Genomic DNA, 69,620 nt, shown 5'->3' with positions numbered 1-69,620 from the left:
TCTCATGTCAAGAGCATATTCAGAATACTAAAATCTGTGATTATGATTATTTTTATTATGTTTATGTGGTCATGTTTGATGAGCGATGATGAAGTAATACCTGTACCAGTAAACATCTAGGGAATGGGTGGTGAAAGCTTACAAGTATCTGAGTGTTCCCCTGAACAATGAATGAGACTGGACTGAAAACACAGATGCACTGTAAAGGACAGAGCACATGACTTTGACCTTGACTCTGTGGTTGCCTCATCTTCGGTGCAGTAGTCCGCAGGGGCAGTAGCATCTCCACTCATTACAGGAAGTGACAAAATAGACTGCTAAAGAAGGCCACCTCTGTCCTGGGATGCCTCCTTGATCTGGTGGCGGTGTTCTGGGAAAGGAAAGGAATGGACACCATGTCCCACCCCATGCAGGACACTGTGACACCATTGGGAAAATTGTTTCACCCGCAGTGTGTGAAAGAGTTACAATCAACACCGGCAGCCAGCAGGAACAGGACCCTGTCCACGAAAAGACCCCGGAGATGCAGGAGGAGCATCTTCAGGAACTACTTTGTGTGTGGAACACAGCCTCCCCCTGAATTTCTACTGCAGGACAGATGAGTAGGCCATACGTGCAGAGTGTGCTCCAGCTGACCACAGCAGAAACACATTAGTGTTTGCCACGGAGGAAAGGTGGAGACAGGTATGTGAAACAAACAATGTTTCATTACTTTTTTTCAAAGTTAATAATTCAACAATGTGACTTCTGTAAACCAGGTGTTTAGGAGACCTGCAGTGGTCTTTCCTGTCCTTCTTAAACTACGTCACAATTGCATGTTCATCAATCCAATTTAAAAAATTTTCTCAGAGAAGAACCCCCATCTGAAAAGGACTCTAACATCTAGGCTACAGCCCTGAATGTTTTCACAAGCTAGCGACGCGCCTGGTGCCCTCTCAGCGCTAAAACATGTGCTAAAGAGCCCCCCTCGGACCAAAAATGTGTGCTAAAGTGCCTTCTTCAGTGGCGAGGATGCGCTGTATGTGCCCTTTTTTTTCCTTTTTGCCCCTGCCCTTCAAAAAGACTGTGCACGCCATTGCTGCTCTAAGTAGAGAGTACACCATAACTGACAATACACTTCTGCAGTATCGATGTATGCCTAACTGTTCAATACTGTGAACACTGTATTCAACCTTTTAATTCTGGGTTCCATTGGCAATAGGACTTCTTAACAATTAATAGCATTGTGGTCACTTTAACTCCTTATTTTTATCCAGTTTTTATCCAGTGAGGCACTGTTGCACTTTGTTTGTTTGTTTGTTGTTGAATTGATGTTAATTGTTTTCCCGTGTATTGTTTTTATTTTTTTGCTGCTGGCTGTGTAAATTGTCCTCCGGGGACAATAAAGATCTCTTGACTTGACTTGAATCTGTTTATTTTATATTTTTTACTGTCTTTTTGACTTGGACTATCCTTTGCTGCTGGGACATTCCCTGCTGTGGGACTTATAAAGGATTATCTTATCTTAAATGTCCTTGTTCTATGTGGATCTGAAGAAAAGTAAAATTGGCACAAACGTTCTCATTAATTAACCTAGATGTAATACCTTTGTGCAAAACAAATCTCAGAGTACAAAAGAATGATAGGAAGCAATATATTTATGCCTTAAATCTCCATTAATTGTACATTTTTTATATTAAAACTCAAATGTGTCACTGTAATTGGACAATCAACATCCAACTCTGCAACCATTTGTAATTCAGTAAAAGTAAAAAACAAAAAAACAAACAGAATTAGCACATGACAGAAGTAAAGTGAAATAGCTGTATGGATGTTGATTCTTAAAATCGTGGTCATGGCAACTATTAATATACAACTGAACTGTAGTAAGAAAAAATACAAATGAACCTTCCCACCCCAATCCATTCAACATTACCCTGGCTGAATAACACCACTAGGGGGAGCCAATGCACACTAATGAAACATAAACTATAGTGTCAGAACTGCTGGGTAAATGATCTATTACTAATCTGTTTTTATAATATACAATTTAAACATTTTTCCTGGACACCCCCCCCCCCCCTTTGTTTAGTACATAATATAATAATACTAAATAATACTTTATAATCTGTGATTATGACTACATTCTTCCTATCTGTACTTTATGAATACTCCTTCTTTATACATCTTTTTAAACTGAATCAAACTTGAAACTTGAATACTTATAACACATGGTTGTCATTTTGTATATATAATGTCAATCTATTCCTTTAAGCATTGCAAAACATTTCCAACTTCGGGACTGAGTGTGAAGCAATGAAGTAGATCTGAAGTCACCTCACTGAGGTAAAGGCAAATACCAGACAATGTGCAAGTAGAGTGTACTGCTGCTTTTTAATTATCATGCAACATGTCCTGTTCTGGCCTCAAATGTAAGCTTACTGTGTAAAGATTTTTATATCCCAAATTATGTGAGAGGATGAATTTGGGGCGGAAGTAGCTCAGTCCATAGGTGACTTGGCTGGGAACCGTAGGGTCGCTGGTTCAAGTCCCCGTGTGGACCATGTATGGAGTGTGGACTGGTGGCTGGAGAGGTGCCAGTTCATCTCCTGGGCACTTCCGAGGTGCTGTTGAGCAAGGCACTGAACCCCCAACTGCTCGGGGCGCTGGTCACTGGCAGCCCCCTCGCTCTAACATCTCTCCTTACTTGCATGTATAGGCCCTGTTTGTGCATGTGTGTATTTCGGGTCTGTGTGTGTAACACGTATAATAATAAGAGTGAAAAAATCCAATTTCCCCGTGTGGGATTAATAAAGTAATTCTTCTTCTTCTTCTTCTTTATTATAACTAGGGTTAATATATATTTCCTCAATGCTACCTTCTCCTTATTGTATTTTCCGATCTTAAAGTGAAGAAACCACAGCTGCTTTGCAACTAATAATGGAAAAATCTGTTTTACCTCCATGTTAAAAGGTTTCTATGTGTTTACATATATTTCATTTAAATCAGCTCTCTCAAACTGCTGAAACTTGATCTTTTGTGATCTAAGACATTGATTCGGAGTGTATCATCTGGAGGTCGTTTATTAACTCACCTCTTAGATACTTGCTTGATCAGCAACTTGTTGATGGTCTGCTCCACTTGGGACTTGTGGTGAGGCAACGAGAAGTTGTCTTCAATTATGTCTGGTTTCCCTCCAAAGAGTGAACAAGATTCTTCCTGCTCTGCTGAGAGTGGCACCCCCTCAACCCGGTGTGAAAATAAGCTTGACTCTTTCTGCTCTGTTGGGGTTCCAGTCCTGCTGCTGGAAGAACGAACAGATTGTAGCGGCGTGGTGCTGTCCTTTACAACATCACTGGAAGCAACGTTGCTGTTCAATTCTTCCTCGATGATGGTCTGCTCCGTCAGGATGTGATAGTCGGGCAACAACAACTTGTCTTCAGTTATGTCTGGTTGCTTGCCAAAAAGTGGCTCTGCAGCGACTGGATCATCCTGGTGAGAGAATGACTTTGACTCGTTCTGTTCGTTTCTCACTTCTGGTGTTGTGGGCCTGCTGCTGGAAGAAGGAACAGATTGTGGTGGTGTGGTGCTGTCCTTTACATCATCACTGGAAGCAACAGGACTCCTTGTGGTGCTACAAAGACAGAGAAAGTCCAAAAACACACGGTCAGTTATCATGACAAGAGGCTGTGAGAGCTCAGAGTGTGTTGCACATTGGATCTAACTCTTAGAGAAGTGTCTTTATCAACACAAAGTAAGGTGTAAGTTAGGTGGACAAAATAACAGAAACAGTTGTCAAACACTGGTTTTTAATTTGAGTCAGCTCTTATGTGATGCAAAAATAAGTTGTCATTTAAAGCTGAGCTTTTATAATCTAAGATATTAGTTTGGTGTATATCAACACTAAACATGGAGGTGTTTTTTAACTACCTGTTCAATTCTTCCTTGATCTGCGCCTCTGAGATGGTGTGCTCCATGGGGGTGTAATCGTCAGCAAATGGAAACTCTTCTTCAGGTGTGTAGGGTTGCTTGTCAAAGAGTATGAATATTTCTTCCAGCTTGGCATGGACGGGCACCACCTCATCCTGGAGAGAAAAGGAGTTCCTCTCTTCCTTCGCCTTTGTCCCTTCTGGTGTTTCAGGCCCGCTGCTGGAAGAAGAAACCGATTGGCATTTAGGCTAATGTGGGTTTTATTCATTGTTTGCACTGTTGGCAGTGATAGAAAGTCTCAGTCGAGTGTGGAAGATAACCTCAGAGAGTTAAAAAAAAGTGTTTTATCCATAAATGGCACATTGAATAATTGAAAGAAAGACATGTGAAATTGTCTATTCCATATAGCTCTTTCACATACTATGATTACCTTAAAGTCAGTCTGCTCTTACATGATAAAAAAATAAATAGACCTTTAGAGCTGAGCTCTTGTAATCTAAGATATTCAATTGGAGTGTATCACCAGTAAATCTGGAGGTAGGTATTAACTTACCTGTTCAATTGGTCCTCAGGCAGCGCCTCGATGATGGCTTGCTCTGTTGAGGTGTCGTTGTCAGGCAACTCAGGCAGCAATATGTCGTCTTCAATTATGTCTGGTTGCAAAAAGTGAACGTGATTGCTCCAGCTCTGCGGGGACTGGCACCTCCTCATCCTGGTGAGAAAAAGGGCTCCACTCTTCCTGCTCGTTCGTCCCTTCTGTTGTTGCCAGATTGACATTTAGGCTAATGTGTGTTTTATTCATTATTGGCACATAGAATAAGTGACAGAAAAGCTCAGCGGAGTGTGTAAAATAACCTCAGAGAGTTAAAAAAAAAAGTCCCTATTTGCATAAAATCTGTGGGACTAAACTGGATGGCCCTAATTTCTTACCAAAGAACTGTGCTAGTGATCATATGTTGAAGTGAGATAGCAATTCTCCGAAAGCTAATTTAAACTAAAAGATGATATTCTGTTACAGACAGTGAATAGAGAGGAATGACTCTATGTGTGTGAGCTAGATACTGTCTTTCTTCGTTTGTGGCACATAGACAGTGAAAGCAGTATTACATGAGTGTCATTACCTCCTGAGGGTCCTCCTTTTCTTGGGTGGTGGTGGTGGGAGCTGGAGCTACTCGATTGTTTCTCTATTGGTGGATAAAACAAACTCTCTTGATTCAGTAACTCAAATGAACAATTGTTTTGTACAGTACTCTCATTTAGACTGGCGACTATCTAGTTAAAGTTAAGTTCTGGCTCTTTCTGTGAAACATACCTTGCATCGCTTTAACAGTCGATTCCAAAAGCCAAAGTCTTCTTGGCTGTCTGGTTTGGCTGTATAGATTTGGCCGTTAACGTGGGGAGCGGAAACATTATGGCAAACGATTTTAACATTTAATCGAAATGAAACTCCTATCTGTAATTACATTTTAAATTTCCCCTAATAGCTCTTCTCCCAGGCAAAATTGTATTCTTACTAGTCAAAATGATAATAAAGATATCCACAATAACACTCTTATAATCCTTATATTTCTAGATTTATCTTGTGACCTATTGGAGAGGTCTTACAACCCAAAATCATTCACTAAACTAAGTACAGACAAATAAAAAGACTTAGTTAGGATGAAATTTCTTACCTCTCTTTTCTTCCAACCTCCACTTTTGCAGGGCATTTAGTTTCCTTCTTCTGTATAGTCAATGGAAAAACAATAAGCAAACTATGTCACATATTTTTCTGTCACTTGCAACTTAAAGCCTAAATGTGAACGTTACAGTTGATTAAAATGTGGTTAACATGAATCTCTCACGCTCTGTCAAACATACCTGAATATAACCGAAGAGGTGTATCTTCTTGTTATTTTTTTCAGCGGACTTTGTTGAGACTGCAGGAGCAGCACTGATTCTATAGGGAAATAAAAATCATTGTTTTATTGTGTTATCACTTCCAACAAATACAATCATACAAAAAAACAACCAAAGTATCTAATAAAACTGACTGGATATGTTAGGAGAATAGAAAAATAACTGTGATCAATTTCCTTACCTCCCATGAGAGCTGAGATGTTGTTTGCTCTCGTTTGCAACATTATCCTCTGCAGGGGTTTGCTTTTTCTGTTCAGATTAAAGAAAAATAAGTTGAATATTGACAGCAGTACTTTGAAAATATTGCCATAAATAGCTTAACGCATTTTACAATTATACAAATGTAAGATAACTTCTACTTAATAGAAGACATTGAATGAAAGTTTTTTGTCCCCTCATCTATATTAACACAAATGAAGTGAGTCACAAACCATTTGACCAGAAACATCTCAACTTGATAATTGCCAATGCTCCCTGCTTACCTAATCTCTAGAAAATAATGTAGGAAATATACAGTATACTTTGTATATACACTGGAAATTGGATTTGGAGAACAAATTATTAATACTTGATTTATTCTAAAATACTGTTATTTTTTTATTGTTCATAATTTGATAGAGTAACCGCCATGACTATACCACTGACTAGCATGTTTTTTTTTATAAATAACTAAGGCACTTAAAAAAAAACCTTCATTTTGTGAAAAACACAGAGAGAAAACAGTAACCATTGTGTCAGAAGAGAAGATTTAAAGAATTAATAGGAAGTGTGGAGGCCACAGCTTCAAATAACTTCAGCACATCTGTGCCCACAGGGCATCACTAGTTTCTCACAGTTGCTCCGGTTTGATATTGGTCCATTGGTCCAACAGTTCAGTAGCTGTAGTGGGTTTCTTAGAGTTTAGTTTACTCATTGTCCACGGTTTTCCAGAGATTCTCTACGGGGTTAATATCTGGACTCCAATTTTGTTCACTTTGTTTTTAGAAAATAAAGGTTTTTGATGAAGTGCCTTGGTTATTTAAAAACAATATGTTAGTACAGCTGTGGTAAAGCCACAGCTGATATTCTATCAAATTATGAACCCTAAAAAACAATAGTATTTCAGAATAAATCAAGCTTTAATACTTTGTTCTCTAATTTTGGTCTCCAGTGTAACTACTTCTAATGACAATTGTGAGGAGAGACCTCAGGGGGGATAAAGCTAGGATTATGGGATGGGCCCATACTTAACATGTCCCTATTAGACTGTGACCATAGTAACCACTGGATTACACAGATTAGGACTGATGTCCTGTGTGAGATAGCACGTCTCTGGCCTGTTTTCTCTTACCCCTGTCTTCTTTAGTCTATCAGAGAATGAAAACACAAAAGAAAACAGCATACTGTTACTCACACCAGAGTTTCAGGCAAAATTGATTCGTTTGTTTGTGTTTTTTGTGACTTTGGTCAATCCAAACTAAAGAAAAGAAACAGCATATGCTAGCTGCTTGTGTCTGCTATGTTCCATCACAACCTCCTCAGTATTTGTACAGGCAGCCAGCCCATTAAGGCTTTTTTTTTTTAATGTTAACATTATTATTTATTCATAGAAATCTATTTAAACTGGAATGTTTCGATTACTTTCACATTCCCATACAGAATGAATGTTTAATAAAGGCACTTATTCTCTTTAGGTAGTGATATATTGTGATTATTTCACAGTTTACAAGGTTCCTATTTCTTAATTCATTTCTCTTTTTGTCTGCTATCACCAACCAAAACACCATCACTAACTGGATTAGACTGTCTTGCCTGACACGGCGGGGTGCAGGTGTGAACTCTGTGTTTGTCTGAGTTTATTCGTGTACCAAAAACCAGCTTATGTTTGGCCTCTGTGTGTCACTGAGCTTACTAATGTCTGTCAGCATCAATCTCTCCCACACTGATCCAAATTGGCTCGATTAGCTAGTACAATGGTTGCTATTGTGTCATCCCACAAAAAGCCATCTCCAAGGGAGGAGATTACTCTAAAGGACGACTTGGCTGAATCATGTCTTCACAGGTATTATGTAACAGTCTCTACTAGGACGCCCACGTGGCCACAGGGCTCACCTGTGTTTAGACCGACCATCTGACCCTCTCCTCCCAAAGCCCATTCTTCACTCTGAAACACACACACACACACTGTCAGCGAACATCTTACTGCTGAGACCTGCTGAGACCTCCATTAGTTTAGGTCCAATCTGTTGATCAAAGATGAATCTCCAGCTCTGGCTGTGAGGAAGAATTGTATAAGCGGCATGAGGAAGACGTGGGAGCCTGTGGGCAGGAAATAACACCGAGATGTGCGAACGAGTGACTCATGCTGGACTGGCTTTAAAATATCATGGTTATATACTGTACTTATTTCCTATTTTCTTCCTGTTTAGACAGGTCCATCAGCAAATCATGCTCCCAGTGTGTGGGTGAACAGAAGTAAGGCTGGGATTGCGTCTCTGTTGACACCTCCGCAGATTCAGCATGAAGCAAGGAGAGAGAAACACAGACACGCAGACAGAATGAACAGAAAGACAAGGACAGAGGGAGCGAGAGAGAAGAGTGAAAGAGAGACGGAAGATATATTTGACTATGTGGGTGTGTGAAGTATCAAGGCATGCATCACAATTGTGGATTCTTCTCGGAGCAGCCGGACGTGTCACTGCAACAGCAGGACATTATTGGTCACACAAAGTGTGATTCTGTACTTTAAAACAGTGGGAGCCATGGGAGCGAATTAAGAGACAAAATGGAAATCATTTTGTTTCTGCTACCTCGAGGATTTAATTTACTGGGATTATAAAACAATTACTAGAACTAGTTGAAGGGATGCAGACTGGAAAATAAGGATGCCCCTTCACTGACAGTAATCAAGATTTCAAGTGAAGACTTTATTTGAGGTGAGTTTGATTGAAGAGTTACACAATTTTAATGCTGTGTTATTTTGTATGTGCGTATGTGTGTGTGTGTGTGTCTTGTTAGGACCAAGCTGAGTTTCAGACCCTGACGGTGAGGTCATTATTTATAGCGCAAGAACATTATCGCCTCACTCATTCACTGTTTGAAGGTTAAACCTTAGTATTAGGCTGAAGGTTAAAATTAGGCTCACGTTAGGGCTTGGGAAACATTATTTTAATGAGGATCCTCACAGAGAAGTACAAACATTGTGTGTGAGTGTGTGTATGTGTGTGTGTGTGTGTGTATGTGTGTGTGTGTGTGTGCGTGTGTGTGTGTGTGTGTGTGTGTGTGTGTGTGTGTGTGTGTTTGTGTGTGTGCATGCAAGCTCATGCATTTCTCTGTGCTTTTGGGTGCTCAAACTCGAACTCGACTTCTCAAAAGCCCTGTATGCGATGTAGTCAGCCCACGCTGTTTCCCGTTCCCATGGAAACCATTGCCCAGTGGTTAAAGCAGGTCTATTCTGTGCCGTGAGTGTGTTTGTGTGTGTGAGAGAAAAACACATTAATCTCTGATAAATAACAGGCTTATTGGAGCCTAATATATGTTGACTGCTGTTTCTATTGTGACTCATGAAGATGATGTATGAACTAATTTCTCACGACATTCACCTTCTGGCCCCCCTCCTCTCTGGATCTTTCTCTACAATATCACTCCTCTTGTTTATCTCCCTGTATCTTTCTCCCCATCACTACATATTTTCTGTCTCTGTGTCTCTAAGATGGCCGTCAGCCCAATCGTCATCTGCCTCCTGTCACTGATCAGCTATGGCTCATCCCACCCCTCTCCTCCTCCCCGGGGATGCAGTGAGGATGTGGACCCACCGTATAGAGTGCTGTGTGACCTGGAGTCTGTCTGGGGTGTGGTTCTGGAGGCCGTGGCCTGTAGCGGTGGGCTCGCCTCTCTGGTCCTCGCTGTGCTCCTGCTGGTCAAACTGCGCTCCATTTCTGACCCCGCCAGGCGCTCCGGCATGGGGCCTCTTCTCCTGCTCCTGGGCACGCTCCTGGGGCTCTTCTCCATCTCTCTGGCTTTCCTGGTGGGAAAGAACCAGGCGCTCTGTGTGGTTCGCAGGGCCTTCTGGGGACCCCTTTTTGCCCTCTGCTTCTCTAGCTTGCTGGTGCAGGGTGTGAGGCTCAGGAAGTTGGTGGCTGGCAAGATGAGCCCATCGGGAAGCTCCCTGGCAGCGCTGGGTCTTGCCCTGGCCTTGGTTCAGGGGATCATCTCTGCTGAATGGGTCTTGCTGACAGTAGTTAGGGAGGGTCACCCGGCTTGTGAATATCCGCCATTAGACTTTGCTCTGACATGCAGCTACACACTGGGGCTGCTCCTCATTGCCATGGGGCTTTCTCTGGGGGTGGTACTGTGTGGAGGAGAGATGGGGGCAGAGGGAGCAGGAGGGAGTGACGAAGATAGAGAAGGAGAGAGTGAAAAACGGAGATGGAAGTGTAACGCCGTCTGGCTCTTCCTGTCCAGTCTGGCTTCAGCATTGCTATGGGTGGCTTGGTTGGGGTTTTATCTTTATGGCAGCCAGGCCATGAGAGGAAAGAGGATAGGAGGAGGTGGAGGAAAGAAGGATGTAAAGGTGTTAGATGAGCCTGCGCTTGCTGTGGCCCTGGTTATTCAAGGCTGGATCCTGCTGCTGTTCCACGCAATTCCTGAGGCGCACCTGTGTCTCCGGAACTCTCAACAATCCAACACGCAAGACTTCTTCGACACCAGTCACACGTCCCCTCCTCCACATTTTGGAGATGAGCTTCCAGCACACTCTCACCGACCCTTTCCCGAAAACCAGGCTTTTTCTATGGAGGAGCACGGTGCAAGTAGGCTTATGTAGTGTGTGTGTGTGTGTGTGTGTGTGTGTGTGTGTGTGTGTGTGTGTGTGTGTGTGAGAGAGAGAGAGAGAGAGAGAGAGAGAGTGTGTGTTTGTGTGTACAATACATGCTTATATAACATAGATAAAGAATCTGTTTCAAAGGAAAAATATTATTTTCAACCTGGGTTGAGTGCTACTTCAAATAATACTCATTTGTCTGATTTTATATATTTTAAGGCTGTGTACAAATATGTTCGACATTTAAATGTTTTATGATTAGTCATGGTTATAGATTTCAATAGTGACGAGGGGCCATATTTACAAAGTGCCTTTTTTTCCTCTTAAAAGCTTTTCTTAGCAAACCTTCGCTGAAGGACTGCGAGAGCTCTAAGCTACAAAGAGGGATGACATCATTTCTCATGGTTTAATGTCAAAAAACTTGAATTAAATTAAATTAATTAATTGAATTACATTTTTATTAAGGGTAAAATATGTAGGAAGTACCGCTAACTGCTAGTGAACAAACGGCATTCAGAGTTGGCCCCTCTTCAACAGAGAGAAAGAGAGAGTGATGGTTGAGCATGCTAGAGAGTAAATGAAGAGAGCAAGTGCTGTTCAGTGTGGAGAAGAAGTGAATCAGAGGAATACAACAGTACTGTCTGATTGTTCTAAAGTGGTTACGTTCAAAGCACAAATAAATAGAAGGTGGTCGGTTAATTAGTGAATTCAGGGCTTTATTGTCTGTGTTTGTGTGAGAGTGTGTGTTGGCAAAACGCAGATGTCAGTATGAGACACTGAAGGAGAGGGGTGTCACAGAACAGCAGTTGGTAATCAGAGCGCTGTGCATCCTGAGCGATGTTAATGGCTGGGGCTTAAACCCTCATGTTGGGTCAAAGCATATTTGCCTTTAGCCTCATCCCTGTCCACCTCAAAATAAGGAGTAAACAGAAAATCCAGGCAGAGGGCAGAGTCTCTGCAGATACAGATACCACCACGCACGTATCACAAGAGATGGTTGAGAGAGATTACTTTTGTAATCTGTTAGTTTATACATTCTTTTTTAGGATAATACTATATATATATACTAATATATATATATACTATATTATACCTAAATAAAATAAAATAAATAAATAAAGAATTACATTCAATCAATCAATAAATCAATAAATCAATAAATCAATCAATCAACCAAACAATCAATCAATTTCTCCATCAATCAATTCATCAATTTATCAACCAACCAACCAATCAAGCAATCCATCAAAAATGTAATGCCATCACATCCTTCAATTTGTGCATGATTCATCATGAAGTTGAGTGTAGGTAATGAGTTAGTGGTTGATTGTGAAGTTCATTATTGTTGCATTTTCCCAAAACACTGATGACCGAACCTGACTCCGCCAGATGGATTGATTCACATTTGCTCTGCAAATCCATCTGGGATCTCTCGGTTTGAGAACTTTTGGGAAGAGGTGGAAATAGTGGTTGCTGATTGGATAGATCATGATAGACAGGCCAAATCAACCGATCAGATCTAGAAATTTCCTGCAGCTTTTAACTATTAAACATAAAACATAGGATTTCTAAAGTTAGGACTGACAGCCCTTATCTTTTTGAGTTTCTCCTAACTCATCCAGGGTCCCAGGAGCTATTTTTAGCCGAACGATGTTTTGTGAATATGGCCTCAGTTCTCTCACAGGAAAAATTTATATCTTTAAAAAAAAAAAAACGACTGAAGCATAACTATCAATTTGTTTGCTCTGTATGCTACAGCATATTTTTTTGAGTAGGGACTCAAACTACAAAGATTCAGACTCATATTTCAAAGATTACAAATATACTATACTTGTACTGCAGACTAGAGCCCAGTTCAACTTGCAAACTTACGATATGACAATATTACCTGTGCCATGTAGGTTTGTGTACAGCGGCTCTCTTTTAGCTACTGTTCACACAATCCAGAATCCAATTAAACCCTGTGAAATGCCTGATTATCCAACAGGCTTACAGGGAAATGTATGAGTCATTTCACTTTGGTTGCTCTCCATATTTATCTGAAGCCAAATGCACAGATGACGAGCTAAACCACGATGGAACAGGATAAACAAAGAGTGGAGGCAGAGGCAGAAGGGAGTGTCTTGCAAGAGACTTCAGGAGAATGATTATATTGGTTCACCCATTTCTGGCTGACAGAAGAGAAATTTAGTTACTTGTTACTTTACAGATTCAGATTATTAATGCAAAATATTGTCAACAAATTTAATAACATATATTGTTTATATTAAGCTACACAGCAGTCTATAAAGTAAAAGAATAAGCCCAACCTTTACCTGCTGCAATATTAATATCATTAATTAATATATACATATATATGTATATATACATATTTACATTAATCAATCAATCAGTTATTCTGATCACTTATTATCTGATGATAAAATATTCTGAAATGGGCAATTCTGCATAATCCATCCATCCGTTGTAACCCGTAAGATTTTCATCTACTTAATTGTCTTTTAAGTTACAATCTATCAAAGAGTGAGTTAAAACAATGGTGACTAATCATTTGAACCACTAATGAAAGCACTTGTACCTTTTTTGCTCAATCTGTTTGTCCGTGGCAACATACTCTCCCTAAATGTAAATACACCGCCATAACAGTTATGTTGATTTTCATTGTAATCAGAAATCAGGAACTTGTCAGGCTTGTAGTAAGCACAGAGGTGTAATAGGAACGTGTGTGTGTGTGTGTATGTGTGTGTGTGTGTGTGTGTGTGTGTGTGTGTGTGTGTGTGTGTGTGTGTGTGGATGGAGGCTCTAAAAGAACAGGCTCACCTGCAATTACATCTTATTGCCAAAGAGGCTGCTAGAAACAAGGTATTGCAAATGTTACTGATTATGACTTTAAGTACATTTTGATGCTAACACTTTTGTACTTTTACTTAAGTTATATTTTGAATGCAGGAATTTGACTTGTAACAGAGTATTTCTTCACTGTGGCATTACTACTTTTACTTAAGTACAAGTTCTGAGTGCTTCTTCCAACACTGGAGGAAAGTCATGTAAAACGGTGTAAGCAAGAGGATATTCTTTGTTGTTGAAAGGATGAGGATTACTTTCTTTACTGGTAAAGTAAATGCCTCTGTAATCTCTACAGAAGAACTTTTTTTATTGTATAGGAATGTTTACAACTTTCAAAATAACACCCAGGTTGAAAAAAGAAGAATTTTCCTTTAAAGTGAAACACTTATATGAACTAACATAATCTGTAATATGTTAGCATAACATTAGATATAGATATTGTTTAACTGACTGTATAACTATTCTTTCACATCACTGACACATCACTCACTAACAGTCTGGTTGCTGAATGATGATTTCTTTTTGGGAACTCAAGGGAAATTCAATGTGACCACAGAGGCCGTGTTCCATAATAACTCCCTAGTTTTGTCACGATTATATAGGTTTATATTATGGTAACCAGTTGTATTTCAGCTTTTTTTCCCCTGAGAAAACATGTTTTGCCCGTCAGTTTGGCTTGCTGTCATATCTGGTAACAATCAAGCTCGATGCATCTATAGTTTGTGTCAGTCAGTCGCATAGTCTTCTACTAAACATCATTATGATGTAGATTCAGATTTAACATTTCTTACCACAACACCTGTCACTTGTGTGTGATAACTCCTATGTGTGCTTTACCTTGCCTGATGTGTCAGCTCTCCGAAGTGGAACATATCACAGCAGCCACGGAAGTATGCGTCCTGGCATCGCCTTCAGAGGTCACGTCTACCAACCCACTGAGATGGCTCTGGTCATGAATGGTGGAACAGTAAGTATGGATGTAACACACGCTCTGTGTATGTTAGTCCCATTTACCAAATAACCAACCACAGAAGTGTACTTGATCAGTACTTGTTTGTCTGTCTCTGGTAGATGCCCACAGCCCCAGTTAACTACACTGGACGACGGTTGTGGTAATATGGGACAAGACTTGAAGAGGATACACTGGTGTTAAACTGGTGTGCGATAATAGAATTTCCTGTTGCCTAAGAAGAAGAAGGAGGAGATATTGACAACATTACATGTCACACAGGATGGAGTTCAAAGAAGCTAAAACATGTTAAATGTATTTGTTTCTGCACAGATGTACAGATGTTACATTTTTGGCTTTTCTGGGTTGCCTCTTTATCGGCAGACTGGACACAAGAGAGGAAAGACAAAGTGATACAGCTTCCACAGTTCAGGAGATTTTGTAATAAAGCAAGGCATTTGTGGTGCGTTGTTTTGATCGGCACAGATAGTGTGAATAGTAATATGTAAATACACTGAAGAGGAGTGTTTTAGGCGGGCTAATGTAATATCAAAGTGTTGACCACAAGAACGTAAAGATTAAAGTATGATTTGAATATAGTGAAGTTAAAATTTTGTGTGAGCATCTCTAAACGTTTCATTAGTGATGTTTGCTTCATACACTTTCCCTCTCTTTCTATCTGGCGTCAAATTTCAACTCTTTAAGAGGGCTAAAACCCTTTGGGGTGTTTATGTAAATTACCTGCAAACGCCCACAGAGCTTGCCTGGTCTCTGTATAATGTGCCGGAAATACCCAGAGGACTCACTGTCTTCTTCTCCATATCTCCATTCTCCATTATCAGTGCTTTTGGACAGTTTTGGCTAATTTCACTATGTGTACTGATGATTGTCAAGGTTTTTCTCAGAGCTGGTGCAGAGTTCTGGAGGATCATTTGGTCATTTAAAAGGCTAAAATAAGTCTGCAACTCATGGATATGTAGTTTTTAACAAGCATAAAAAGCCATTTAATACTGCATTAGGCTGCAGTATACAGGGTTTACTGTTGGAGGTTGTGATTTTGCACTTTATCATATCTGGGCATCGTGATTTTTGAGGTGTATGATCATTTTGAAATGCATGTAATTTTAAAGTTGTTGTATTTTGTCAAAATGTATTTGAGTGTTTTCTAGAATTTTGATATGTAAGAGAAATACCAGTTTTTGTGTTGAGCAAAGTTCATTCTTGACACTGGGAACAACAGTTGACAAAACCATCTGAAGTGCTAAGAACAAATTCCATGACAACTGAGCAAACCCTATCTGCAGAGGAAGACCATGTGGTACGGCTGAAAGCTCTTGGACAGCAACTAAATTAACCTTGAAGTTGGACTGTTTTGTCAACAGGTTTCACTCATGTTTCCCGAGGTTACTTTGGATTTAATACAGCTACCAATAATTTTACACTTTGAGACGTATAGTAACACATCATTATATTCTGGCGTTCAGGATCCTCTTAAATGTCAAATTCCAACACTTTTAGTCATTCATCACTGTGAATTTGACTGGAACAGATTGAAATGCATGTATACTGTTTATATTTGTGAGACGGCAAAGTTTAGCTCCAGGTTGAGGCAGATTTGCAATCTGCTGTTTAAATATACTGGCAATTGAACTAAAAGAAAAAACCGGAGGGTTGCAGTTTTTATCTCCTGAACAACACTGAATTCAATCCAAGACATTTTATCAAGTTAAAGGGGAACACAACCTAAATTAAGAGTTCCAATAAGTTATTTCCATGGCCAAGGAGAGTTCAATCAATATTGAGCTACTCACTCTAAAAGCCAGAAACCAGAGAAGTGGGGGCCTGTGTCCACATTGTGTTTTTCCCTGGCAGAAAGGAGCTGGCATCAACATCAACATCAACATCCACATTAGCTAGCTAGCTTGCTAAATGCTACGTTAACAGAGGGTTTACTACAACAAGCTTACAACACATATGGTGATAAAAGCCCAAAACTCACAAGCAGCATTCAGTGTCCAACCTTTTCTTTCTTTGTTATGATAGTTTCCTGAACATGAGCGACATTGACGACACTTTTTTGAAAAGCTCAGATATTTTCAACCAGAAGCCCTTTGAGCGGCCGCACAAAAAAGGCTGAGCGCGGCTCTGACGTTGGCTGCATATGCTCTGTCCCCATTGGGAACGACTGAAACGACTAAACAGAGACGCTGACGCTCAGAAAAGAAAAAAAAACAATGTGGACACAGGCCCTCAAACATGTGAATTTATCAGTATAAAGTGGGGAGCTGCTCCAGAACAATGAATGGGTGACCAATGTTATTTATTTTCTTTTTTATAACCAAATTATCTTTTTTCTATTCTCAGTTGTTGAACAGAAAATGTGCCCATATACTCAACAATGCCCTGGTTGGTCTCAGTGTCATCTATAGCAATTAATTGTTCGTGGAGCAGCTCCATACTTTATACTTGATGACATCACACAAGATTTAGCACTCTAGTTTTTATTTGGGAGAGAGTTGTTAATGTTTACTGATATTTTGGACTGCCTTAGACCTTGGGAAATACATGTACATATTTTGAAAAATGGGCATAATACCCCTTTAAATTATAATTCAAAGAACATTCACAGTGTTCAAGTTGTGACCACTTCTTCTTTCTATAACACTAAATTAACTAATATGCTTTTGTATACAATTGTGTGCTCAGATATTGTACAATGGAAATATTATCATCACAGAATTTTTATGTATTAACCCTATATAACTGAATTTTATTTATGTAAACGATCCAAATGTGAAAACGGTATTTTCCTTTTGAGATCCTCTTATGATGATAGCACTGTCACTGTTTTATGGCAGCGTAACATGACTGTCTGTAATGTGATTCGCACAAAGTGGCTAATACATCAGTGCATATTTTCTGTTAATTATTGTCTGGTCATTGAACTGATCTTTCTTCATCCTCCTGACCTTATGATGCATCATCTTTACTGTTGGCACCGTTCACTCTAAAGCGATGTAGCTATACAGTCAGCTATTGTGTGGACACATAGAGAAGGAGCATGTACGGCGACAGAGAGAGTTCAGTACATTGAAAATTAAGAAAATCCAAGCAGTCTAAGAAAAATCCTCAGCACTTTGACGGAACATTTCACTTTTAGAAAAAGCTGCAAATAAAACACAAGCAAATAATGAAATGTAGGGTTTAAGGGACACTAAAAACTAATGTCCATATGGGAATTTCTGTAAAGCTTATTTTCTGAAAAGATATCCAAACATGAAACTAACCAAATATTTATTAAAAGAGTTTCTCCTCAGACGGTTTTTCTAGACCCAGCTTGTATTACAAAATGCGTGTCTATCTAGAAAACATTATTACATTAATACATATTTGGAGTATTGCTCTTATGAAACACGGTATACAATGGGTTTCACACTTGTCATATTTTGCTATTGTCAAATAAATTGCTGTATCATTTATACACAGCATAGGGAGCTTGACTGGTTTATAAGAAGCTGAAGGTAAATGGCTCTAGTTGCAGGTGCAAGTTGGCGCCTGTTGGTCAGAAAGGGCGTACACACCAAGGATAATATGAAATATATACTTGTTAAATTGGGGATAACGTTGCAAGCTTTAGGAAGATTTGTTTTCAGTAATTAAGTAGGCTAATATTTTAGTGTATTTTTACATGTTTACTTACTTGTAGGCTAACTGTAGACATGCTCGGTTATTTTGCTCTTTCTGTCTTCTAAATATGTTGGTTAAGTAAATGAAATCAAACTAAATCTGTAAAAATAGAACTAACTTGTCTTAGCCAAGGGTTTAGTTTTAACCTTTTGACCTCTTAATGTATCCATGGTTTTAACATACAGAGGACCACAGGTAGCCTGATTCATTGAATTAACTAAATACAATTGAATCATTATAAACAAAATAAAATAAAATAAAATAAAATAAAATAAAATAAAATAAAATAAAATAAAATAAAATTAAATTAAATTAAATTAAAAAAAAAAAAAAAACGCTCGTTGCTGCGGTTGCTATGGATGCCTGGCTCGTCGCTAACAGGAAAGCGGGTAGACTACTTCCGGGTGACCAGAGTGTTCAACTCTCCACCATGGTATCCACGTGAATATCGAAGGGTACAAAGTAGGTAAATCTCTCATCAAGCTTACATTTACATTGTGCGACTGTGATAAAACAGCCTCGCTATGTTGATGATAGAGTAGTTTGTTTCTTCTTCTGCTTAACCTTTTTAGCTGCTATTCAACGTTAGCTGTTGTTAGCTGCTAGATAGCATGGCTAACCAAGAGAGTGAATAAACCCGGCACAAAAGTGTTATCTTACATATGAAGTTCATATGTATTACTTATTAACTTGTCGTAAGTAAACATGTCTTTATTCAAGTGCAGGTGTCATGGAGGTGTATGAACAGTGGGACTGAAGCATGTCCCATTTTATGTTTCAGACGGATTCCAATGAAGAAGTGATTTTTGTTTCTGAGAAGTGTGCACTTAAATCCAATGAGGTTACCGTTGACCAGGTAATGTTTGCCAACATCAGATACCCAGGTTTGAATCACATTAATTTCTGACACAGACAAGGCAAAAAAATAACGAATTGAAGCCATAGCGGAAATCATGCATGCATTTTCTAACACACAACTAAGGATTGGTGAATCTTCAGTAGACCACCAATGTCTGATTAAATCAGCCGAACCTGCAGCAAAGTTGAATTGTCTGACTCATGCATACTGATGCATACATGTAAGTTTTGTGAAAACATGTTTTCTGATTTAAAATAATACTTTTTTGATGCATTTTTATAATTGTATACATTTTAGCACAATTCTTCTCTGTTTCCTGCAGGCGACTTGATCAGTGCTGCAAAGAGACATTGATCAGCAGTCCCAGCCCAAGCGGCTAGACAAACACCTGGTTAGTGTTCACACTTGCACATACACCTAGAAATCATAGTCTGGTTTTGAAGTTTGATCCTTAGAGCAGGGGTCTTCAACATTTTTAATCCAAAGAGAGATGGAGCAGGGACCCCTAATACATATACTGCATGGCCTAAAGCCTATACACATACCTTTTTTTATGATGCACACAATCCTACTCTACTAAAATAGTAATTTACATAGTCAAATATTTATACATAATATTTGAATGTTAAACATGCATGCAATAATAGACTGATTTATCCTTGCTCATAATATGTTGGATTTATGTTCCTGACATTTTAATTAAAAAAAACAAAAACTTTTAAAATCATCAAACAATTTTTTCTTACACGTCTTTAAAAATGCATTTGCTAACAAGTGGCTAAATGAGACTAGAAACAGCATCACGCTGAACATGCAAAGTCAGTTGGAAGCTAGTGGTGGGGATGTAGTCTTGCAACCGTTGTGTAGTTGGTATAAAGCCTAACATTAGGTTTTTACCTCTGAGGATTGCATTTGCGCTTCTTAATGATCGTCGCGTTCATGATTATCTTGCTAAACAAAACGTGTAAATGACATAAACTTTTGTTCGCCACAGAGCTTATTCTTAACAATAATCCAGAATTCTATGGACAAATCTGTTTCAGTGGAAAAGCCAGTGGAAAGGGTGAAAATGAAGATGAAAGAAGGGAAGAGTGAAGAGAATTTTGTAAAGAAAGAAAGGAAACACAAGAAAGGACAAGCCTCTGTGCATGTTGAGAAAAACTGTACTGATGATGATGGGAGCCTAGCAGAGGTGAAAAAAGAAAAGAAGGGGGGTAAAAACTTTGATGTAATTGTTATAGATACAGAAGAGGGGTCCTGTGATGAAGGTGGTGAAAAGGAAGAGAAGAAGAAAAAGAAGAAGAGGAAAGTTGTCTCTGAATCTGTGACTGATTCTAAAGGGCATGTGGTCAATAATGTAAATGCAAAGAAAATGGCACCAAATGGCAACAAAAAGAAAAAAAAGAAGCAAGTGGAAACTATACAGTTGAGTTTAGTAAAAGAAGAAGTGGCAAAGAAGAGGGAGGAGAAGAAAATGAAAAATAAGGCTGTTCAAATGAAACCAGAAAATGTGAAGATGGAGAAAGAGGGGGAGGAAGGACAGGAAGCTGGAAAGAACAAATTGCCAAAGAAAGCCAAGAAGGAACAAAACGGTGTAGTTGTAATCACAGAAGAGACTGAGGAGCCAGTTAAAAAGAAAAAGAAGAAGAAGAAGAAAACCATTGATGATGAAACCACTGAAGCGATGGATGGAGTGAGTGTAACAAAAAAGGAAACCTCTGCCAAAATGAAAGTTTCTGAGAATGAAATGAAGTCAGAAACACCAGAGGCAAAGAAGAGGGAGGAGAAGAAAATGAAAAATAAGGCTGTTCAAATGAAACAAGAAAATGTGAAGATGGAGAAAGAGGGGGAGGAAGGACAGCAAGCTGGAAAGAACAAATTGCCAAAGAAAGCCAAGAAGGAACAAAACGGTGTAGTTGTAATCACAGAGGAGACTGAGGAGCCAGTTAAAAAGAAAAAGAAGAAGAAGAAAACCATTGATGATGAAACCACAGAAGCGATGGATGGAGTGAGTGTAACAAAAAAGGAAACTTCTGCCAAAATGAAAGTTTCTGAGAATGAAGTGAAGTCAGAAACACCAGAGGGAGAGACTGCTGAGGTCGAAGAGGTCAAGGTGAAAAAGAAGAAAAAAAAGGAAGCCAGTGCTGAAGAAGGTGGAAATGAGTCGGGAATGCCTAAGATCAAAGGCAAGAACAAAATTAGCAGAGCATCGTCGAACAAAAAGGTGGAGAAAGAGGATATGCCCAACAAGAAAAAAGACACAAAGAGTGAGATTGTGATTGTAGAACAAGCGGAGATGGGGCTAAAGAAAAAAGGAACTAAACAAAAGGGTAGAAAAGCCTCTGTGGAGGTCAGCGAAGTAGAAGAGACGGAGCCAAAGAAGAAGAAAAGGAAAAAGGGAAACTCAACGGGAGAGGCGGACAAGCCATTAGTACTCAAATGTGAAGAGGCTGAGGAGCAGAGCAGTGAGACAATTGTCACAGGCAAGAAGAGCAAAAAGAAGAAGAGCTCCACTGAGGTGGAAATGCCGGAGGAGGCTTTGGTGGTGAAGAAGAAGAAGAAGATGATTAAAGAGGAGGTGGAAGACGAACATGTGTGTATTCTCAGAGTAGAGCGACACTGTACATGGATATTGTGTTTTGTTTATTTCCTTGGGGGTGAACCTTGTTTGTGTTTCAGGAGTCACCCCATGTTGACGTGGTCTTCCTGTCAGAGAAAACTGGAAACACAGATGAGGTCAACATCAACCAGGTAAACAGGGCTCTCATTATACTGTGTTAAGTGTGATAGTTATTGCAGTACGAAAATATTCGACGTTTCCAGAAATAATATTATTCGCTTTTTTGCTGAGAGTCAGATGACAACGTTGATACCACTCTCATGTCTGTATGATAAATATGAAGCTACTGCTTAGCTTAGCACAAACACTGGAAACGGCTTGCCTGGCTCTGTCAAAAAGGTAAAACCAAGTCTGCCGACCACTATTTCTAAAGCCCATAAGTTATTATGTATTTTGTTTGTTTTATCCACTTAAGCTAAACGTCCCCTGGCTGTAGTTCCATATTTAATGAATGGACATGAGAGTCGTATCAATCTTCTTATGCAACTCTCTAAAAGCGAATAAGTGTATTTCCAAAAAGATTTAACTGTTCTTTTAAAGTAAAAATCTGTAAGATTTGAGGTATCTTATTTCTCAGGGCCTTTTTGGCAGTAAGATGTAATTGCAGGCGAGCCTGTTCTTTCAGAGCCCATTGTCTTGTCGCGTTCATGGTTGCTACGCGTGTTGACCTATTTTTTTCTTTCTCCTTTTGTTAACTTTTTTGACACACATTCACCTCTCTACTTCTGGTCCGTCCCCTATATGTTACCCTCTTAAATACACACACACACACACACACACACACACACACACACACACACAGACACACACACACACACACACGTACGTTTCTATTACACTTCTGCCCTTACTACAAGCGTTGACTGAAGTTGGAAGTTCCTGATTTCCGTTTACAATGACATGCAGAATAACCGTTAGTGATGAGCTCCACCATCAGAAATATTTAAATAATCCCGGGAAATTATTTAAAGTGTCACTAACATGTAATATATAGAACACATAACATATAGAGAGGGAGTGTCTCCACAGACGCACAAATTGGAATACTTGGCAAAGAGGCAACACATGCTTTCATTAGTGGGTCATATGATCTATCGCCGTTGTTTTAACTCACTCTTTGATAGATAGTAACTTAACAGACAACTGTCTGTTATGTTACTATCTATGAAATGTTACAAAAAACAATGTGTGTCCAGCATACACAAACCTATAAACTCTCTGACACACTCATGAATATCTTACACATGATATCTTTAATTAGATCCAAATGTTTTTTCAGTTATGTTTAGTTCCGACAGCTGTATGACTGTTTTATGCAGGTCAGCTTAATGTAATGTGTTTTGGTTTGTCACAGGAAAGAAGACAGGCTTTACAAATGGAGATTGACAAGGCCTCTCAACCTCAAAAAGCAGCCAAATCTGAGGTCAGAATCACTGACTAACTTTCTTGTGATGAAAAAATGAAACTATGGAATTTCCTTGTAAGTGTTTTTCTTTGAAAGGGTACTCCCGTGTTTTGTTATTATCAGAGGCGGTTTAGAAGCGAGATGGCGAAGCTCGGAGAAATCTCTTGTATGTGTTGTTTCACATGTTTTGCCACTCCTCCACCTCTTAAGGAGACTAGTGGGACATCCTGAATGTATGCATTCCAATGGTAGAAGTGAATGTGGACAGACTGTAACATTTCCCTGTCCTTAGTTATATACACTTTCATGAGACTGGGGGACTCTTGAGAGGAAAAGTGTTAAATTGGTGCTGCAGAGAGTTCCTTATTTTTAAGGCCGGTACACAACACACTGACGGTCTGCCATCAGTGGAAGGAGGGCCGAGAGTCTTTGCCCTAGACTTTGCGGTGTGTCCCAAATCTCTGACAAATAAATTGAGTTTTATGTGTAAGATCAGTGAAGAGCTGCTTAATGCACTTCATTTTATAACATTTGTCTCCAATATCTCTGCGCCTCAGGGTCTCGGCCAGTGGAGCACCGCCCAGTTCGACAACTCCAGTCAGCAGCAGAAGTTCCTCCGGTTGATGGGCGGATTCAAAAAGGGTTTCCAGCCGGCTGGGGGCAGCAGTGGAGGAGCAAATATGGCACTCGGGAAGGACGCACAGCAGCAGTTGCAGCAAGGGCTTCTGGGAGAGTTTGAACGAGCGCAATCACGCAGAATGGACTTCAGTAACAGGGGGTCAGGACTTGGGTTCACTGCGCCATCCAATAAGAAGTTCTCCATTGACATCAGCTCGTGTCGATCAGTTCGCTTTGATGATTGATGTGTGCGCGTGCCTGTGTGTGTGTGTGTGTGTGTGTGTGTGAGATTAAAGGTTGAGAATGTAGAATCTTGATTAAAAGCTATATATATTTTTTTTTAAATACACCAACGTGGCATTTTGAGCGGTACAGAATCTTCCATTAAAAAAAATATATATATTGAGTCTGCATTAATATTTAAAGCATTTTTGACAATGACTTTCTTTCATGTTCTGTTGTACCAGCCAATAGCAGCCGGCATTAAGGGGTGCCAGGGTTGTCTGTTCTACAGAAACCAGGAATCATCTTGAGTTGAGAGCTAGCTAAACGATTCCACACCACTCAAAGAAAGACTTCCAGTTGAAGACGTTTACGTTTAATACTGTTGTCAAATTAATTGATTAATGGTTACCCTGTTTGATTCATCACTTGACATGGAGCAGGCTGATCGCTTGACACACTCTGAAACAAACCTGGCAACTCGACCTCTGGAATTATGTTTTGTTGTTGCGACTACGATCTTAAGACCCTAGAAGGCGGTGTTCTGCTCATTCTCCATATTCAACCTTTAAGATAACTGTGTGTTTGTGTGAAAGTTGTGTTTGTATAGCTTTTCTGTTTGCTGAGGTACACTGGGTGATCGACACCTCAACAGACTTTTTATATTAACGAATATCAGAGGCTCACCATAACAAAATGCCTTTTTTTACATACTGTGTATATTTAACATCCTCCTGCTTGAGGAACTGGACCGTTTTTACTTAATCTGTTTACACAGAGTTGGAATAAATGTATTCCTAATTTCAGTGTCAGTGGTGCTTTTCCTGCCAGTTGAATAGATAAGCAGCTGTGTGCTGCCTACTGAGGAAAATGGACAGCTAAAAATCACAATTTGTCACTTAAAGGTCCCATCTTCTAAAAAATTAGGTTTCCATGTATTTTATTATAAAGCAGGTCAAGGTGCCATGTAAATACTGTGAAAGTATCAAAACACACATCCACAGAGAAATGCACACAGCCTGTATTCAAAAACTGTCTTTAAACAGGACGTCTGGACAATTGTAATGTCACAACGATATATATGTAGAAAGTGCTGCTACAGTGTTAGTCATTCCCCGGCTTTACATAGATAGCCTGCATATTTTAATAAAATATTTTTGTGTTAATTGTCAATCTCACATAAATCATTATTTCAGAAAGGTGAGATGACTAATGAAGAAGCGCTTTCCTGCAGCTTGTCCGTGCGGATGGACATAACAGGTCTCACAAATGGTGGTTTGTGTGGCATGTTCAGAATTGCAGGTGCATTTTGTCAACAAAAAAATGAATGTCTACATGTGATCTGCGAAGGAGTGCAGAGAAAGATGTTTTTTAAAGTTAGTGTCTATGTTCAGCTCTGCTTAATTTAAACGTTTTTCCCTCAGCTGTGTGGAAGTCACTGCTCATGAAACCCAACATTTCCCGATTTTTCTGCTTCATAATAAAAGCTATTGAATAAAGAAATAACAGGGGAATTTTGTTGTGAAGAATTTACAGGAAATTAACATTTGTCTGTTTTTCAGATGCTCCGACTTGTTAATAGCAACAGCTGACGTTTCAAAGAAAGAACAGGGATGTCTTGAGCATTGATCCTACATATTTTATGAATTCAGGTTAATTTTATGAAACATTAGAAATACTTGATTAATAGTACAACAAACTAAAGACATTTAATATATATATATTTTTTTTTTCAGACAGACTGAACATGATTAAATATGGAAACTTTAAAGTTTCATTAGCCAACACTAAAGTAAATTAGTCTGGCTAAACAAGACTTAAACACATTGGTGGCTTTGATAGTCGTTTTATTTCATTTTATCTTGCACATGAATGATATTTGCTGTAAAGTGAAGAAGGAATAAGGAAATTTAAAGTACACTTTACTTCAAAGATAACATGGAAACAGTCCTGCTTGCTTGCCGCAGGCTCGATCATTTAGTTTGTGCTCGAAAACAAAAAATATCGAACTATCATATGTTGAACTTCAATATTCCGTACATTGGTAGCTGTGTGGTAATTCTCATTGGACATTAAGGCTCTCTTTATCCCATTTACTCTGCTTTTAAACTGCTGTGGACAAATTTCAGCCCATCGTTTTTCTTGAAACTGGAAAAGTTTGAAAGGAGTAAGGACAAGTGAGCCTGTTTTTGTCCCTTTTATGGACAAAAAAGAAAAAAAAAGTGTCACATACATGACATCCTGCAAAAGAAGTTCAGCACTTTGGGTTGAATCCTCATTTCAGAACAAATACAGCCGATGCCCTTTAAAGGATCTCTATGGTTACAAAATGCAGTCAGCCTTGTCAAACCATGCGTTACATCTATGCACCTTCATCCTTTGAGTGTCCTGATGATCAGCCATAATACTTAGCAAAACTGAGTGTATTGTGCTTCTGCGAAGAACACCTTTCTCCACCAGGTGTAAATTCTTATGCTTTTAGCTTCTCAACATAGAAAGTTCAGCAGCTGCAATGTAACATCCTGACTCAGACCGCTCTAATCAGGTTGCCATCAGGCAATTGAAAGAAAACTCTAAAAACCCACATTGCTGGCACTTGCAATGACTTTAGTTAAAATGTCTTTACAACAGTCGCTACATCGTTTAGAATATGCCTTGACAGTCTGGTCGCTGCTTCAGTGTTTTCAAGCTGGCACAAGTAAATGATGACACAATGTGCAGAGGAAAAGCTTAAAAAAAACACTGAAGACACAAAACCAGAAGTAGTCAACATTATGCACGTAGTCCAGTCTCTCAGAAAACATCTGAAGTCAAGTTGGGAGGCTACTTAACGACAGTGAGTAAAAGTGGGGAAGCTGTGTGTTCCTTGTGGGAGAAAGAAGTTGCCTCATGCCTGCAGATACTCCGGCTGCACTCGTGCCACTTTGCGGAACTCTTTGCTGTGCGTCAGTGGGCACTGCATCTCACACCAGCTGATTGGAACCATCTGGGCACCTGATGCACAGGAGAAACATGAAATAAGAGACAGAAAAACCCCTGCAAAAGCCAACATTATGTATCATCACACTGCACAGTTCAATGCGTAAATAAAAACAGAGAGTAATAGAAACCACAGAGGAGATAATGTAGAGTGAGCAGGGAACTGAACTCTGACAGATCATGCAGGTCTTGAATCACCCTGACGTGGTTTAAATTGCAACAATGACCTGCTCGCTCTACATTATCCCGCTTATTACGCGACTACTTTTTTTAACAAATCAAATGGACGCAAAATATTGATTTAAAAATGGTCCTCTAGAGTCTATGTTCAAAACTCCGTCCAAAGCAATGATCTGTTATCCAGGAATAACCGACAATAGAACGTCATAACTGATCAATCACAATCAAATATTCAACAAAAAATAAACAACGATAAACTCACTGCATTTTGGATTGTCATCTAAAAATCTTAACGCATATAGGAGCTGTTTGATAGTGGAACTAGAGTTCAGACTGCGGTCTGCTGCCAAACATTTTGTCAGTGTTGGTAAAACACCGAACTTCTTATTCTGAAAGTCTAACCAGCAGTGTTGGGAGGGTTACTTTTAGGTAGATAGAAAACTTTCATGTCATCGAGAGGCAACAGACACATGGACACACAATGCACAGATTCATCTAGAACACTAATTCTCTGACACTTACAGTTATATACACAAATTAATAAATATAATACAATAAAATAAAACAAGTGTCGGTTATGGCAATTTCCTATAAAGTCCTTGTGTAATAAATATATAGACTACTGCTATTAGAATTCAGAAATGTTCCCATTTTGTGCCTCTCCCCATATCTTATTTAATTTTAAAATGTATTCCCCTACAGATTACATGTCCTATGTAAATGTAATCTGTAATGTATTCCCTTGGATTACTCAAGCAACGTATTCTAAATACTTTTGGATTACTTTTTAGTTCACGTCAAAAGGGTCTAGTTGAACGTGTTTATCTGGGACACTGGTTTGAGTTCACACTTGCATTAGAGAACAATCTTATTCCTGTCTTCAGAGAAAAAGTTATGCATATAAACAAAACACAAATGTGGTACGTTTTGTCCTGCAACTGATACTATTTAAAGGAAAAATGGTATCCAAGAGTCAACATTCTTCAATTTATTTTACCTTTATTAATTTCCACAGCTAAGAAATTAGGGAACAGGGACATGGAACAGGGTCTAAAATAAACATAATTAATCACTTAAATACTCCATTTGAAAAAGAAAATGTAGCAGTCCCATTATTATGACTATTAAATTCTTTCATTTCTTTCTTGAGATTCATTTGGTACTTATTTCAAAGTTGTAAATAAAAAGAAACACACTTTTTAACTATGCATTGAGAAGTTACCTGCTTCACTGTGAGCCACCACCACCCCAAGTTCATTCTCTGCTGTTGTCAACAGGTAGTTAGACTGCACGTCACCGAGAGAAATCTGACATCCAAGGTCAAGGCTTAACCACACAGAAAGGTATTTATTTATTTGTCTTTGACCCTTCGAGGGCAGGGGAAGGATACCACTTTTGCCAAGACAATGTCGCCGGGTCTGAAGCTTTTGTAGGTCTCCACCTGTGACAGTAAAAGTTTAGCATGTCATCTTAGATTTAATATGTATACATCTAAAGTTCTGAATGAATGCATGGATTCAAACACACACCTTGTCTTTCTCGGTGGCACGCACATCTTCTTTCCTGTAAAATCAGAGGTAGTAGGCTCAGTTTTGGGAGTGACAGAGAAAAATATTAAAACAGTGTATGGAGACAGTTTCCAGGAGTTACCTGATTGTTCCTCTGAAGCGGTCCTTCAGCGGTGTGGAGCCCACATAAAGGATGTGGACCTTGGCAAACCTGGGGTTGATGCTGGTCACCTGTCCAAGAAAAGAACAGTGAGGCTCGAGACAAACCACCTCTTTAATGAATGGATCCAAATCTAAAACTGTGCAGGATCCCTCAGATTAGGGCTGGGCGATATATGATATGACCAAAATCTCATATCTTGATATAGGTCATTCCATGTCCCGATAACAATATATATCACAATATAACTATATATTTTCAGTAAAAAAATAAATAAAATAAATAAATGTATAACATTATTTGCTTAGCATAGGCTACCAATAAAGGCGCACTGCAAAATATGTTTTCCCAGTACATTCTTGGACGATTTATTATTTTTAATTGCACTGTGAACGTGATTTCATTCTTTCATTCTTTCATTCTGGGCGGCGAGCGTCTGACAGGACAGCAGTGCGTGTACGTGAGTCCAGTGCTGCCCTCGGTCAAGCCCGCTGGTAATTGAGTGATGTGATGTCTGATACGGGAATCTTATTAAAAGTATTTGTTGTTATAAACGGAAATGTGTTTTGTTTGTATCTTTCTTTGACAATAGCTGACGGTATATTTAGAACTGTAGTTTCACTTTCACAGCGCTGTCAGACTGTCGGACTGACAGCACAGCCGTAATTAGCCGATCACTTATCAATTTCACTGAAACACTGCAGCCTGTGTCGGTGTGTGTCGTGAGTCTGGTGTGTGTAGACTGGTCTGTGTGTGTATTACAGTTGTTTTCTGGCGATTTAATGAAGAGAGAAACACTGTCTTTGCCCGCACATCATAACAAACAGAGCAATTCCTTTCAGATTCACACACCCCTCAGCCTGTAAAGTGCAGAATTTATGACACTGCGATATAAACGATAGGAAAAATATGAAACGAACATGATGTGATACATATCGTCATACGCACAGCCCTAAGTCTGATCATCTAATTATAGAAAAAATAGTATCTGATTCCTCTACATACCTTACAGGTGACTATCGCTCCTACATCAGGTAGTAGTTGCGTTTCTGTTTCCCTCACCACAGAGATCACTGGTAACTGGAAAGAAACAATCTCACATTTCAACGCACACAGGTCACACAAAACCAGTTTTTTTTATGATTACAGTAGAAAACTGCCTGAAGAAAAAAAACAACAAGTCTCACGAAATATGCTGCATATTTCATCACACACACTGAACAAACATATTTCTGTTCAGCCTCATTCACAAACATTGCACAATACCCTTTACTCTGGCACGCCTACACGCCTTGTTGCGTCTACAGCTTTCATCACTTATCCCCTATCCACACCCGTAACCACACCCCTCACCTCCTCGCCCTCGTTTTTCTTGAGCACATAGCCTGCTAGTGAGGAGTAGATGTAGCCGTGCCGCAGATATACTCCTGTGCCGGGAATACAGTCTTCTACAGTGCATAGCTTGTCACCTGGAGACAAACAAGAGGGGACAGACAAGAGGTAGTGTTGGAGAAGCGTTGCACATGTCAGCATTTTAGTAGTGGAGGTGGACCATCTCTGCTACAACCTGAATATAATTATGCACTTTTGAGAAATAAAATATCTCAAGGAAAAGTCAAGAGGCAATGAAAGTGGCCTTTACTTAGGCTGCCACCTGCTAACTGAATCGATCACCAGATGAGTTACGTTTTCAGTAGAACAATTATTTGCATTTCCAGACTTTTAACAAAAACATTGTGCAGCTGTGCAGATACTTTGGACATTAGGAATGAAAGAGAAACTCTTCCACATCCAAACAGTCCTGGCTGCATACAGGCTAAGGTCTGCAGTGAAAATAATATTTACCCCATGCAACACTTTGTCCAAAACTGTCCATTTAAGAAAGCCAATTGTTGTTCTAGAATCATTGATCGGTCACTGTGAGCCATTTAGCTTAGGCATTACGATGACATGAATGGTCCTGCATGATCTCCAGAGCAATGCCAAATACACTACTTTTCAAGAACCAGTGTTGCCATGCAACTTTTACACATGAGAAAACGTCAACATCACACCTCATACAATCGCTCGGTTTAAAACACTTAGCTGACATTTCCTATACAGCACAATACAACTGAGGATTTCCTATGGGTGAGTCAAAACAAGTGAGAAGGAATGCTGCTGTCCTGCCTGAGGCGATGGGCAGGGCAGCACATGAAACCTGCCGTGGAAAGTAAAAGCCAGAGGATCGGTAACTTTAATTACCGTAAAACATTTCTACACAAATTGCCCCCGCCTCACTTACTCTGTGTTATATTCAGCTGATGAAACCTATGGGTGAAACTAGCCATACATTTGTGGTAGCGAAGATAACTGCTAGAAGCCAAAGCACACAGCACGCATGGCAGCTGAAAACACTTAACAGGGTTTTACACCGACACACACTGCAGAGTAACTACATGTTTCAGGCAACACCGTCCACAAAAGCCAACATTAGCACAAAATGACAAAACAGAATAAAGTTGGGTTTAACTACATCTTAAGTGATAGAAATTTCCAAACATTTACGGGACTGACCTGGAACACACAGCTTCATGGGCGACATGTTTTCGAGAAGAGCAGATAGGGAGCCGATTGGCTGTGACGTAGTGCTCGAGTCGATTCTGATTGGCTGGTCTCAGGCTGAGCGGAAAGAAAAGAAGGACGACTCGGTCCGCCATGTTTGTTGAGGCACACATGGCTTGAACACATGCATGTTAATACGTTCGTGATGCATGTGCAATGCTACCTCACATTATCTACTTATACAACAACAACAGCTACTACTAGCACTAATAATAGTAATAGTGAATTAATAATATCAACCGCTGTCTCATTATTGACAATCAGGAAATCATAAAATGCCAGTTTGGGATGGTTTGGACTGTTATGGGATTTGCCAGTTACCACAAATTAATTTTCAATAATCTAGTGAGTTTTTGTGTTAGTACACTATGCCAGTTTTCATTGCGTTCTAATTTGATTAGCTAGTGATGTTACTTAGCATTTGAATATCTAACTTTTACATGTAGCTGTCAGTGTATCTCTTAACATGCACTGAAGTGAAATTAGGAATAATACTATTTTAGGTGGGAAAATATGGAAAAGAGCAGCTACAGAATGACCATTTGTGATTAGTTTACTGATAACAGAAGGTGTATTTATTAAATGTTAAAGGCATCACGTTAGAGGGCTATACTGTATACTGTATGTTCACTTTGAGATGTAAATCTCTGCCTTTGTTCAAAACTCAAAATCTAAAAGGCTTTTGTGCTCTCAAGGACCTCATAATACAAGTCATGTATTTTGTATGTGATGTAGCCCCCCCCCCCCCCTCTTTAAAACTTATATATTCACTATCATTTTTCACAAGAGACAATATATGAGTCAAGGACAGAGTGGACATTTACGCTGGAAAATTACATCAAACAACAAATGATAAAGACTTCATCCCATAATGCCTCACAATATTTATTATTTTTCTCACAATGTCACAGCAAACACAAATCAGCAGTGCAGAGTACGTCAACGCCCTTTTAACAACAGCCAGTGTTTCTTTATAGGTTTTACTGCTCCCATTGGAAATAAGAATGAATACATGGATGATTCTGCAGGGATAGTCAACGCTTGCTCCTAAGTGCTGGTCCCAAATTTTTCATTTTGGTCAATGCTTAAACCACATTACAGCTGATATCCATTGCGCCATAATGACATGTATGTTTCTTGATATCAAAGTAAAGACTAATTCAATCAAATGTGTTGAAGCTGGGTATTTTAAAAATAAAGTGCACATCGTGTGTGTGTGTGTGTGTGTGTGTGTGTGTGTGTGTGTGTGTGTGTGTGTGTAAATCTGTGATGAGAGTAACAGTAAATAATAACTTGATAACTGAATAGCACATGATTGATGTGTACTCTAGCTCATCCAGGTTGGGGTGGGGTCTATTTCTTGACTTTGCCCTGAGCAGCCACAGCTTCCATGGCCTTCTTGACGGTCTCCTCATCTCCCAGGAACTGCATGGGTCCTAAAGGCTTCAGGTTCTTGTCCAGCTCATACACTATGGGAATACCAGTGGGCAGGTTCAGCTCCATGATGGCCTCCTCCGACATACCTGGGAAGACAGCAACAGACACACAAGTTTAGAATCTATTTGGACGGATATGCCTTTCATATCCAAGATAGATTCATTTCAAGTGGTTAATCACGTGTGCAAAAACTGATGCTACCTAAGTATTTTATAAATAAATATACTTATATGCCCCTTTTTACACCCACACACACATGCAACTCAGGGGGTAGTGCAGGATCAACCACTGTGGTGCCCTTGGAACAGTTTGGGGGTTCAGTGTGTTGCTCAAGTGCCCAGGAGGCAAACTGGCACCTCTCCAGCTGCCAGTCCACACTCAGTATTTGGTCCATATGGGGACTTGAACAGTGACCCTCCCGTTCCCAAGCCAAGTCCACTCAGACTACTGAAGCGCTTATCTAATTACTTAGACATGGAGAAAGTGTGATGGATAATATTTTCAAGTTATCTAATCATCAAACCCACTTTGACACTTATTCCTTATGTTGGACGGAAGGTTAATGTGAGCATGCCAAAGGCCACAGAACAAGGCAGGGTTTCACTGGGCTGACAGTGTTCCTGAGATAAAGGGAAACATTTGTTTTTCCCACGATGTTACATGAACAATTTGAGCGTTTTCAACCCTTAAGCTGGCATTAATATCTCAGTTGAGGCATCAGTAGAATTAAACATTTGAACAAAAGAAATTCAGTTTTATTCAAAACAGATGTAACGTTATACTGCGTGGGCAGCGCCTCTTCAAAACTCCCCACTCTGTCTCTTACCCTCCAGATGCTTGACGATGCCACGGAGACTGTTGCCGTGGGCAGCAATCAACACCCTCTTCCCCTCTTTGATCTGCGGAACGATCTCGCTCTCCCAGAAGGGCAGAGCCCTGGCAATAGTGTCCTTGAGACTCTCACAGCTAGGAAGCTGGTCCTCTGTCAGGTCGCCATAACGCCGGTCCTGCAACCAAAGAGGGAGTTAAAGTTGGCAGGCGTGTTTTATCTGTATGGCCTTACTAATGTAAGAAAGATGTCTGCATATGTAAGAGAAAAAGAGACAATGTTTTCACCTGGCTTATGGTCTGATAGAAGTCATGCCCCTCATCCATGGCTGGGGGAGGAATGTCAAAGGAGCGCCTCCAGATCTTGACCTGGGCCTCTCCGTGTTTAGCTGCAGTTTCAGCCTTGTTCAGGCCAGTCAGGCCACCGTAGTGACGCTCATTGAGGCGCCAGGTCCGGTGGACGGGCAGCCACATCTGGTCGATGCTGTCCAGAACAAACCACAGGGTGCGGATGGCCCTCTTTAGGACAGAGGTGTAGCATACATCAAATTCATACCCAGCATCTGAGGTGAATCAGAGACAGGACATGGAAAAGGTGGTAACATTGGCATTTGGGACAAAGAGAGGGGCTTCACTAATATCAAAGTGCAGGGCAGCATATAAACATGTTTCTAGTAAAAGAGAGGGGAAAAAATCTGCAGTGTTTATTGCTTCTCTCCCAACATTTATACATTTGCTTTTGCTTAGTCAGGGGCAGTGCGCTGGCAGACCGTAGTCTCTGCAGGGCGGGCCTACAGAAGATTTTTGGGTCACAGAAAACTAACAGGAGTGTGTGCCACACAGAAAGAAATATGTCCAACCGCTCCTCCACATAACCCCGGGAAAACCAGCTGAGAACGGAAAAATGTCACTCAGCAAACAGCAGTAACCTATATATCTATCTAATGGCAAACCTATGGATTTTTATCATGCATGCTTGTTCACTTTTGTTCAAGACATTAAATCCAAATTAGTATGTCCAAGTCAAATCATCATATCTGTCAGTAGGTCTCTCTCTCTCCCTCCCTCTCCCTCTCCCTCTCCCTCCAGTGGACCTGCTACCTGTTTCCCCATCAGACAGAGTTGCATAAGCACTGGCCTCAAACAGCTTTAATCCAGTGATTAGGCCCTGCTGTGACACTATCTGGTACCTTTCAAGGCCTGTCCACCTCTCTTTGCCTCGTGCTCCCCGGTCTCGCTAAGGTCCGCGTCGAACCAGCCGCAGAAGCGGTTCTCCTGGTTCCAGCAGCTCTCTCCGTGGCGGATCAGCACCAGCTTGTGCGCAGCCATCCTCACACCGATGCCCTCTGCGCTGTATTTCCGGGAAATGTCGGGTAATGTAGGCCTACTCTTCTTCAAATGCGACAGCAACCTCCGCGAATTTCTGCCGATTACACCGCAATCCCAGAGACGGATACAAAGAAGCGGGCGCACTATTTTCGGCGGTCTGGATGAATGCGTGTTTAGAGTTGGAAGGTCTGTCCGAACTTGACAGATCTCACGACAAGAGCGCTCTTCCTGCTGGTTTCCGCCAATCAGAAGGCGAGCTGTGGGCGCTGGAGGAGGAGGGAGGCAGGGGGATGCGCACAGCGGCACGTCCACACGCCCAGCAGTGCATCCTGGCTTGCCAAACAATTGTCTAGAATGATCACTTCTAAAAAAAAAAAATACACATTTTTATTTACCAGTCAGTCCAGGAAAAACCTCCCAGACTATATAAACAACAACAACAACAACAACAACACCACATCTCTATTAATTTACATTTGTATTTCTTATAGCATGAGATGGTCTCATTTTGCCCTTGTCTCTCTCACACTAACTGACCTCAACCTGGATCAGACTTACAATACGTTTTTTTACTGGCAATCTGTTCAATGAATCTTGACATATAAAATACCTATGTCATCCGTTAATCTGAACATGTATTAATTTACCTTTTGAGGAATTAATTTGGGGACAGTCTGAACTCACTTTTTTCTTAAATATATCACCAGGCCAACATCATTTGTCACGATTTTCTAGTCTGTCTGCCTGTAACACAATTATCCCTCCGTTTCGTAATAACACTGACATTTTATTACTTAATATTACATTTTATTATTATTATGATTTTGTTAAATTATTCAAATGGCGTTAATTGATCAACTGTGCTCTCACGTGTCTTCCGTAGGCGGAATGGTTGTGTCCAATCAGCGGTACAGATTCGGTCACTGACAGGACCATTTGAACGCTGATTGGTTAGAGATCAAAATACTGGACGAGTCCCGCCTTTTCCCGGAAGCTGACAGTCACCTGACTTTTCTTTTTTCTCTATGTTTCCTTGTTAGCCAGCGGCGCCAGTGTTAGCCATCAAAACAACAACCGTTTTCTCTTCATCTGCTGTTTTGTCCTCTTTTTGTTTTGCCAGGAGTTAAAACAACTCCTCGTCCACCTCCAAAAAATCATGGACGAGACGAGTCCGCTCGTCTCTCCGCTCCGGGACTCCGGTGACTTCAGCTACTGTCCCACTGAGCCCACCAGCCCCCGGAGCTCGTTTGGAGGCACACCGGGCTCGGTGGTGCGGATCCCGGCGGGCAGTCCGGGACGCAACCGGGAGAGACAGCCGCTCCTAGACCGGGACCGTGGGAGCTCGCCGCGGGAGCCGCACAGGAACGAGTTCCCTGAGGATCCCGAGTTCAGAGAGATCATCCGAAAGGCCGAGCGAGCCATAGAGGAGGGGATCTACCCGGAGAGGATCTACCAAGGATCCAGTGGAAGCTATTTCGTCAAAGACTCACAGGGGGTAAGAAGAGACGCGGCTAACTTTAACGTTACATCTACTGATTGTAGACAATAGTGATCTGTAGTTTCTCAAGTTTTGTGTGTGATGCAATGTCTGTAAGACTGTTTTGATAAAAGTGCTGGACGCCTCTAGGAAAAGGCCTCTTCCAACTAGGCTGTGGTGACTTGGCAAATAGGCTGTAAGGCATGCCAACACAACATGGACCTCGATTTAATAAACAACCAGTTCTTAGAATAGAAAAGAACAGAATTTAATGAACCCTGACAGTGTTCACACCTATGGTGGACACCCAAAGTAATGAAATACAATACACAAAGTTTCAATAAAACACAATCTAAGAAAATAACATGTTAAATTAAGTTTCTGAGAATTGAGCAAACCAATTGCTGGTTAGATAAATTAGTCCTTAGATACATGATCTGTTAACCAAAGTCATCTTGCAGGACGTCCAGATGTTTATGGGATGTAGGCTTTCCTCCTCCCCACCCTCCTTAAGTTCCCCCAGCTGGCCCTGCGGCTTTCTGATGAGTTGCTTGTTCCTGTCTTTGTTTGAAAGAACACTTGTCTGTAAAGACAGCATTTTGTTATTAGGATATAGATGAATACATCTCATGCATTGACATTTTTAGTACGTTTTAACTTCTTGAACCAGTTTCTTAGCTTCCTTGTTCATGTCCTTTCTTGCTCAGGCAGGTAAAGTGATCAGCTCTCCCAGTGATGTCATCAGTACCACACAATCACAGATAATATTCTCGGTAGCCATTATTTCAGGAACCTTCCCTGCTTTTTTTCTTACTCAAACAGAAAATGCTGATTTTTTGTAGCACACTGCAAGTGTTTCTACAAAGGGCTATGCATTCGAGACAAATCGGTGGTTATAGAGTATTCCTTTACATTGGTCACCCTCGACAACATCTCCTGACTCTAATCAAGCCTGATTACTGACCGTAAACTTTGATCGGCATGACTGGAGCCAACCAGTAAAAGTCTTGAGCAACTCAGACACTGTGCTCCCACTATCTACCGATCTACAGTGTGTTGTGTTTAGGCCATGTTTTAAAAAAAAAAGGAAGTGTGTCTTTTAGACTTTGTGACTGGGACCTCACAAATGTCCTTTGTTGTTTTTGTTTAGAGTCTGTTCAATACGAGGTTGTTCAGGCCATTCCTGTGCCACGGCCCCCACTCACATAAGGGTTACAAAACAGAAGAATGTATTCTACGGTTGCATGCGTGAGCTTTTTATCCAAGGACCCGCTTCCCTTGCCCCCACCTCACAAATTTCTTTAGTTAGTCACCAGAGTGCTTAATAGTCATGTGCTAGCTCTCTGGAAGGATATAATTCTCCTCGATGACCAAGTTTCATGCTGTAATCCGTGGTTGTGTGTTTTTATCATACTAGTGTAATGCAACACGGGAATTTATAAATCTAACTTTAAACTCAAAATCTATCTTATCAAACACGCATCCTATGGACCTTAAAGCGAGTTTCACTCTTTACAGAGCACAGTTTCTGTGAACAATTCATGCCAACTACAGTGTGTTCCAACAGTGACACGTTTTGACTATAGAAAATGGGTCATTTTAAACCACTCCTGCAGCATAATCCACCTTTCCATGGTGCCCCTGTGTGCTCTGTATGTTTCACTCATGCTTTCAAGTTTGCAAAGGAGAATATTGTCCTTTAAAGGTCCCATATTATGTTCATTTTCAGGTTCATATTTGTATTTTGGTTTTCTAGTAGAACATGTTAACGTGCTTTAATGTTCAAAGATACATTATTTTTCTCATACTGTCTGTCTGAATTTAACTGTATTAATCCTCTGTCTAAAACACTGTTTTCACATTGTCATTGCAGCTGGAAAATTACTGTAACAGCACTGTAGTGGCACTTTCTAACCATATATAGTATAGTTGTGACATCACAACTGTACAGAAGTCCTGACTGCTCGTTTAAAGACACAGTTTATGAATACAAGCTGTGAGCATTTTTCTGTGGATTGAGAGTTTTGATACTTTCACAATATTGATAAAGCACCTTGACCTGCTTTATAATCAGTCTCCCTTTTGCCAATGTGAGACTTTTTAAAAAATTTAATTGTCTCATACACAACCAAATCTTCCTTTCTATTCCTAAACGGTCCTTTTCCCTTCGGAAAACTCCCTTCGGATTCTGAACCCCTCTTGTCTGCTCATATCCTTTCTCATTTTCCCCACTTCTCCACAGAAAATCATCGGCGTGTTCAAACCTAAGAATGAAGAGCCCTATGGCCAGCTGAACCCCAAGTGGACCAAGTGGCTTCAGAAACTGTGTTGTCCCTGCTGTTTTGGTCGCGACTGTTTGGTCCTGAACCAGGGTTACCTCTCAGAAGCTGGGGCCAGCCTGGTTGACCAGAAACTGGAGCTCAACATCGTTCCCAGAACCAAGGTATAGGCGCGCACGCACACGCACACGCACACGCACACGCACACGCACACGCACACACACAACAAACTATCTGGCAAATACTGCCTCTCTCAACCAATCTTTTTGCACTCTAGATGGTGTACCTGGCTAGTGAAACATTCAACTACAGTGCCATAGATAGGGTGAAGTCTCGAGGAAAGAGGCTAGCCCTGGAGAAGGTGCCTAAAGTGGGCCAGCGCTTCCACAGAATCGGACTGCCACCAAAGGTAATCTAATATATCGTTGTAGGTGATTATTTTTATCATTAAGGACAATGGCATTAAAATGTAGAACAAAATGATCCAAATGTCTGACATAAAGACCCTGATCTGTTGCTATTTCACCAGGCGGGCTCCTTCCAGCTCTTTGTGGATGGATACAAGGATGCCGATTTCTGGCTGCGGAGGTTTGAAGCGGAGCCTCTGCCTGAAAACACCAACCGTCAGCTCCAGCTTCAGTTTGAGCGGCTTGTAGTCCTCGATTACATCATCAGGAACACAGGCATGTAGTCACTCTGCTCAGCAGTGTCGGGCCTGGCTCATCACTACAGGCAAATGACTCAGCAAAGTTAAAGGGATGGTTTTGATATTTTGAAATGGGGTTTGTATGAGGTACTTGTCCATAGTGTGTTACCTACAGTAGATGGCGGTCGGGACGCGCCCTAGTTTGGAGAAGTGGGGAGGAGTCCCGACACTGAAGCTGAGCAATGTAATGCTGTAGATGGGGGCAGCAGCTAAACTTTATAGTCTTATTGTATGTCTTTACCATTTAAGCCTAAAACAATCGATATCAGTTCAAGTGTACGCTATACTGTCTTTATAATATTGTCACTGCCATCAGACAGCCCTGTTGAAGTTTACACAGGGGTAACTAAAGCCGTTGTATGCTCTTGTCGAAAAATATTCTAAATATGGCCTACGCTTAAACAGATTTTTTTTAGGCAGGCCTTTTTTAGATGAAAATACATTTGGCTACTGCCCCGGTCCACAGCAGTACATTGCTTAGCTTTTGTGCCTGTCCTTCTCTCTGCTTCTCCAAACTGAGGATGTGCCGACCGTCATCTACTGTAGACACAGACTATAGATAAGTACTTCATACAATCCCACTTCAGACAAATCAGAACTATCCCTTTAACATGTTTATCCGGATATTGTTATTAAGATGTTGTTACATCATTTTCATCTGGTTATTCGGTTTATTGTTATCTGAGGTTTTTTTTTTGGTATTCTAGACAGGGGAAATGACAACTGGTTGCTGAAGTATGACTGTCCCATGGACCCTGTTGGGAATAGGGTGAGGACAAAGACACAGTTAGGCGGTCTTGAAGGTCATTTTCTAGAATGCTGACCCTGATGGCTAAATATGTGTTTATTTTATACCTATATCTCTGTAGGACACAGACTGGGTGGTAGTAAAGGATCCAATCATCAAGCTGGCAGCTATAGACAACGGCCTCGCCTTCCCCCTCAAACACCCTGACTCCTGGAGAGCCTGTAAGCACCTGCGTTGACATTATTTCTAACCAATCATGCTTATGAAGAAATGGAAACTCTTTTCAACAGTGTGTCCAGTACTCTGATACTTATATTTAAATCTATTTTATCGCTCTTCTTTTTCGTCCCTTCTTGATTGCATTCAAAGTTTCTGTTACGCCGTCGTATCATTAACTTTCCAGCTCTTTACAAGCATTGCACATAACCATTAAGAACATTAAGTTACATTTTCCAATCACCAGACCCATTCTACTGGGCGTGGCTTTCCCAGGCCAAAGTTCCTTTCTCCCAGGAAATCAGAGAGCTGGTCCTGCCCAAACTCTCTGACCCAAATTTCATCAAAGACCTGGAAGAGGATTTGTACGAATTATTCAAGGTATTCAACGCACCCCAATTAAGAACTCTTACCTCTATTTTTTATCTTAAATTATTGTTCTGTGTTGTTCTGTGTTGTTCTGTTATTGCTATGTAAATGTTTTTGTTAAGGTTTGTCCTGTTAAATGTTTGGAAACTGTGAGCAAAGCATAAGCCGGAGTCAAATTCTCTGTATGTCCAACATACTTAGCAATAAACCTGATTCTGATTCTGATATTTTGTGCAGAATGAAGTGGTACTTATGCAAGTGAATGGAATGTGAGAATGTGGAAACGGATGCAGAAATGTAAATTGGAGGATGCCTTGTTTCTGTGGCTGTGAACATTATGTATAACGCGGTTATTGTCTACTGTGTCTCACAGAAAGACCCTGGTTTCGACAGAGGACAGTTTCACAAACAAGTAGCCGTAATGAGGGGACAGGTGAGTTTTCTCCTCTCAACATTTTCAGCAGTTTGACATGCAACAAATTGTGCATCCTTTTGAAAAATATCTTTGCTTTAAAGCAAATGTGTTTGTTTTAAACAACCTTTTTCTTTCTCTCTTTTTTTATTGCAAGATCCTAAACTTGTGCCAAGCCCTGAAGGATGGTAAAACACCACTGCAGTTGGTCCAGATGCCCCCAGTTATAGTAGAAACAGCCAGAGCACCTCAGAGAGCCAACAGTGAGTCCTACACACAGAGTTTCCAGAGCAGAAGACCCTTCTTCACCTGGTGGTAGGAGCCATGCAATGAAGAGGAAGAGGAGGAACAGCAGGAAGCCAGAGCGAGGAAAGGAGCGTAGATGTGCGGATGGAATACAGGGCAGAATCTGAGAATGCGGGTTTTTGTCCCGGAAATGGAAATAATCATAACCCTCCCCTCCTCTCCTCCATATGGATATTTTGGTTACAGACAGTGAGTGATTGGTCTGAGAGAGGAGGCCAAAAAAAGGAAGGATTTCACAACAAACTTTCCTGTTAGCTTCTGTGCCTTGTCAATGAAGAATTAACGCCTAAATGATGGAGATTCTGTACCTTCTTGCGAGAGAGAAAGATGTTCAGTGCCGATGTCAGACTTTTCTTTTGGACTCCTGAGTGCATGTAATGTTTGCCCGCACACATGCACGCCAGTCAAAAGCCTCTCATGCCTTTTTGGGGATGGGAGGTGTGCATTCCATGTTTTCTTTTTCTTCACGCCTCTTAATAATCACCTGCAAATTCCCTCTGATGGAGTTAAAAGCTGTGGGCTGGTGAAAGCAGTGCTGCCACTGGTGAAGATCAACATTTTATTTTTCAACTAATAAGAGAAGTGTTAATTGTGGTTATGTCTCGATGATTCAGGAATTGGGCTCTCAGTGGTGTGTAGGTCTTTACACAATGAACACAAGCCACATGAACTGGTTTCACAGTTACTCATTGTGCTTCTGTTTAGATTAGGATCTGTAAGTCATCTGGGGTGATGTTAGAAATCAGAGGCACTTTTGGTGAAAGACAAAAACTGTTGAGCTGATATAAGTATGACCGGCTCACCTAATTTAGCCTTATTCCACTGATGGGTGAAATCACTGGTGAAGAAGACATAAATGATCCCTTCTGCAAACGGGCAGAAGGGTTCGGCGATTCCCAGTCCACAAGCTCATGTTTGTCTCGGCCGTGTTGATTTCTGTTTCATTTTCTCGCTCGTGGGGTGGACCTAAGTAAACAACAAAGTAACTTCCTGCTGTACTGAACTGATATGAAACGTTTTGTGACAATGCACTGTATAATTTGTATGTAATATTTAATGATAGATTATAATAAAACATATTCCATTAATACAGATGACTGGTAAGATGGTAAAATGAGAAATGTTTACATTTAGTCAGACACAGTAACACAACATAAATATGAAGCATTCAGCCAGATCTCCAGTGCTCTACTTTATTCTGTTCATGTACACTGGGTATAATTACAACTGACAGTCATTTCAGATATATTAGTCATACAATAATATGGTCGATCAAATCATGTCTTTAAAGCTGCTCTAATTAGGAATGGGCATAAGTATTCGATTCGTTCAATGGATCAAGTACTTGCTTCTTTTGTTGTTTTGTTACTCATAATCTCACTACAATGTGCTACTATGACAAGTGGCTCATGTAGCCACAAAGCTTATGCGTACTGTAGTAGCTAAGTCTCAACTTAAAGCCACTAAGGGGCTGCATAAACAGGTTAAAATAATTAACACACTCACCGTAGCACAGCAGACAGTCGTAGACAATTTGCTTTCTTACATACTTTAAACTGTAAAATGCCTCCTATATGTGATGTAATGTTAAAACAACATTCAATGCACTCAAAGTTATTCTTAGTATAATTGTTTTGACCACAGATCACAGCCTAGTCCAGGGGTGGGCAATTCCGGTCCTGGAGAGACACTGTCCTGCATGTTTTAGGTTTCTCATTACCCTAACACACCTGAGTCTAACAATAATCAACCTGTGACGAGCTTCAGCTGCTTGATAACCAGCAAATCAATAGAATCCACGGACAATTATCATCAGACTCTAGTTTCCTTCAGCTCTATGGAGCTTTAAGCATCTTTCATCTCATTTCTTCAATTATATGGACTGCATCATTACTGTTTTGGGCCATCTTCTCTACTCTTAAGGCTCCACTGTACAGTACGGGGCCATCCCTATGTTCCCCGGGTCTTATTTACCCTGTTCGCATAAGCCTATGCCTTTGCTAATTTAATTCAGCATTTTCTTAGGGTTAGGGTTAGGGCATGGGTGCTCAATCATGCTCCTGGAGGGCTACTGTCCTGCATGGTTTATGTTTCTCCCTGCTCTAACACATCTGATCCCAACAATTTTCAAACCTGTGATGAGCTTCACCTGCTTGATAACGAGCACATAATTGGAATCAGGAGTGTTAGAGCAAGGAGAAACAAGAAAGTGAATGTTGGACTCATTGGCCAAGTGGGCCATATCAACTTAAAAAGTGTATGTCAGTTTTTTGTTGACAGCTGGTTTTGGCTGCCCCTAAGTGGCTAAAAACTTTTTAATGCATTTAAAAAAAACAAAAAAACAATCGGACTGATGTCATCTTTATTTAGATGTTTATTTCAGTATTAAGTCATAAAACACAAAACACCCCAGGCTTCAAATGAGTGCGGTTGATGCAGTGTTAGAATATCCTGCCCCATTTACTGTGATAATATACTGTATGAGTTCTCTGGCAAGTGCAGCAACAACAACTGCCCGCCCAACTCCTTGAACTGGAGTGCCCTCTAAATTTATTGTATACTTATGTCGTATATTTAATTGCAGGCCTTAAACAACAGCGTGTTACTGTTTCTGTCTGTTTCTTGCAAATGCAGCTGCTTTGATTGAATCCTCTCCAGAATGCCTGCACTGGAACAGATACATCTGAATTTACTATAATAGTTGCACTAATCTCCAGGTTTACCAGAGTTTACTGGGATCTAACATGCAGAGTACATGTCAACAGAAGATCCTAACAGTAGTTATTGAGTATGCCCATTCATGCAGAATCACTCCTGTATTCCAGCTTCCACTTTTGTCCTTTGTTCCAGATGCGGTCCGGTACGGTCCATTGTTAGTGGAGGATGCGGTGAAGGTAACGTTCAGAGTGGCTGGCCCCATTCTGTCTTATACCCAACCTCCACGAGGAGGGTTTAAAGGGGTTTTGGTTCTCTGGGATGTCTTCTTCAGTTGCCAGGAGACATTCTCCCAAACTGGGCACTATATCGACCTCCTCTTCAATATTGTGGCTGGATAGTGGCTCCTCAATCCTGGAAAACAGAGATATAACTCTGGTTTGACTGAATTAGGACTGGCCTTCTGTAGGCTACATATCTTATACTGAGCACATTAGACCACATACAAATGATAAACTTTTGACCTGAACATCATTAATTAAAAGACAGTAATGTCTGCTGCTACTTTAGGATGGCAGAAGGAAAAATTGTCTTTTTTTCTCTGGAAAACAAAAAGAAGAATAGCCATTCAGCAAATGAAATAAATATGTGTGTAGAATGCCTTGTCACTTTCAACACTTTAGCACATGTTGACAAACCCACAGTGTTACTACATTATGCAGAAGAAGGGATGTTAGGTAAATGGAAATGCATTCATATAGCACTTTTCTAGATTTTGGACCACTCAAGGCACATTACACTACATGTCACATTCACCCATTTTTACAGACACTCATACATTGATGGCAGAGGCTGTCGTGCAAGGCACCACCTGTCCATCGGGATCTAATGTAATCAATCACACATTCACACAGGGATGGCACAGCGTTTGCGAGCAATTAGGAGTTCAGTATCTTGCCCAACAACACTTTGACATGTGGGCCCGGGGAGCCAAGGAGCAAACTGAGGTCTTCTGATAAGTGGACAACCAACTCTAAGATTAAACCATAGCATCAATACAACAAGAATTCTTCAGCAACGGTAGCGTCTGTGAGACTGAAGCTCAGAGGTAAAGCTGGTCATCCTCCATTCAGAAAATCAGCTTTCTGATCCCCGGTTGTTGTAAGTCCCTGCATGTCGAAGGGTCCTTGGCCAAGACACTGAACCCCGAATTGCTCCCTGTGCTGCTCATGGGTGCGTATCAGATGATGGGCAGGTAGCTTCTGCCATCCGTCTGTGTGCGTGTGAGTGAGCTTGAGTGGTCAAAAGACTAGAAAGCCTCTATATAACTACAAGTCCATTTACCATTTACTTAGGCATAGTGCTTTTAGTTAAGCTAACTTTAGCATGCTCCCATTTGCAACGTTAAAATGCTGATGTCGAGGAGGTATAGGCTAATGCTTTCACAGTCTTTGTCGAGACTGTTAGCACGCTAACATTTAGCTAACATGTTCTTTGCACTATATAAACACAAAGGACAACTCGGTCTGATGGGACAGTCGTGTTTTGTAGGTGATTTGTGATGGTTATTTGTAATGGACACGTTACTAAATGACACAATTTAGTTCTGGAACATGAATGTCTGCATCAAATCATGGCAAGCTATCCAATAGTTGTTCAGACATGGACCAAAATGGTTGCTCACCATGCCGCCGGCTTGGCTAACAAATTGTTACAGTACGCCATTTTGTTATTTCTACGCTGCCTTGTAGAATCTCACCACCATTTTCCCATTCTGTGGCACTTCATTACTCCTCACACAAATCTAATTTCGTCCCAGTGAGGAATGTCTAAAGCAAAGCATGACAGTTTGTGTGTGCGCGTGTGTGTGTGTGCGTGTGGTATGCAGAGAGAGGAGGACATTGAGGTCATGCTGAGTTTGTTAGGCACATGACAATTTACACACTGCATTTCAGAAGGAGTCTGGAGTCAAGTTTATAAAGAAGGTCAAAAACTAACTGTTTAAAATGATCGGTTATTGATAAATAGAACAGAGTGGGCTACTCTGCAAGACAATGTTTCACTCCTTTCCTTTTAACACCTCATCTACATATCACTTTTCACATTCACATCCTTTCTTTATTGTTTGCTGGCCTCCTGCCTTTTGACACCTACCTGAGATACCCTGATGTTCTGAGCCACTTGTGGTCTCTGTGTCCCTCCGCTCTGATACCTGCTTTATTTCTTGCTCGGACTCGGAGACCCACCAAAGCCTGGGCAAGCCCTGCCTCCTCCCCTCTGTCCTCCCCTTCCTCCTTCGCCTCCTCTGCCCCCTCCATATCTGCATCCATCCCTCGCCACACCAGCTTTGCCCGATGTTCAGCGTCTCTGTCTCCTGCTGTTATGAACAGCCTGTGCAGCTGGTGCAGGTTGACCCCTGAAAAGATGTTGGAGCATCCAGACTTCCTGCTTTGTCGATCGGAAAGTTTCCACTGCACAGGAAGGCCATGCTCAGAGGAGGCGGATGCTGGGGCCTCTGCCATGTTGTGAGGAATGAGAGCTTATGGTGATATAAGGAAAAGAGCACAATGCAAATGGGAAAAGTGGCTGACAGGAAGGTGAGCTGAAGGGGGAGAGAAGCTAGAGACAACTTTGGTCAAAGTAATTAGATCACAGCCATTAGCAAAGCTCAAGCCTTCAGCCGGTAAACACATTTCCATGGCAGCAGCCAAAAAATGGTAGCTAGTTAGGCCCCTCGTTCCTGTCAGATAAAGATCTCTCATTACTATTCGTGTTCTGTTGCTGGTGATGCTTATCTCATTATTTATTCGATGAAGCTGTCAGGTATTTTCTCGATTAATCGTTTAGTGCTTAAAATGTCATAAAACAGGGAAAATGTCCATCACAACTTTCCAAATCCCATTAAATTGCTCGCATTGTACAAGCAACAGTCTGAAACCCAAACACATCTAATCTAATATCTAAAGAAAGAAAGAAAAACAGAGAATATTCACATTTTAGAAGCTGAAACTAGTAGTTTTATGGCATTTTGAGCTTTTTGGAGATACTAATTTTTAAAACAATATGTAAGGAAAAGGGATGGACATCAGATTGTTGCTCTGTGGCATGGCCTAATCCTAAAGTGACAGCTTCAGTGTCAGTACAGGATTTTTGAGCAGGAATGAAAATACACCTTTTCTATGTGGATTCTGAACTGATTCTGAACTGATGCATCTGCAAAGGTACTCAGAAGGCTGCTTCCTTAAACAAAAAACTGTATTAAAGAATTATATACACAAATTAAATACATGGTCAACTAATCCTAGAAATGAATACTGAGAAAATAAAGATACAATCAAAATAAAATAAATAGCTAATTAAACATCGTGGTTAATATCAATGAATTGCTGACCATTTAAAAAAGGAATACAATAAATAGCTATACAAGTAATAAATTACCCCAAGAATCGTTTTTCTACGGTATAAATTCTGTAAAAAAAAATTCATATTGGTGCGTATTGCATTAAACATATGCCGATAATGATAGATAGTGATATCTCTGTGACAATAATATCAGACTCTAGTAATGTCCCATTAACATCTCTGTTAATCAACTTACTTCCATAGCAAATCCTTACTGATTTTGATTACTACTAGCCTACAAGAAAATGACATTACAAATAGTTTGCACTAGAGGAAACCCCTTAACATGATTTGAAATGGGTAGAATGTAGTGCTTACCTTCCAGTCTGTAGTTTGAACGAGACAGACTGTACCAAAGTCAGACAGACAGCCTGGTCGTTGAGCCTGCACACAGACTGCAACCTTCACACGTGTTAATGCTGAGCCGACCCACTTCCAAACCGGTGCGTCAGTGGCGCACGGAGCAGTGGGGGAACGAAAGGAATAATCAAAGAGTAATCCATTAAAGACGTCAGTGCCGAGGTGCTCACCTCCAAACAACAGCCACATTGACAGGAAAGAGAAAAACAACCAAAAAGGAGCCAGAAAGAGTGAGTCCAAGACAGAAAGGAGGCATTATTCTATTAGGAGCCTGCTATTTCAAACATTAGGCCTACTCATACTCTGGTTTCAAGCTCTCAGACAAACTGTGGGACATTAGGCTACACACTCAGATGTTGGGAAAGTCAAGAATGTCCCAATCATTTCTTTTGTTTGCATTAAATCAGCAAAATAACTAATAACTGAAACTGTTAACTCTGAGCTGAGTATAAAATGACACATCTTCCTTTGAAAAGGAGTGGAGTAAAGGTATGAAGTTGCAGACTATAAAATGCTAATGGAAAGTACCTCAGAACTGAAGGTCTTACTTGTGTAGTCGATATGTAGCATACTGAGTTATTTCTAACACTTGTAATTAGAAGTCTTATTTTCTTTTACTGCAGTGATACCTTTAGTTTCTTACATCAGGTTTCTGACACTGCAGGCTTATCCGGGGCTGACTGATTGATTAACATGTTTGCAGTGTGGGCAGAACATTGAACATTCATAATAAAGCACAATATACACAGCGACCTTTCAAAGTTGTAAACATAAACATTTTAAATGTGTCCCAGTTTGATTCCTGTTGCAGTGTATGTGAATGACATTGGCAATGGAATTCCATTAAAAAGGTCTGTACAGGCCTAAATGTGTCACTATTATTGCATGCCATTCCCTGTAAACAAAGCCTGCACTGTACATTAACTTTAAAAGCAAACAGAGGTCTGCTGAAAGATAATGTGTTGGTCACAATGAGCTGAGGCCTTAAAGCATCCTTTTGGAACAGACTCTTTCAATATGTACTTTACTAAGGCTACTGTTTGGTGCTTTGTTTGCAGAGCAGCCTTTCCCTCATACTGTCACTCAGCTCTATTTAATCCACTAGATCTGGTTCAACCAGATGGATACCAGTAATGTTCAACTGAAAGTGACAGTCGGTCTTTTTGTCTGTAAATTTCAGCGCTGTATGAGATTATTGGAGTGAAACCATTACCAGCTAGTGGGTGTGTTATTTAATCATTAAGGGCCTAAGGTTTATTGCATTAAATCTTGTGTTTACAAGTTTTATAGATCTCTGTATTCAAATTAATTATTTTCTCTGGGTTGTTGATCGAAATACATGAATGATAAATACATATGCAGTTATGTATAATGGATCTTTCTTTATAAGGATTGGCCACCAAGGGGAGCCATTTTCCTATTACAGGGTGAGAACTTTGAGGTAGGCTATTCAGACTCCAGCTTGAATATTTAAACATATTTACTGCAAATGGATTGATATGTGATCTAAAAATATGATTACATAGGCAGGGTCGAATGTATTTGTATTCATGTATTTTTAAATTAATAGGTTTGAAAAGAGGCATCATTTTTATTGAATCCATGCTGAGCATAATTTTAGTTTATTTTTAGTGCTCTTATTTATTACCTAAAGTATTCTGCCTTGCACTGAATTACTGATTGGTAGATGTGTGACCCAATTTCGTTTTTATGTGGATCATAAAAATGACCAAAATAAGGTATCACACAGGACTTCACACACGGACACTGAACTCATCAAACCCTTTCCCCCTGTAGTACCTGAAGGCAACCAAATTAAAAACAGTCCTATTAACAGGTGTGTCAGCTGGACACCTTTAAACTCCCCTGTGTCTTCCCTTGTCACAGAGGCGATTACTAGCCCTTTGTCCTCCAGAGAAGCCGAACATGAGAGGGCTGTTTGCTGCTGGGCTGCTGAGCAGGACTCTGGCCCCCAGAGGTGTGACGATTCAACAGCGAGCAGGTTATATCCACGGGAAACCACCCAAAGACAACATTGGCCCGGCGGTAAGTTTACAAATGAGCCTTGCGAAGTGGCTAGCTTGAAACTGTGTTCAATTCAAAGCTCTTAAAGTGTTCCTGACAACTTATTTCTGAATAATTTTGAAAGTAACACGTCTCTGTCCTGCAGGAATCTGTGTTCGTGCTGACTGTGATGACTGCGGCCGTCCTCGGACCCTCGGGTTGGATACTTGCCCACTTGGACCATTATAAAAGCCGCGGGTGATGGGAGGAGGCCCTGAAAGCATCATTCGTCTGCTGTTTAAAAGTTCATTTGAACATTTTCGGACGTTTTGTTAACTTAATAAACTTTAGTTTCTGAATTTCACTTGGTCAGTTTCACTTCTTTATTTATTTAGTTTTGATGAAGTGGTGCAGTTCAGCCGCTTCACCAGTAGGTGTCAGAAACTACCGGCGGAAGTGAAACCTAGCAATCTTGTTATCCGTAGGGAGTTTTCAATGTTCTGCCCCCGAGTTAAAGTGCCTTGTTGTTTTTGAGTGCACCATGGAGCCACAGCTGACCGGGGCCAAGAAGCGCCCAAAAGCGGCCGGAGCTGAGGCTGCTCTGTGTCTGCAAGAGGAGCTCGTTGCTGCGATACACGGAGCTTTTGAGGTGGCGGTGGAGATCGCAGTTCGAGAGGTGACGAAGCTTGTAGGTCAGGCGACCGGAGACGTCTGGGAGGAGATGCTACGAGAGAACGAGTCCCTCAAACAAAGACTGCAGACGGCCGAGGCCATGCTGGACTCCGCTCGCATGGGGGAAAGCTCACCTACGAAGCAACTCGAGAGTGCCACTCGCCGTACGGATCAACCGCCTCACCTTAAATGCAATCGAAAGAGCCCGGATCCCAAAGTGGGCGACGGGGACAGAGGCGACGCTCCCCCTGCAGCTCACGGCCGTGCACAGCAGCCTCCTGACCCCCAGCAGAAACCCGAGGAGCAGAGCCCAGGCGGTCAGGTGAAGACTGAGCACCTCAGTGACGGCGCGTCACAGAAAAAAGGAAACTATGCGTGTTCTGTTGCTGGTGATACTTTGACTAAAGGTAGCAGCTTTTATTTACTGTTTGATCACCACCTTGTTTGTAAGTCAATATAAAGTAGAATACTTTGCCTCAAATTGTAAGTGTGCTCAGAGAATGCGTGTTTGGTGCTGACTGTGTTCACACAAATACCAAATTGTAGTGACAACACTAGGTGCAGCTTGCCTACCTGCGTTGATAATGGGATTGTTGAAAAACAAACCGCTCACTCTATTTATTTATTTGTATGTATGCAGAAGTCAACATGGATCACATCATCGCATCAAGCATTTGGTTTGCAACAAACATCACTACACACCATAGTGCAAATCATCCAGTTAAAGCCCCTAAAAATGACCAAATCTATTAATGAATGTACCAAATTAAAATATGTAATTTCTTCAGTTTTCAGACTGTCTTAAACACCTGTTTATTTTATTATTATTTTAAGTCCTTTTTGGGTTAAAATACAGTCATTTAGGGATTACCATTGGTACATTACATATAAGGTCAAAGTCTGTTGTTAATCCTTACAGGGTGCGTACTATACTTTTTTCTACTAGAACATATTTAGATGCTTTAATGTTAAAAAAGAACAATTTTCTCGTACTGTTTGTCTTGGCCCCCCTCCTGAAAAAGCCCAGTCTGATCTGATTGGGCAGCGTTTGCGGGTCTTCTGTATCTGCATTGTGGGAGTCTCTGCACTCACTGCAGCCGGGGAATGACTGTAGTGGCACTTTGTGTGTACAGACACAGACACACAGTAAAGCTGTGCCATCACAATCGTACACAAGTCCTGAAGGCTCGTTGAAAGACAGTTTCTGAATCCAGACTGTGTTCGTTTCTCTGTGGATTGAACGTTTTGATACTTTCAAAGTAAATATACAGGACCCCAACCTCCTTTATAGTAAAAAAAAGTCTGAAATCTCCATTTTTACATTGTGAGACCTTTTAAAAATGAAATTGTCTCATAACCTTTTGAATGACTGAATCCATGTAAACTGTCTTAAATAGTTTTAGGAGGGATTTCAGCTTTTTTGTTACCAAGAGAGAGCGGAGCTACCAAACTGAGCAACATGCTTAGATGGCATTCACAGAGAATAGTCTCCATATCGGTAATTAAGAATGAATACTTTACTAGACTATTTAAAGATTATACATATTTTGTTATGTTCTAATAATGTTACCTGGCTCACTGCGTGTACCTTGTGATCTCTTTGTTTACAGAAGCCAGTGAAGAGATCTCCCGTGTATGTGCGGTGAGGGTAGAAAGCGTTAACCAGCCATGTGTAGACTTTCTGGCCCAAGACTGCTGCGACTCGCCACCACTTCCCAGCGAGAGTAACGAGCCCACTTTAGAAAATGTGACAGTAAAGCAGGAGAGGCCAGAAGAGGAGGGAGATGATTCCTCTTGCTGTTTAGACTCGATCAAAATGGAGGACTTTAGCCCGGAGTGTATGTCGGTGGTCCAGTCCAAAATGCTGGAGGAGTGGAAACCAGAAGTGCTGGATATTCAGAGCCAAGACTCAAACACTCTGTCCTGCACCAGGCTGACTCAGGGTAAGAAGGAAAACAACTGTGCTGTGTATTCTAATGGCTGATTTATACAAAAGGCCTCTTCTGCCATATTGATTGACTCTGCAAAAGTACTCAGAAAGTTGCTTTCTTGAACAAATAACTTTCAACCAATTCCAGAAAGGGACACTGAGAGAATAAAGTATAAATAAAAAAGAAAAGCTAAACAAACATTGGTACTGTATGTTCACTAACAGTCATATGCTGACCATTTAAATACCATTTTTAAACCACCCAAGAAACATTTTCTTTAATATATGTTCTGTAGAAAAAGATATCATACCAGCACACATCAGAAAATATATAGATGCTGATACTGATATGTCTGTGACCAAAAAAATTGGTCAGGCTATATTTTTAAATGTAGATGAAATCACATTTTCTTTAGTTTAACCCCCACATAACCACTAACCTCCACAGATCTTCCATCCCTCTCCTCAGAGTTCCCAAACATATTCCAGTTGGCAGAACCCACTCCCACCTCAGAAGCCCCTCCACAGGTGTATGGCGTCCATGTGCGGACCAGCCGCAACCTCAGCCACACTTCCAACAACCACTACACCTGCAAGTCTTGCGGCCAGACGTTCCACTTGCCCAGCTTGCTGCGTCGGCACTACGGCCAGTGCCAGCAGAAGCTCCAGCAGTGTTATCAGCAGCCCGAAGATGGAAGCAAGAGGACCAGACTGCAGCTTTACCCACCGGGCTGCAGCCCCTTCCGTTGCACAGTGTGCAACCGAGAATTCAACCGCATGGAAAACCTCAAGACTCACCTTCGCATCCACACGGGAGAGAGGCCATACACCTGCACCGTGTGCTCCAAGTGTTTCCGTCACTCTGGGGCGTTAACCAGGCACTTCCGTATCCACACCGGAGAGAAGCCTTACATCTGCAGTCAGTGTGGGAAGTCCTTCAGAAACTGTGGGGGTCTTAAATTCCACCAGCGTTCACACAGCAAGCAGCTACAGTAGTTGCACTTTTTTTTTATGTGAGATGGACACAGCCGATATTATGCAATACTTAGTATGTTTAAATCAGACTTTGGATATATTTATGGCCCACATATATTGGTCTAACTTTAAATGTATCTCCGGTTGTTGCATAAAGTGTCAGGTAACCGGCGACCATTTCATAACAGGGACTCTCCCGTCTGTACGGTTTCAATTTTTTCTAGTAGGTCTTCCTTTTGAGATCACATGGATTGTGTTTAAGAGCGCTCAACCAGAAAGTAGAACCACAATAAGTTATAGGAACTGTCAAGTGCGTCATATTGAAATCAAGCGGATTAATTAAATTCATAGTCAGCGATGTGATTTTAATGACAGATCTGTAAAACTGACTTTCTCATAAAAATCACTTTAATGATGCCTTCATGTCCTATGGTAAATATGGTAAATACCAAAAGTCTACGTAAAAATTGCACATGAATACAGGCAGCATAATTATTGTTTACAAAAGATGTGCTTATAAGTTTATCAGAAATAAATTAATAATCGACTAAAGACATCTTAGTCGACTAAGACCAAAGCAACTGATTGGTCGACTTACGTAGAAGGTGCAGCCCTAGGTCAAACCATAAACAAACAAATATGATGAGCTCTATTTCAGTGATGTTCTGTAAATCAGTGTCCTCATTAGAAAAGGACTAAGTATTATATATACTGTAGCTATATGATCAGCCACTACTGTGTTTGATGGCTCAGCAGCTGCTTGGGGAACCTAACTTGTTTTTTTGTGGTTATTAAGAAAAATCTGTTTGTGTTTCTTATTCACAATCTTTTTTTTTTCTAATTGTTTCTGTGCCTGGTGTATAAAGAACATTGAATCAATTAAAAGGGGTGTGTGTGTGTGTGTGTGTGTGTGTGTGTGTGTGTGTGTGTGTGTGTGTGTGTGTGTGTGTGTGTGTGTGTGTGTGTGTGTGTGTGTGTGTGTGTGTGTGTGTGTGTGTGTGTGTGTGTGTGTGTGTGTGTGTGTGTGTGTGTGTGTGTGTGTGTGTGTGTGTGTGTGTGTGTGTGTGTGTGTGTGTGTGTGTGTGTGTGTGTGTGTGCGCGCGTGTGCGTGCGTGCGTGCGCTCAAGGTAATGTATTTGACATAAGAACAATAACTGCATGAGTATTCATTGGAAATGACAAATCTTAGGCCTCAGGCAAATAACTATAAAAAGAAAAGCATGCAAGTAAAAGCAAAATCTGAATCTATGACAAAATAGTGTAAATTTAGATAAATGGGTAACATATAATCAGAGTATATACAAAGTAATATCATTGAAATTATCACTTTGTTACTCCCCGACTGCATGCCCTGGTGCCAAATGAAAGCTCAGAATTTCTGCAAAAAACAGCTGTGATCAAATGCTCAGCAACTGCAGAACACAGCTTCTGTCCTGTGGAGAAGGATTTGAACCATATGACTTAAACAGCACTTTCATTGATGAGTTAAATCTCAGTGTCACATAACACAAAACCTATATTTTGATAGTCAACCCTATGGGTTAACTGGGAGCACTTAAAGGTTTCCTCCTCCACAGAGAGCAGTGGCAGCTAAATACACTTCTTCCATTTGTCATTTTTGCTCAGTAATGAGACCCAGTCAAGTAGAGGACTGCCACTTCTCAATTGTAAACTCGAAACTAAACATTCAGTGACAAAATCAGTGAATTAATTATTGGTGTGTGGAAATATGCCTCTCTCCCTCAATCTGCTTTCAACAACAGCTTATCATTAAAGTGCCTTTCCAATCGAAAAGAAAGCTAGTCATGGTCAAATATGCAACTTGATGTGGAAACTTTAAGTCTCCTGTGCACATACAATGAAAATGTGACTTTTTAAGGAAGTAGGAAACATTTTACGTCTAGTTAGCCATTGAAACAATTTTTTTTGCATATTTACAGATTTTTCAGTGAGGGAGAAGGAGTAGCCTAAATGTAACTAAACTTTCCTTTATCTTCATATAAAAAATCTAGATTTTAAGCCAACGTAGACTTAAACTACCCCTTTAGATAGCCATTTTGATTTATTTTTCAATACGAATTTACATCCTGCGCACACAATATGTACTTTGAGGAAAGCCCACATCAACACAATCACATAAACTCCACACATTTACAGTCTAGACCAGGGGTCTTCAACATCTTTTAGGCAAAGGACCCCGTAGCTGAAAGAGAGACGAAGCCTATACACACAGCTTTGTATGGTGCAAACAATACTAAGATATTACAATGATCATTATTAACATATTCATGTATTTATATGTGTTAATGTTAAACCTACATTTGGAAGGCACATTAAATCATTCAGCTCCGTTGTCTCTGTCCATGCCTACCTTAGTGACTACCATGCCTCTAAGCAAGTAAGCCTTTCATCAAGGTTGTGTAAATGTATTTATTCATTTTTTGACAAATTTATCTTGGCTAATAATATACCTAATTCACGTTAATGTATATTTTCAGACGTATTTTGAGAAAAAAAAATCTTTGGAAAAATGATCAAACAATTTGTGGACCCCTTGCAGTAACTCTGACGACCCACTTGAAGATCTCTGGTCTATGGTTAAAATCATAGTCTGTATAAAAAAGGTTAAAATCTGCAGCCAAAAATCATTCTGCTCTGTGATCGATTGTATCGGAGATATCCCCCTTTCTGCAATCGATTATTCGGCCTGGATTAAAACGAGGAAGCGGACGTTCTGGCTCTGAACAGGACGGAGCTAACAAAGCCAGCAACATATCTGTTTAGCCGTTGTTTTCTTCACAAACATCCATACAAACCGCCTCTTTTGGACTGGTTAGTGTTGAGGAGGACAGGTCGCTGTCATGTTGACCGGGTCGGGTGAATTTGGAGGCTCTTCCTTCCTCCACACTGAAGATGTCGGGGGGACTCGCTAGGTCCGCTTGAGCTCTTCTCTCCTGCTGCTGCTTCACAAGTGTGCTGCTGTTGGACACTCCGCTCGGGTATGTTGGCTCAGATAATATTGGCTGGACTGAAGCAACAATGATATGTCTGCAGTGTCCTCCTGTCACCGAGCCAAGTAAACTTTCCTGTTTGACAGCATCTTCTCACAGGCCACATCCCGGAGCGCTGATTTCACGTTAGGTGCTTCTTCCTGTAACGTGAGCTGTTCAAGGTAAAAACTAAGTATTCCTTTGTTGATTAGGTAACGTTACCTGTCACTTTTAGTTTTTTTAAAAATGAAATCCACCCTGTCTGTTGAATTCAGTGGTGCTGTCAGAAGTACACCCACAGAATTGTAAAGATAACTTTCTTTAAGAGATGCACGATATCGGATTTGTTTCAGATATCCGATATGCCGATATTTTACAGCTCATTTAGTCATAACCAATATCAATACCGAGATATACTCTTTTTTTTATCTCACACCTAATCGCTAGTATCATCAGGTCTCTTCTGCAGTGGACTTAACATAGTATTATGCATACTCTTTCTTGTGTTGGCCCACTTGCAAATGCAGACATAAAAAACAAAGCTTTAAATTCTGAAATATTAATTTCTTGTTCAAAATAATAAACATTCTTGCCTTATTTATTTGACAATTGCTTTTAAACAAAACGAGTCACGATACATCCTACTTAAAACCTGCCAGGCCGCATTTAATCTGATTTAATCAAGGAAGCAGTACATTCATTTTATTTATCGGTTTATTAAAATGTCGTGTTATCCGATAGTTAATTTTAAAGTCAATATGGTCCCATACCTGCCTGTATGTTTGCTTACTCCAGGTAGGGAATGAGTCCTTACCCCAAGTGAAGGAGTTCAAGTACCTCGGGATCATGTTCACGAGTGAGGGGAGGATGGAGCGTGAGTTTGGCCGGAGAATCAGAGCAGCGGGGCAGTGTTGCAGTTGCTCTCCCGCACCGTTGTGACGAAAAGAGAGCTGAGGAAGGCAAAGCTCTGGATCTACCGGTCAATCTTCGTTCCTACCCTCACCTATGGTCATGAAAGCTGGGTCATGACCGAAAGAACGAGGTCGCGGGTACAAGCGGCCGAAATGGGTTTTCTCAGGAGGGTGGCTGGAGTCTCCCTTAGAGATAGGGTGAGAAGTTCAGCCATCTGTGAGGAACTCGGAGTAGAGCCGCTGCTCCTTAGCGTTGAAAGGAGCCAGTTGAGGTGGTTCGGGCATCTAGTAAGGATGCCCCCTGGGCGCCTCCCTAGGGAGGTGTTCCAGGCACGTCCAGCTGGGAGGAGGCCTCGGGGAAGACCCAGGACCAGGTGGAGAGATTATATCTCCACACTGGCCTGGGAACGCCTCGGGATACCCCAGTTAGAGCTGGTTAATGTGGCCCGGGAAAGAGAAGTTTGGGGTCCCCTGCTAAAGCTGCTGCCCCCGCTACCCGACCCCGGATAAGCGGATGAAGATGAGGTGAGATGGTCCCATACCAATTGCTTGCCAATATTATAATGTAACCCCACTTTCTCTTTCATATTACTTTAAGGGGTTCCAATAAACTTAAAGGGGGACTGCACCCATGTTCAAAATCCATGTATGTTAGCTACTGTCTAAGGAGGTCCAAAGCAGCATCATCCAGACTCAACATCATGGGATAATGGTTGCACCCCATTTTAGCAGGTTTCTTCACCCTTGCTCTTGTTTAACAAGCATGGTCAACTAGAGCGCAGCCTGTGTTTCACCTGAAGCCACATCTAACTGTGACGTTATGGTGTACACCCTGGAATACACTTCACCTTCACTGCAGCACAATTCTGTTAAATGCACAATAATATGTATGCGGTGAGATCACACCAGCTGCGACACCAAGGGGTTCATAAAGTGCGTGCGTGCGTGCGTGCGTGCGTGCTTGCGTGCGTGTATGCGTGCGTGCGTGCAGCTCAGTGTCAGGAGGGGTAGGAAGCCCTTCTGGTGCCTTTGCTAAGGGACCACACCCATCTTTGAGCTCGTCCATGGTGTTGATCTGCGCTAACCTACACACCTATAAAGTCTCATGATTATCTTGCACTGTTATCATGCCAGGGCCGTAAAGTGGGGGCAGGCTGGGCCCTTTTTCTAGTGCTTGCCCCCTTTGCCAGGATCAAACCTCAAACTGGATTAAAAAGTCTATTTATGCCAGTTTCTGGCAGACAACCACAACGCTGAAGCATGCGCAAAGGCGATATGATGCCACTGACAGGCGACCAGTAAAATGACAGATTTTGGTTTGAACATTGTTGGAAACAGTTAAGATAGTAGAAAGTACACAACTCAACCAAATCTGGAACATACGTAGGTCTGCACCAACTTTTTTTTTTTTTTTTTTACATTTTAATGTGAAAAAGTTACACACTACACTTTTTAACTTTTTAATGAGGCAATAATGAACTGAATTGCATTGTTGTTTCACTTGAGTTGTGAGTGTGACCGACACATCTGGAACCAGGCTACAGTCTCTGCTCTCCTTCCCACCTTTTGAACAGGAAGTTTTAATCTCTACTTTTCCTGTCCCAGTCTGGTCTCTTTGGGGCAGAATTGGGAAATTGGTATGACAGGGTCTAAAGTAAATCTCTTTAGGGGGCTGTGACACTAACAAGTCAAGGATCTTGTTGCCTTTCCTTTTTTTACTGTCAGTACACCCTCTGAACCCCGCCTGCTTTCTTTCCTTCACTCTATACAGGGATGACGGTGCACGGTGTGTCCCAGGACCCCTCACATGCTACAGGGGAAGGGGGGGAGCCAGCACACACAATATCCAAAGAGACCCCTGGGTCTCCAGATGCCTCTGAGTTGGGGAGCCCACGGTGTACACCAAACTTTGACCTCCTCAACATGGTTGTGTCCTATAAGAGAATGGCTCTGTTTCTAGAACCAGCTACAGATGCAGTAGAGCTGACCCGCTTCCTGATCGGGTATGTGTGTTTGTCTGTTGCAGCATCCTATGATGTTATTGTTTGTGGAGTATTCAATATCATCTGCTTTTTTTTTTTTTTTTTTTTAAACCTCTCAGATGGAAGATTCCACTGTGCTCTCTGCTTGTCTGTATGTTGGTTAATGTCTTCCTCTGCACTGTTAATGAAGGTAAGATGAGACATTAATATTGATCCAGCCTTTTGTTTGCTATTTCAAAACACACTTGAATAATTTATTAACTTATTTTTGTGTCTGCCTCTCTGGTATCAGTGGGTTGGATCACAGTGGGTGTGGTTGCGGTGGCGGTGCCTGCTGCCCTGGGTTACCTGCAGGACAGGTGTGGGGGCAGAGCTTCGGATTCTGAGCTCCACAGGATGCGCTACTACGCCGTGCACCGCAGGGACCTGCTGACTGTGCACCTCACCAAACAGGAAGCCATGCTGGAAGTCAAAGACCTGTAAGACGGACACTGCAGGGGATGGGGTTATGTGCTGCATGCTTATTTCTAATATCAATTCATCTTCTAATAATTTTCTCGATTAATCGTTTAGTGTATAAAATGTCAGGAAATGGTAGAAAAAAAGTTGTTATAATATACTATATGTCCTTACGTGTATTGTTTTGTCCGACTAACAGCCTCAAACCATAAAACAGCCCCAAACCAAAAACTATTAACTTTACTATCACATAAGACAAAGAAAAAACAGCAAATAATTACATTTGCAACTAAATTATGTTGGATACTTTTGCTTGAAGAAATTAATTAATTATCAAATGACTTATTACTGTCTGTTGCTCTACTATTTCATTACTAATCAGTTTGTCTCTAATGTGCTGTTTGTGTGTGTGGCACACTGTTTCTCACCAGAAAAAATATACACAGTATATAATATAATAATAAAAAGCCTTGAGGGCTTACAAACTTGTTTTATGCATTTCCTACCTCATAAAACATTTGTAAAGCTGTTTAAAAAAGTGTCCTTAGTTATCAAAGCAGACACATTTCATACTTTAAATTATCATGAAAATATTGTTTAGTAGCCCCTTTTGGAACAAGTTTACAAACTGTAAACTGTGTCTCTTATGTCTACATGACATTTGTACGTGGTGTTTGTTCACGTATGGGTTGAAGTGTGTCTTTGCTCTCATAATGTGTGTTTGTGGGTGTGCTCATGTTTGTCTCCTTCACCAGGTTGAAGCACTTGGATGACATACTGTCCTCTGCCTGCCTGTCAGCAGAAACCTTTTACAAGGTCCTGTACTGGGATAATCACACCAAGTCATCAAGGTCTGCATCTATGCATCCACAACACTTATATATGTTTTTTTTTCCTGAGTGACCTGACAGTAGTTATATCTCCTTCTAGATTCTATGGAGCGATGTTAGTATTGGCGTGCCTGCTCTATGTCGCTCCTCTGGGCTGGGTACTCGCTGGGCTCAACAGCACCATCTTCCTGTGGAACAGAGACTTCTGCAGGGGTTAGTTCATCCTGTCTACAGGGAACAAGGGCAAACACGATACTAACTCACATTTAAGAGGACAAAGCTAAAGTGTTGTTCCTCTTGTGGTTCCAGTTGTGTTGGACTTTAAGAAGCTGCTCCACATGGGCCAGACTGAGGCCTCGGAGGGAAAGTGTGAAGAACAGGAACATGGAAACTTGTTGGACAGGACCCCTACACCGACTAGTCTGGAGGTGAGAGGAGGGAGGGTGGTGGAGGGCAGTGTGTGTGGCTTTGGATTTAGCGCTTGTGTTTTACATTAAAACCAACCTTGGCGGAAAGCTTCTTGCCCAGTTTATCCCATGCTCTCAATGTATTTATGTTGTACGAGCTGATCCTGGCTTCCCAGTATTTATATATTCATTTATTTGTGTGTGTGTGTATGTGTGATGGCAGGACCTATCTCCTGGCAGTGTGGAGGAAGCCGAGGAGGCAGAGCCTGATGATGAATTTAAGGATGCCATTGAGGTACATTACTATTCTAAACTTAGTTGTACATTTTTCTGCCACCCCCCCCCCCCTTTCTCAAAAACTTCTTCCCTCGTTAATTTTTTTTTCTTTCTCGATACCTTGTATTTCTTTCTAATCATATCAGATCTGATGATGAAATTACTTACGTGTCCTCTTAAATCTCTTGTTGGATTAGTGCGTTTTAAAAAGAAAAAAAGGAGTCATCAGGATAAAAAAGAAGCGTTACAGCAGCTGTATACTGGTACAATTTTATCACCACGGTGTCCACTTTGTCTAAAGTTGCTCCAACATATCTGACTTTCAGTGCAGGGGCTATGGAATGTGAACGTAACAGTTCGACTGCAATTGGGGTCTAGAGATACGTCAAGGATAATGAGAGTTTGAATACTAATGCAAAGGAGAGCAAACCTATTTTTGCTTTGTCATTGTGGGTTGCAGTGTGTAGACTGATGTCCAGAAAAGCACATTTAATCCATTTCAAACTATATCTAAATATATAAGTGAGGTTTAAATATATTCTGATTCTAATAAATGTGGCTGGTAAGTTTAGGGGGAGAAAAACACAATTGTTGGAGCTTGCCATGATTGTGTGAATAATCCTCCTCATGACGTATGTCCTGTTACTTCCTGTTTCTCCCTGCTGTCCTCTGAACTCAGGAACATTCAGTTTCCCTGCCGGTAAGTGTCCCCCCTTTTTTGAAGAGGCCTCTGCCCTGCCGCCCAGTAAACTCGCACTAAACTACTTGACACATGAACAACGACTTCATGTGTTGTGACCTTGTGTGAGGTGTAGTTCTGGCTTTGCCCTTGGAAGCATGGTTTTGGGTTTTGTTGCTGTGTTATCACACTGAATATCAGTGTTTGTGAGTAACATTGTTCTCATTTGCTGTTTCTGCTTCCTTATAAGGAAACCCCTTTGGTCTTAGTGGTAAGTGGATTTCCCCACCCATACATCCATTAATGAGTTTGTTCACTTGGCTAACTTATGTAATAGTTACACTAGAATTAACTAGCCTATTAAGGCCTGTGATTATTGTCTCCATCATACGGGGTGCTCATTCATTTATTCATTCATTTTCTGCATGACTGGCATTCCTCATGAGACATATTGCATTAGTGAAATCAGCTTTTCCTTCCTCATGCCATTTCAGTAAGACGGACTCATTCAGTTGATGCTAGATCGTACCCACCTAACAAATCTGGCATACTACGCAAGCATCAACGCTTACATTAGCAGCTAGCTAACTAAAGAAAGGGTGACATCTCGTTACTTGTAATGTATAACTTATAATTCATATAACCGTCAGTGTTGACGTCTGCGCAGTATCCCCGCGTTGGGTACGATTTAGCATTTACCGACTCATTTATGTGTTACAGTGTGTGTGTTTTGATTGAAAGCTTGTCATAAACAAGCATTTTTCATAGACATATTTCTTATTTAATTACAACATGTCCTACATAAAAGAGTTGCTGCTAAAATGTATTTTTAGATAAATACTCTGGCCCTTTATCGTGTAAAGTCATAGCTGGGCCTTTCAGTGGACGAGGTTGTACCAGCCCGATTGCCTGGATATTGGTTCAAAGAAAGTGGGGAATAAGTATTTAACATGTTTTATTGGAGAACATGTCTGTAAATAGAAGTTATACATGTTGGTAGGTATAAACAACGCTTGTCATATATTGATAGGGTCCGCATTACAAGGATATAATGATGCAAATGGTCTTTTTTCTCAGCTCTTTATGGGGTTTGGTGTCCTTATGTTTGGCAGATAGATCAAGCACGTATAAACATGGATGTATGTATTTTACCTTTCTATATCCCTCTAGGCCCTTGTACTTGCCATGGCTTAATTAGTTTGCCAAACATCCATTTGTCAAACTGACTGAAATTCACAATGAATTGCAGTGAATTTTAACCAGTTTAGCCCTAGTGCTGGGTTTGGCTCTGTTTCTTGGCCACATTTCTATACTCCAAAAGGCTAACTCCAGATTACAAACTATGTGACTGCCCCCCCCCCCCCCCCCCCCTCTGCCTCTCCCTCAGGAGGATGACGAGGGGCCTCTTGGAGCTCCGGAGTATGACACCATCTCAGAAAATGGTCTCCTGAGCCGCAACGAACCAATACGCAGCAAGGTGTCCAAACTGACAGAGAAACTGCGTAAACGCTACCCCACCACCAGCACAGGTCAGTCTGCTGCTCTGACTCATCCACTGGTTTATGTCCTCTTATTATACCTCAGTGATGCAAGAAGAATCCGTCTGACGTTAGTCTCCTATCGTAACTCTGAAGAGATGCATTTCAAAAGTATTTTTCATAATACTGTTTCTCTCTCTGTCTCTGTTTTTTTTAAAAACAAAGGTAACTGCTCTAGCTGCAGTGCTGTCTTCTCAGTGCTGAAGAAAAGGGTGAGACTGAAATCTTGTGACAAGAATTAGGATATATTTAGACATATTGCACCATCATATTTAATTTTGTCACAAGCTTCAACAAGATGTCTCTTTGTATTGCAGAGGAGCTGCAGTAACTGTGGCAACAGCTTCTGTTCCCGATGCTGCTCCTTTAAAGTGCTGAGATCTAGCATGGGGGCAACGGGTGAGAGAGGAAACATCTTGAATTTTATTTTTTTACACTTTTAAATTACATGCATCATTTCACATCACATGACATCCTATCTCTGTTTCTCTCACTTGCCTGTTCTTTGACTTACAGTCTTATTCTCTCATTATTCTCTCTTCTTCAGCTCCAGAGGCCCAGAGAGAGACTGTGTTTGTTTGTGCTGCCTGTAATTCCTCTCTCATCAAGTTACAGTGAGATGGTATTTCTTCTCTCCCAGTGGCCAGGTGGAGGCTGTTCACTGTTCACCCCTGAGTGCTCCTACAAGTTACTGAAACCCTCACACGCCTTGGTTTTCACATTAAGGCACTTGCACTTGTCAAGAACCCCCCCCCCCCCCCCTCCATGCCTTTAGCAGTCCCATCTCTCCTTTACTAATCGTGTTGCGTATGGGACTTCTGCTGTAATATGTTCAATATTTCCTGTTACACCTCTCAATGAAGAACTGGACCTTTATGATTTAATGAGACTCGCATGCTTTCTGAGCACAATGGCTCAAAAATGAAAGGACCTTTTCCCTTTGCTGAGCAGAGGGAGGTGCAAAGCATGCCGTCCAGGAACTGGGCCGGTGGTGTCGGGTTTATGGGCTGTCAATGGTTTTGCTTTTACTTGCTTTGCCTCGCTGCAAAGTTGATTCCACTCGAATGTTGAAACCTTCAGCCCCGTGTAGCAGTTTAACTGTACTCTAATGCTGAGAGGACTTTAATGTACAAACAAGACTGAGGGCGGCACTGTATAAGTATGTTTTTTAGAGTGGTTTGCATTGGTTTGGTCAGATGAACAAAATGATGGACGTACGACCAAAAGAAGCTCCATGTGCGCAGGCTGGCCAGGCTGGTTTGCTCTCAACAAATACACTTTGACCTTCAGCTGGACCACGATGTCATGTAATAAATTCTGGGTTGATCCAAGTCTTTGGGGTAGAGCTGCAATCTATGATTATTTTCATTATTGTTTAATCCGTGGATTATTTTCTAGATTGATCTGATTAATTGTTTGGTCTATAAAATGCCAAAAAATATGGAAAAAAATCCATTTGAGTCCCAGGCAATGTCTAAAAATGTCTTGTTTTATCAGTCCAAAACCAAAGATATTCAGTTCAATGTGATAGACTATCTAATCCACTAATCGTTACAGCTCTGCTTAGAGTGCAACGTTTTTACCACCAGCTCAAGGAGCTTACAAGACATAAGGGGAATAGATATGACATGCCACAAAACAATGGTAATTTTATGACGGTACACCGAAAATGCTAGCATCAATGAATCAACAAGTTTCCAGTGGTGGTGTTCTGGAGGTCGGTAAACAAGGATTTGTGAAAGCTCTGCTTGGTCTGCCTGTATTGATCAAATTGGTGCTTCATTTTGGTCGTCATCTATCCTGTGTTGACATGTCAGAGTTTTGAAGCACAGCAGCAGCCTATAGGTCACATAAAATGCCAGCGGTCCCTGTATTATTGGCCTGTGCTTTTACTCTAACTGGATCCAAGTCGACCCAACTGGATTAAGATTGACTAACTGGACTGAGTAACCAGCTGAACTTGTCTTCAGAACCTCACACTCTTGCAAGCGGGACTTAAAAGAATTGATGGGGAGGCGCTGTAACCCATAATGTGGATTGTGCTGGAAAAGCCGTTTTAATCATGATTCAGACACAGATGATTGTAATAATTTGCTTTTATTTTAATCACAAAATACATTTACTTTAAACTGTTCTACTATATCTAATATATTTAATTTAAAACTCCAGAAAGTGCAAGTTATTATTTGACCTAATGATTAAGTCTGTATATATTGCCCTTATTTTATGGATGAGATATTCAAATAAACTATGCGATGACTTAAAGTCACAAATGGTTAAGTGTATGTGTGTGTTCTTTTTTTTTAATGGGAGATTTCTTTCAGGCTCTGCTTTGTCTTTACTTTAAAGTATGGAAACAAAAAACACTAATAAAATCACATAATAAAAGCAACTGAATGCCTTATTACAAAACTTAACTACTTAAAGAGTAAGGTTGAATTGTTAACACCACTTCAAAAACAGTTTATTTCAGGGTTTGCACTTTCATATAAACTGATTTCTAAAAATGTTAAACTGATGAGAATGGAAATTATTTTACATCAAACCCATTGCGTAACATTTTATGTAAGTTGCTTATGAGATAAAAATCCTTAAAGTTGCTCTAATCAATATTTTTTTATTAACAAATGACCATGTGTAATGCGAAAGGGGTCACTCATAGTGACAACTCACCTGAGAATTATAGCTTGACAGTAGATCCCCTCAAATCTACAGTGCGCTTTAACGTTCTTCAGCTTATTGTTTTGGTTTCGCGGCCAACAACGTGTTTCTAACCAGCTGTTTTTATCCAAAGAAGCTCTGATAAAACTCTACACTCTAGCTTATATAACCCAAACAGCTGACGGCACAGTAAGCAACTAGCTGGTGAACACACTGCCGCATTTAGCAGCTAAATGGCCCCTTCCTTACTTCTTACCCCATCACTTCCGGCCTCCTTTCTCGGACCACACCCATCTTTGACCTCAACCGTCATTTTGATCTCCCTTATACAGCTGTAACGTTTGGTGGCTTCGTCTTGCACGGTTAGGACGCTATGACTGACAAAATCTGTCCGCGGAACCGTATAAACACCTGGCACTCAATACCAGAAGAGTACTCAATCCTCCAAAACGCCTCTGTGAACCCAGTTTACCATGATGATACACACACAGACATTCATAAGGTGAAAATGACACCAGCTTGGCTCTTGCTGCTTGTAAAAACTCAAATAGCGCTTCTAAATCACAGGGATGTAGCTCTCCCCAACACCCTGCCAGAGAAAAAGGCATATAGAAACACACCCTAAATAGGCAACTTCTAAAATTTGGTCATAATAAGTCAGTTAATGTAAGTTTATGTTTTTTTTTGCACCCTTACATCAGCCCTTTTTTTCATGAAAAACAAAACAAAAACATATAGTAATAACAAGCCCAGGTGTAGATAATAAAATTAATGATGGTCGAATGGTTGTGGTGCTGGCTCACTGTCACGTTGTCATGGTTTACAGGGACACATTAATAGAAACAGAGTAGAGGCCTAACACCAATGACAAGATTAAATGGAGTCTTTAAGGCAGCGTCCAAACTCTATGAGACAGTGGGACAACTGAATTAATGTGACCTGTGGAAAGGGTACAGACATTCAAGACCCTGGGCAGGTCCTCATATCTGAGGAGTCACAACAGTGGGAGGAAGCTACTGGTGGCCTTTAACCAGGGGAAGACATCAGAGGAAAATCACAGGCTGTCACTGCCCTCTCTGGAGGACATTAGCCTTCAACATCACCAGAGACTCCACCCTACCTGGCCATCACCTGTTTGAACCGTTGCCCACTGGGAGGCGCTACAGGTCGGCCAAAACCTGCAGATTCAGATTTTTTCCATAAGCAATTTACCGCAATAAACAAGAAATAACTGGAACCGCTGTCATCCACTCACGCTGCTACGCACCCGAACTTTACCTACACAATACAATTAAACTAATTTTTCTGTTCTCATTTTTTTATCCTCACATTCTCGTGTCGAGGTTTTTGTCAGTGTGTATTTATGTACGTATGTGTGCGTTTTTATAAATGTGTGTGATTTATGTCTGCACCATAGAGCAGCATTTTTAATTTCGTTGTATATACTTACAATGGCAATACAGTTGTCAGTTCTGATTCTGATTCTGACCGAAACACTGTACCAAAGCGGATATAATAACAATAATAATAATAATAATAATAATAATTATTATTATAACCGCTTTGACTGTACTTGTGTTAGCCCCGCCCATCCCTCTCTCTCCTCCCCTCCCCCTTCCACTCATCCAATCTGTCCCCGTCCGTGTGCGTGTGTGCGTGTGTGTGTGTGTGTGTGTGTGTGTGTCCCACTAAAGCGATTTCAGCGCAGGCAGGGACTCGTCCCTACGGCGGCGGATGGCAACATGGCGACAGAGGTAAGAACCGCGTATTATCTACCTTTGAATTTCCTGTGTCTTTTACAGACATACATAATCGCGTTACCGCTGAAATAAAACAGGTGCAGTTACCGTGGTCAATGAGGGCATTGTAGGCTACGCACACACACACACACACACACACACACACACACACACACACTGTGCCACACTGTGCTTCTCACTTGAATCACTACTGACGGCTGTGTGTCCTACATTGTCATGCCAGTTTCGTCCAAAGGGCTGGTGGGATTTTTTGTTTGTTTCTAAAGGAAAAAAGCATGAAGAGGAAATGTGAAAGTCAGCGGTGCTTCATGGGAACTGAAACGGGGGCATCGACGGCGGATCACCTCCGCCAGATATTAAGCTGTTTTGGTGTTTTTGTCTGTTGTTGAGACGCCCCGTTAATCCGGTGACAGGCCACTGTGTGTGTGTGTGTGTGTGTGTGCGTATGTGTGTGTGTGTATGTATGTGTGTGTGTGTGTGTGTGTGTGTGTGTGTGTGTGTGTGGACAGAGTGACCACACGCATACACGCGCACAAACCCGTACGCGCGCTTGGAAGCATAGCGTTCAGCACCATGGACAGAAGCCACGCAGCCCTGACCTTTTCCACCGCTTTATCAGCCTCCTCTCCTCTCAGAAATGATACAATAATAAATGGTGCTCAACATGTTTTTTCCACCATAGACCATGATGCGATCGACATTTCCATCATAAATAGGATATATTTCAACAGTTGTGACGGCCTTTTATCAGTCCGCCTCATCTTGTTCCGCCTCATCGATCTGTTGAAGCTGAAGTGAAATGTTGTCCCGTCTCCAGCGAGCTTTACCCCCCTCCCCTCCCCTGTAAGACCAGAGAGAAAGGGAGGGTGGAAGAGAAGGAAACTGTGTGTGTGTGTGTGTGTGTGTGTGTAAAAGATAGTATGTCCAATGCTGGGCTCTGCTCCAACAGACAACAAAGCAGAAATGAGTGCAGAGACTGAGCCATGGAGTGATTGATCACATCTCGTCTGCTTCTCCTCTATCATCCCATACTTACAAACCAGACCACTGTTTGTACACACTGCCAGTAGACAGGTGCGATAGAGTTCCCTCTCTGGGGATTCAATACATACTGTTTCAAACTTCACTATGTGTGTGTGTGTGTGTGTGTGTGTGTGTGTGTGTGTGTGTGTGTGTGTGTGTGTGCGCGTGTGTTTGTGTGTGTGTGTGTGTGTGTGTGTGTGTGTGTGTTTGTGTGTGTGTGTGTGTGTGTGTGTGTGTGTGTGTGTGTGTGTTTGTTTGTTTGTGATTTATCTCCCTCAGTTCCACAATCTGCAGGAGTTGAGGCACAGTGCATCTCTGGCTAATAAAGTCTTCATCCAAAGAGACTACAGTGAAGGAACCACCTGCAGGTTTCAGACCAAGTTCCCCTCTGAGCTGGAGAGCAGGGTGAGGAGGACAGTAGCATGTGACTTTGGCGTTTAAAAATGTGAAGCTTTTAATGTTGTGTTGTCATTTTATCCTAGCCTGCTTATTAACCAGATGCATATATTTGTAGCCACCAAACAAGAATTTAAAAATATATCTTTCTCGTCACTGTAATAGAACAAATACATTTGGATTTGGTCATTTGGAGCGAGCCTGTAGATGTAGAAGTATAACAGTGAGCATTAGATACTGTACAACATTTCAAAATAAGATAAATATAATAAATACTATGTATACACAGAATAAAACTGACAGATACTAGATTGAAACTACTGCAATTCTTTAATTTTGTGTGAACTAACATAAAG

At 41.0% G+C, this 69,620-nt stretch overlaps 9 protein-coding genes across 16 annotated transcripts in view; 6 read left to right on the top strand and 3 right to left on the bottom strand.

Moving 5' to 3' along the window:
• Positions 1-9,499: 9,499 nt before the first annotated feature.
• On the top strand, positions 9,500-14,572 carry gprc5bb (G protein-coupled receptor, class C, group 5, member Bb; the record flags this gene model as incomplete). The annotated part of the gene is made up of 3 exons (XM_083924758.1): positions 9,500-10,598; positions 14,311-14,423; positions 14,528-14,572. The coding sequence occupies 3 exons, from the start codon at positions 9,500-9,502 to the stop codon at positions 14,570-14,572; spliced, it is 1,257 nt and encodes a 418-aa protein (XP_083780884.1).
• Positions 14,573-18,486: 3,914 nt separating this feature from the next.
• Positions 18,487-25,181, top strand: knop1 (lysine-rich nucleolar protein 1). 3 transcript variants are annotated; one of them, XM_083930434.1, is made up of 7 exons: positions 18,487-18,554; positions 18,874-18,948; positions 19,274-19,342; positions 20,007-21,544; positions 21,631-21,702; positions 22,926-22,994; positions 23,534-25,181. In XM_083930434.1, exons 4-7 carry the CDS (start codon positions 20,021-20,023, stop codon positions 23,837-23,839), a joined length of 1,971 nt encoding a protein of 656 aa, XP_083786560.1. In that variant the 5' UTR covers positions 18,487-18,554; positions 18,874-18,948; positions 19,274-19,342; positions 20,007-20,020; the 3' UTR covers positions 23,840-25,181. The 3 variants fall into 3 exon arrangements, with proteins under 3 accessions (XP_083786560.1, XP_083786561.1, XP_083786562.1); XM_083930435.1 differs by having other exon boundaries at positions 19,995-21,544; XM_083930436.1 differs by lacking the exons at positions 18,487-18,554; positions 18,874-18,948 and having other exon boundaries at positions 19,175-19,342; positions 19,995-21,544.
• A 465-nt stretch (positions 25,182-25,646) lies between these two features.
• On the bottom strand, positions 25,647-31,252 carry exosc1 (exosome component 1). The gene is made up of 8 exons (XM_083931853.1): positions 31,200-31,252; positions 29,997-30,112; positions 29,649-29,723; positions 28,626-28,714; positions 28,505-28,538; positions 28,366-28,416; positions 28,198-28,282; positions 25,647-26,810 (listed from the first exon to the last, which is right to left on the bottom strand). The coding sequence occupies exons 1-8, from the start codon at positions 31,225-31,227 to the stop codon at positions 26,704-26,706; spliced, it is 585 nt and encodes a 194-aa protein (XP_083787979.1). The 5' UTR covers positions 31,228-31,252; the 3' UTR covers positions 25,647-26,703.
• An 864-nt stretch (positions 31,253-32,116) lies between these two features.
• pgam1b (phosphoglycerate mutase 1b) lies at positions 32,117-35,068 on the bottom strand. The gene is made up of 4 exons (XM_083922318.1): positions 34,703-35,068; positions 33,801-34,075; positions 33,511-33,691; positions 32,117-32,770 (listed from the first exon to the last, which is right to left on the bottom strand). The coding sequence occupies exons 1-4, from the start codon at positions 34,839-34,841 to the stop codon at positions 32,601-32,603; spliced, it is 765 nt and encodes a 254-aa protein (XP_083778444.1). The 5' UTR covers positions 34,842-35,068; the 3' UTR covers positions 32,117-32,600.
• Positions 35,069-35,882: 814 nt separating this feature from the next.
• Positions 35,883-42,382, top strand: pi4k2a (phosphatidylinositol 4-kinase type 2 alpha). Its single transcript, XM_083933122.1, has 9 exons — positions 35,883-36,336; positions 38,561-38,761; positions 38,875-39,006; positions 39,127-39,280; positions 40,011-40,072; positions 40,173-40,272; positions 40,515-40,648; positions 41,010-41,069; positions 41,206-42,382. The coding sequence occupies exons 1-9, from the start codon at positions 35,998-36,000 to the stop codon at positions 41,365-41,367; spliced, it is 1,344 nt and encodes a 447-aa protein (XP_083789248.1). The 5' UTR covers positions 35,883-35,997; the 3' UTR covers positions 41,368-42,382.
• A 1,845-nt stretch (positions 42,383-44,227) lies between these two features.
• avpi1 (arginine vasopressin induced 1) lies at positions 44,228-46,531 on the bottom strand (the record flags this gene model as incomplete). The annotated part of the gene is made up of 2 exons (XM_083926592.1): positions 44,228-44,423; positions 46,164-46,531. The coding sequence occupies 2 exons, from the start codon at positions 46,529-46,531 to the stop codon at positions 44,228-44,230; spliced, it is 564 nt and encodes a 187-aa protein (XP_083782718.1).
• Positions 46,532-50,316: 3,785 nt separating this feature from the next.
• LOC310956379 (uncharacterized protein) lies at positions 50,317-53,373 on the top strand (the record flags this gene model as incomplete). Its single annotated transcript, XM_083926579.1, has 3 exons — positions 50,317-50,836; positions 52,058-52,390; positions 52,826-53,373. The coding sequence occupies 3 exons, from the start codon at positions 50,317-50,319 to the stop codon at positions 53,371-53,373; spliced, it is 1,401 nt and encodes a 466-aa protein (XP_083782705.1).
• A 2,708-nt stretch (positions 53,374-56,081) lies between these two features.
• zfyve27 (zinc finger, FYVE domain containing 27) lies at positions 56,082-65,672 on the top strand. 6 transcript variants are annotated; one of them, XM_083926216.1, is made up of 15 exons: positions 56,082-56,351; positions 56,450-56,524; positions 59,025-59,256; positions 59,355-59,425; positions 59,528-59,714; positions 60,450-60,545; positions 60,625-60,737; positions 60,834-60,952; positions 61,155-61,226; positions 61,887-61,907; positions 62,137-62,157; positions 63,274-63,415; positions 63,590-63,636; positions 63,742-63,823; positions 63,972-65,672. In XM_083926216.1, the coding sequence occupies exons 3-15, from the start codon at positions 59,027-59,029 to the stop codon at positions 64,040-64,042; spliced, it is 1,272 nt and encodes a 423-aa protein (XP_083782342.1). In that variant the 5' UTR covers positions 56,082-56,351; positions 56,450-56,524; positions 59,025-59,026; the 3' UTR covers positions 64,043-65,672. The 6 variants fall into 6 exon arrangements, with proteins under 6 accessions (XP_083782342.1, XP_083782343.1, XP_083782341.1 ...); XM_083926217.1 differs by lacking the exon at positions 56,450-56,524; XM_083926215.1 differs by having other exon boundaries at positions 56,082-56,524.
• Positions 65,094-69,620, top strand: part of golga7ba (golgin A7 family, member Ba) — a gene marked incomplete at its 5' end in the record, with an annotated part of 7,134 nt that continues 2,607 nt past the window's right edge. Inside the window, 3 exons of the mRNA XM_083926567.1 lie at positions 65,094-65,141; positions 67,780-67,839; positions 69,148-69,273. Of these exons, the coding sequence (XP_083782693.1) occupies positions 65,094-65,141; positions 67,780-67,839; positions 69,148-69,273 (234 nt within the window). The remainder of the gene's footprint in view (positions 65,142-67,779; positions 67,840-69,147; positions 69,274-69,620) is intronic.

The sequence above is a fragment of the Echiichthys vipera genome, assembly GCF_963691815.1.
Source record: "Echiichthys vipera genome assembly, chromosome: 2".
NCBI lineage: Eukaryota > Metazoa > Chordata > Actinopteri > Perciformes > Trachinidae > Echiichthys > Echiichthys vipera.
Note: the sequence above shows the minus strand (reverse complement) of the source record. Positions and strands in the feature narration are given on the sequence as shown.

Coding starts and splice junctions, on each gene's coding strand:
- knop1 (XM_083930434.1), top strand. CDS start 20,021: ATGAAGATGAAAGAAGGGAAGAGTGAAGAGAATTTTGTAAAGAAAGAA. Junction 21,703..22,925: donor ATGAGGTCAACATCAACCAG/GTAAACAGGGCT, acceptor GGTTTGTCACAG/GAAAGAAGACAGGCTTTACA. Junction 22,995..23,533: donor AAAAAGCAGCCAAATCTGAG/GTCAGAATCACT, acceptor TCTGCGCCTCAG/GGTCTCGGCCAGTGGAGCAC.
- pi4k2a (XM_083933122.1), top strand. CDS start 35,998: ATGGACGAGACGAGTCCGCTCGTCTCTCCGCTCCGGGACTCCGGTGAC. Junction 38,762..38,874: donor ACATCGTTCCCAGAACCAAG/GTATAGGCGCGC, acceptor TTTGCACTCTAG/ATGGTGTACCTGGCTAGTGA. Junction 40,273..40,514: donor CCCTGACTCCTGGAGAGCCT/GTAAGCACCTGC, acceptor TCCAATCACCAG/ACCCATTCTACTGGGCGTGG.
- zfyve27 (XM_083926217.1), top strand. CDS start 59,027: ATGACGGTGCACGGTGTGTCCCAGGACCCCTCACATGCTACAGGGGAA. Junction 59,426..59,527: donor CCTCTGCACTGTTAATGAAG/GTAAGATGAGAC, acceptor CTCTGGTATCAG/TGGGTTGGATCACAGTGGGT. Junction 60,953..61,154: donor CTACACCGACTAGTCTGGAG/GTGAGAGGAGGG, acceptor GTGTGATGGCAG/GACCTATCTCCTGGCAGTGT.
- exosc1 (XM_083931853.1), bottom strand. CDS start 31,227: ATGTCGCCCATGAAGCTGTGTGTTCCAG. Junction 28,539..28,625: donor CGCTTCAGAGGAACAATCAG/GTAACTCCTGGA, acceptor CTGATTTTACAG/GAAAGAAGATGTGCGTGCCA. Junction 28,283..28,365: donor ACATTGTCTTGGCAAAAGTG/GTATCCTTCCCC, acceptor CTTGGATGTCAG/ATTTCTCTCGGTGACGTGCA.
- pgam1b (XM_083922318.1), bottom strand. CDS start 34,841: ATGGCTGCGCACAAGCTGGTGCTGATCCGCCACGGAGAGAGCTGCTGG. Junction 33,692..33,800: donor TCTATCAGACCATAAGCCAG/GTGAAAACATTG, acceptor CTTTGGTTGCAG/GACCGGCGTTATGGCGACCT. Junction 32,771..33,510: donor CATCGTCAAGCATCTGGAGG/GTAAGAGACAGA, acceptor CTGTCTTCCCAG/GTATGTCGGAGGAGGCCATC.